This window comes from Erinaceus europaeus, chromosome 21, assembly GCF_950295315.1.
Source record: "Erinaceus europaeus chromosome 21, mEriEur2.1, whole genome shotgun sequence".
NCBI classification, from domain to species: domain Eukaryota; kingdom Metazoa; phylum Chordata; class Mammalia; order Eulipotyphla; family Erinaceidae; genus Erinaceus; species Erinaceus europaeus.
In genome coordinates this window covers 44975973-45048061 of record NC_080182.1, presented here as the reverse complement: position 1 = coordinate 45048061, position 72089 = coordinate 44975973, and the positions used below count along the sequence as shown (strand labels likewise).

Sequence of the window (72089 nt, the reverse complement as noted above, 5' to 3'; positions counted from 1 at the left end):
TTTAGTCTTCCTTGCAATTGGGTATTATCAAAGATGCCCTTGACATTTATATAGGAAAGAGTTTCACCAATATTTTCCTCTAATATTTGATAGTTTCTGGTCTAACATCCAGGTGTTTGATCCACTTGGAGTTCACTTTTGTTTCTGGTGAGATAAAGTGGTTCAGTATCAGTCTTCTGCATGTTTCAACCAAATTTTCCCTGCATCATTTATCTATTTTTAAAATATTTATTTATTTATTCCCTTCTGTTGCCTTTGGTGTTTCATTGCTGTAGCTGTTATTGTTGTTGCCATTGTTGGATAGGACAGAGAGAAATGGAGAGAGGAGGGGAAGACAGAGGGGGAGAGAAAGACAGACGCTGGCAGACCTGCTTCACTGCCTGTGAAGCAAGCCCCCTGCAGGTGGGGAGCTGGGGGCTTGAACCAGGATCCTTATGCCAGTCCTTGCGCTTTGTGCTACTTGCACTTAATCCACTGTGCTACTACCCAACTCCCACCCAGCACCATTTATTTAAGAGACCCTCCCCATTTAATTGTTTGGGCCCCCTTATCAAAAATTAGATGCCCATAGGTGTGGGGGTTTATTTCTGGGCTTTCAATTCTGTTCTACTGGTCTGTATATCTATTTCTGTTCCAGTATCAGGCAGTTATGATTACAATACCCTTATAATATAGTTTGAGATCTGGGCGTGTGATGCCTCCATTTCTGTTTCTTTTTCTTGAGATTGTTTTGGTGATGCTAGGTGTTTTCTAGTTCCAGATAAATGTTTGTAAATTTTATCCTATTCTCTTAAAGGGAATCGGTGGAACTTTGATAGGTGTTGCATTAAATGTCTATATGGCCATGGGTAGAATATTCATCCTGATGATGTTAATTCTTCCAACCCATGAGCATGGGACATCTTTCTATTTCTTTGTATCATTTTCCATTTCTTTGAATAGTGACTCATAGTTTTCAGTATACAAGTCTTTCCCTTCTTTGGCCAGGTTTATTCCTAGATATTTTATTGATTTTACCACTATAGTGAATGGGAGTGATTTCTGGATGTCTTTTTCTTCTGATTTAGCATTTACATAATGGAAGGCTGTTGTAGCGGTCAGCTGTCAGGCTGCACCTTGGAGAAGAGAGTGGACATCCGGAGCAAAGGGGTACACAAATCTTTATTATAGGATGGGGGGGTGGCTCAGGCCATGTGGAGTCAGCCAACAATGGCCGTCCCCACTACCTGACCATGGGGCGAGAGAAGGGAGCGAGATCTGAGAGAGGGGGAGCTGAGAGCCCAGAGAGAGGGGGGTGAGGGGGCTTTTTATTGGGCGACAACCAGGGGTGATGTGAGGGGCCAGGATTGGTTGAAGGGGACACTGCTAGGATTTCGTGGGGCATGGTAAAACCTGGGGGCAGAGACTACATCAGAATAATTCCTCAGCAACAGAAGGCCACTGAGTTTTGTATGTTAATTTTGTATCCTGACAGAAGATTTCTGCTGGATTCTTTATATATCTATTAACTATCATTTCATCTGTAAATAGTCATATTTTGACTTCTTCCTTTCCAATCTGTATTCCTTTGAGTCCTTTCTCTTGCCTGATTGCTATGGAGAGCAATTCCAATACTATGTTGAAAAGCAATGGTGATAATGGACAGCCCTGTCTAGTCTCCACTCTGAGTGAGAATGATTTCAGCTTCTGTCCATGAGTATGATATTGGCTGTGGGTTAGCTGTCTGTGGACTCCACTAACTTGAGGAATTTCCCATCTATTCCCATTTTTTTGTAGTGTTTTGAGCATGAATGGGTGTTGTATTTTGTCAAAGGCTTTCTCTGCTTCTGTTGAGATAATCATGTGACTTTTGGTTTTGCTTTTAATGTGGTAGATCACATTGATGAACACACATATTGAAACAGCCTTGCATTCCTGGGATAAATTCCACTTGGTCATGATAAGCAACCTTTTTAATATACTACTTTATCTGTTTGGCTAGTATTTTAGCATCTATATTCATCAGAGATATTGGTTTGTAGTTTTCTTTTTTCTTTTTCTTTTTTTTTGTTGTTATGTCTCTATCTGCTTTTGTTATCAGGGTGGCTCTGGCTTCATAGAAGCTGGAAGAGGGGGGCCGGGCGGTGGTGCAGTGGGTTAAGCGCAGGTGGCGCAAAGTGCAAGGACAGGCATAAGGGTCCCGGTTCGAGCCCCCGGCTCCCCACCTGCAGGGGAGTCGCTTCACAGGCGGTGAAGCAGGTCTGCAGGTGTCTATCTTTCTCTCCCCCACTCTGTCTTCCCCTCCTCTCTCCACTTCTCTCTGTCCTATCCAACAACGAATAGCATCAACAAAGGCAATAATAATAACCACAACGAGGCTACAACAAAAAGGGCAACAAAAGGGGAAAAAATGGTCTCCAGGAGCGGTGGATTCATGGTGCTGGAAATGAGCTCAGCAATAACGCTGAAGGGGGAAAAAAAAAGAAGCTGGAAGGGTTTCTTTTGTTTGTTTGTTTTTAGTGTTAACATTTAATGTTGCAATTCTGTAGAATGTATTGATTGTTTTAAAAAATCATAGTGTATTTTTTGCATAGAAAAATAGATCATACTTTTCCAACCACCCAATAGGTATAAATTCTTTTTTAATTTATCTTTTATTTAAGAAAGGATAAATTAATAAAACCATAGGATAGGAAGGGTACGACTCTACACAATTCCCACCACCCAATCTCCATATCCCCTCCCCTCCCCTGATAGCTTTCCCATTCTCTATCCCTCTGGGAGCATAGACCCAGGGTCGTTATGGGTTGCAGAAGGTGGAAGGTCTGGCTGCTGTAATTGCTTCCCTGCTGCACATGGACGTTGACTGGTCAGTCCATACTCCACGTCTGCCTCTCTCTTTTCCTAGTAGGGTGGGTCTCTGGGGATGCTGAGTAGTATTCCATCGACTTTGCTTATTCCAAACAAATCTTTCCTTTCCAACATTTTTCTTTCCTTTTTATACACACACACACACACACACACACACACACATTCCAATACAGTGTTTCAGTTTTGTATATTTATCTTTTGTATGTAACATCTTGTTGGAACTATGTGTAAGCCTGATAGAGCTTAGGGAGAACTACCCCCATCCTTGGATGGAGGTCTGAGAAGATAACCTCTTGGTAAGTCTCTTTCAACCGAGGTGAGCATAAGGGGGGAAACTCAGACTTGGTTCTTTTCTTCTTGACTCTCAGGCCCACAGAAACCCCAGTATTTCCCTCCATTAACTGCAGGCCACATGGCCACAGATTCACTTATTCAAAGTCACCTTCTGATCACAGAAGAACACACCTTATCACACACTTCATCACACACCTCAGACCCCAGACAAGAGAAATTTCAAACTATATGGCTTTTTGATATCCATCTTCTCTCTGTCTCACCATATGGGTTTAACCCCTATGCTTCTCTCAAATACCTTTGGATAATTAAGTTGCCTGCGTCATGGAGAATAACTGTCTTGTATCTCATCAATTCCTGTCATACCAGCCCCCTACCTTAGGGGCATGCCGACCATTAAGAAACCTGTAATTTCTGACATATTTCAGTAATATTCCCTTCGTTTGTTTTTCTATTTAACTCATGTCCACCTTGCTAATAAATGAGTTCTGAGTTCTGAATTCTGAGTCCTGAACACGTGAAGAGCTCCCTGGTGTCTTTTACTTCATGTCACCCCTGTCGTGAGTGAGAAAGAACCAGTCTGTTATCTTTCCCCTGGAGATCACCCCACCAGAGAGAGACCCCGACAACATCTCAACTTCATAGCAAACTATTCTGGAAATATTGTAAAAATAAAAGATGTGCAAAAAGAAAAAGTAACAGTTCTCTTAATGATTCATATTCTTAAACTGTAGTTTCTAATTATAATTGTGATTATTAGTTCTTAGTGTCAGGGAGCCAGGGAATGGCACACCTGGTCGAGCTCTCATGTTATAATGCACAAGGACCCAGGTTGGAGCCCCAGATCCCCACCTGCTGGGGGATAGCTTTGAGAGTGGTGAAGCAAGGTTGCAGATGTCTCCTTGTCTCTCTCCCTCCCTAACTCCCCTTCCCTCTCAATTTCTGGTTGTCTCTATCCAATAAATAAATAATTTTTAAAAGTGTCGGTCTGAATGTTGGGTACCGAATCATGTTATTTTTTAAAATATTTTTAATTATATATCTTTATTTATTGGGTAGAGATAGCCAGAAGTCAAGAAGGCAGGGAGAAACAGAGTGACACTTGCAGCATAGCTTTCCCCCAGCAGGGGGGGACCAGGAGTTCAAACCCAGGTCCTTGCAAATTGCACTCAATTAGGTGCACCACCTCCCAGTTCTGTTATTTACTCTTTCTCCCTCTCCCTCTCCCTCTCCCTCTCCCTCTCCCTCTCCCTCTCCCTCTCCAGCCAGGAGCTGCAGGTCCCTTGTAGGGCAAAGACCAGCATAAGGATCCCGGTTCAAGCCCCAGGCTCCCTAACTGCAGGGGAGTCGCTTCAGTGGTGGTGAAACAAGTCTGCAGGTGTCATCTTTCTCTCCCCCTCTCTGTCTCCCCCTCATCCATTTATCTTTCTGTCCAACAACGACGACATCAATAACAACAACAATAATAACTACAACAATAAAAACAACCAGGGCAACAAATAGGGAAAATCAATAAATAAATATTAAAAAACAAGAAATGAAGAAAAAGCAGGACCATAGGGGGGAAATGGGCAGATATATTTAAATATAGTTATAGAAATCAGTCAACCCATATCTGTGACCTTGAGAGAACTACTTCAGTGTCAGTAAAGGGAGTGGGGACACAGAACTTTCATGGGTGGGAACAGTGTGGAATTATACCTGTTATCTTACTTTTAAAAAATATTTTATTTTACATTTTTATTTTTCTCCAGGAAGGGGAGGGTGGGAAGAAAGTAAAGGCATTAGACTTTAGAGGTTGAGTAGATTTAATAAAATATTGGAATTCTTGGAAAACTGCTAGGTTATCTTTTATCTTCCCTAGCAAGAACTTTTGCAATTTATTTTAACCATCAACTGTCAGTTTTTGTCCTTAAATAACTCAGTGTTGTTCTCTAGGAAATAAGTTTGAATATATAGAAGTGTCTAATCCCCCCCACTTGAGTTTCTAAAAAACTATTTTGACAAGAGCCCCCACCCCCAGTTTTGAGTCCTTATGAAAAAGAAAAAAAAGCTGAAGCCCTTCACCCCGCCTCCAGTAGCTTTGCAGAGATGGGGGTGAGGTGGGGGAAGGGTGGATCATGCTGAGAAGTCAGCACAGATTTTCAAGAATTTTCCTTCCTCCTCTCCTGAAGTTATACCAAAAATGACAGTCAGATCAGTTGGCGGCTCTCTGGAGTCTCAACTCCAACCTCACCAGAGCTAAAGGGGCTTCCTTGTCCTGGTGCGAAGGAAAGGGGGAGCAACAGGACACTAGCTGGAGAACCCCCACACACACACACACACACACACAGAACCCACAGCCTTGGGCAGCCTCTCTGGGCTTCTGAAGCTGCATGCTGCATGGGAGGTGGGGGCGGGGGGTGGGCAGCTTCTCCAGGCTTGTGGGGCAGCAGTGGCAGTGGCTCTGCTTCCCAAGCTCCAGATCAGTTGTCTGGAGTCTTAACCTCCTGGTACCTCCAGACTCCAGGGTCAGAGGAATTTTTGCAAACCTCAGCAGCAGCAGCAGCAGCAGCAGCTTCTGTGTGCAGAGAGGTGGCAGTGAGAAGGGACAGGAGGAGAAGAGAGCCGAGGGGTAGATAGCATAATGGTTATGCAAAGAGACTCTTGTGCCTGAGGCTCCAAAGTACCAGGTTCGAGACCCGCGCACCCCACTAGCAGGGGGGTCGCTTCACAGGCGGTGAAGCAGGTCTGCAGGTGTCCTTCTCTCCCCCTGTCTTCCCCTCCTTTCTCCATTTCTCTCTGTCCTATCCAACAATGACATCAGTAACAACAAAAATAAAAACTACAACAGCAGTAAAAAAAACAACAGACAACAAAAGGGAATAAATAAATAAATATCTAAAAACAAAAAGGAAAAGAGAGAGAGGAAGAGACTGAGCCGGGGAGGCAACTGAAAGCCTGAACCTGAGGAATTTGAGCTTGCAGCTGGTGTTGGTGGGGAGCTGCGGCCACATCCTGGCAGTCAGGCAGTGGCTGGGGAGCCTAAAGTAGCTAAGCGGCTGTGCAAGCCCCAGGGCTGGACTGCTGAAGCCACTCAGCGCCAAGGTGGACTCGAACTGGTAGAGTAGGCTTACCCAGCATATGGTGCCCCAAGGGAGCCTGCTCCAAAGTGCAAACTCAAGACCCCTCACCCTGCCACACCACCCCCGCCCGCCCCAGCCCCAGCCCTCTTGCCTTCTTGAGCCAAATACATCTCTGTACCCTTGTGATCACAACTGCCACCCTGGGTCTTTCAAAAGCTCCAGCTAAGATCCGTACCTCCTGGGTCTCCCTGCCTGCCAGCCCCTCCGTTCTGCATCACCAACCACTGCCAATCCCCTAGTCGGACTCCACCAGGCAGTTGGCATCATAGAACTTGATTCCTCACCTCCTCAACCCCATCACCTCCATCCCACTTGCCCCCCCACCCCCTCTGCCTTCTTGCCTACAACCCCTCCCAATATCCTCCTCCTTGCCCCTCATTTCCATCCTCCTCCTCCTCCCCTGGCCACTTGCAGCTGTTGTGATGCTTATTCCCATAGATCCAAGCACCAGCCAGCACTTCAGCCCCAGCCTGCAGCAGCCTGCAGCCCCCCTGCAAGATGAGTGAAGTGAGCCCCCAGGTTAAGGCCACCACAGGACAACTGCACCATGGTGGAAATCATCGTGGACCACCTGGTGGAGCTGGCCCATACCAACAGCCACAATTTCATGTCTCGGTGCTGCCCTCGCACTGGCTCTGAAACAAGACTTTCCTCCTGGCCTTCAAGGTAAGAAACTGAGGCCTCCAACCCACTCCTATCCCAGGCCAGACCCCCTGAGTCTATACCTGGGGGAAGGGCTTGGAGCCTGAGGCCTCCCGCCCACTGCCCACTCCCGCCCCTGGCCAGGCTGCCTTGAGTCAATACCTGGGGGGGAGGGCTTGGAGCCCAGGCTGCCTCCTAGGTTTAGGCTTTGGCCTAAGAGACCCCCCTCCCCCATCCCCAGGACTGCCCCCCAAAATTTGGTCCTCTCCCCCAGAGGGGAGAAAGGTTAGGGGAAGCTCACTTGAGGGCCCAGTAACCCAAATCCATCAGGACCCAAGCAGGGAAGAATAAAGAAAAAACATTTTGAAGTAGCAATAGTGCCACGCCCCACTCAACTCCAGAATGATGTGTCTGACAGGGTCAGCACCCTAGAAAACTCTCTTCAAGGAAGAAGAATTCTGGGAGTGGGTCTTGGCATTCTGAGCAGATCTAAATAGGAAACTCTGATTATTGTTTTCATTATGTACATGGTAATGATGCTGTGTAATCAGGGACAAACAGCCCCTGTTCCCAGATTAGATACAGAAGAACAAGAAATGAGGTAGACAAAGTTATGGGTCATCAAATACATAAAGTTTTAGGAAAAATTCTTAATAATACTTACCTCCTCTTACGAAATATCTTAAAACTCTACGTAAAATACTATCTGCTAAGCCTATTACTCAGAAATGCATAACCTCATGAAGTACGACATTACTGTGTAAAACTGCAAGGCCATCTAATCAAGAAATGAGCTTTGTTCCAGATATTGTTTATGTAAGGCTGAAAGATATATATGTTCTCACTGGCTGAATACAAATTGAGTTCAGAATCACCCTCCAACAGAGTGTGGTGTATTCTGTTCTCCCTTGTGCCTCCTGACCCACCAGGTGGTCACCTTCGGAGTTCCCTGATCCTTCCTGCTGCTCTGCCGCCTGAGCGGTCCATTGCACAATAGTTGTAGGTATGACTTGAAAAAGAAGAGACGGTACAATAATAGAAAAAATGGGGGCACAGGTTGTGGCACACCTGGCTAAGCACACACACACTACAGTGTGAAAGGACACAGGTCCTTCACCTACAGGGGGAAACTTCACAAGTCGTGACCCAATACTGCAGGTGTGTCTCTGTCTCTCTACCTCTCTATCATCCCCTTCCCTCTCAATTTCTGCCTGTCTTTATCCAATAAAGATCATTAAAACAACTAAAAAAAAAGGCAAAATGGGCAGGGACTGGGTGGTGGTGCACCTGGTTGAGTGCACATATTACAAAGTGTTAAGGACCTGGGTTCAAGTACAGTACCCACCTGCAAGGGAAAGGTTTGCAAGTGGTGAAGCAGGACTGCTTTATGTTGTTAAAATTTTTGTAGGCTCTTGCCGGGCGGGTCTAGCTTCACGGCGGGTAACAGAGACACGGAGACAACGGCTGGGCAGGGAAGCTGTATTTCTTTATTCAGGAACAACGATTCACAAACTAAGACAAACTAATCACCAAACAGAACTCTGCTGTCTCTTTGCGGCGGCACAAACACTCTTTCTTTTCTCTCGAACTCAGGAACCCTCTCCCTTACTCTGGAACTCAGGAACTCTGGAACTCTCCAACTCTGGCACTCTGAAACTCTTCAACTGTGGAACTCTCTCTTACTCTGTAACTCTGAAACTCTCGAACTCAGGAACTCTGGAACTCTCGAACTCAGAACCCTCTCCCGGGGTTCCTTGGGGCGGGGCCAAGCAGGCCCACGAAATTAACAGGACTCATCCAATTCTCTTGGCGGGGGAGGGCTATAACAAACCAATGTAAAGCATACGACAATTCCCCCTTTTCTTTTTAACTAAATGACTATAGTATCAAGGGTGTGGGGTGAACAGAAACATATATAACAAAAACCAGCATGTTGTCAAGGGAAGGCCTGAGGGGGCCATATCTGCCTCTGGGGGGCTACTTGCCTCGACGGGCATTTGCATGGGGGCAGGGAATGGCCTAGAGTCCCACAGGCAGCTGGCTGCAACTTACTTACTATGAAACAAAACTTGTTATTAGCATATCTACTGCACGATCCAACGTTTCTAATAGAGATGGAATTTGAGACTTTTACATATCAACAACATCTTTTAACCTTTTGTTACACCCATTCAAGATGGAGACACACCCTAGGTGTGGGCCAGAGAGGAAACCTCAGGCATGAGAATAATTAGCATAGCCATTGTGCGATCTACCATTTCTAATAGAGAAGGTAGTGTTTTACATATCAACAAGTCTATTTAACCTTTTGTTTAGACCAACTTAGTTAAAATATATTGATTGTTAACTAATTTTTACCTCAGACTTTAAATGTAAGTTAATTTTTGTCTTTATGAGAATTACGTTGAAAACCTTTTTCATTTAACTTTGACTAGTAAGAATTTAGCCTTAAAGCTACTGTTTACCAAACTTTAAACATACACATAAACATGGTCATTAATACACAAGGAGAGAAACCTTTGTTACGAAGACATGTCATTTTAAACACGAATTTAAATCTGTACTGTCTTAGTTGTTGGGGGGGGTTCACCATCCGGAGGTGGCTTCCCACGCAGCTTCACTTTTAGGAATTGCAGGTTGCGATCTCTGCACAAATCTCTGCATACTCCAGCTTGTCTGCCTTCAGACTGGACCAGCGGCTGGAGATCTCATGTGCCCAGTTTTGGCAGGGAGCCCGGGGGTCCGGGAGGCCCAGGATGGTTCCAGAATTCATAGAAAGAGGGCAGGCAGGCCAGGCTTGTAGAAGGTGTGGGCCTAGGTGCCCAGGGGTGGCGGCCATGATAGGCCGCCGCGGCCCTGCCCCATGGCCCTGCCATGTCTGCTGCCCTGTTCGCAGTGGCCGAGCAGTGTGGAGGGATCACGCGTCCAGTGCCCTGCGCCACACGGTGGAGAGCCGGCTCCTGTGGGCTGGCCTCGGGCTCTTGCGTGTTGGCATAGGGCTCCAGCATGTTGGCATTGGGCTCCTGGGGCTTTTGTGTGCTGGCGTAGGCCTCCTGCGGGCTGCGGGGCTGCGGGGCTGCGGGCGCATTGCGTGGGGTTGTCTGGGTGCAGCCGGCTGGCTGGCTGTTTAACCAGGTGGAAACAGCAGCTCCGTGCCTCGCCTCCAGCCCACTGGCTCTTCCCGCTGGCTGTTCTGAGTTCGCCCGAGTGAGTGGAAACCACAGAGTGGTCCAGAGATAAATGTTCCAGAAACAGCAAAACAGTCTCGTGAAGAAAGAGCAGAGGCCTTTGGAGATCTCTTCACAAGCAGAAGAGAAGGCCATAGTACATAGGTAGCCAAATTGTCTTTACTTATCTGAGAGATGCGCAGGTCAGGTCCACGTGGGCGCCATCTCTTATATAGCACCATTCTTTCTTGATCTCTGGCTGTGTATATCAATAAATAAAAATCATTAAAAGAAAATAAAAAAGAAAAGGAAAAATGAGTAAAAGTATATAAAGACAGATAGTTATGGCCACTCAGGTGTACACCTCATCAATCTCTTAGTGTTCAAGGATCCAGGTTCAAGCCTCTGACCCTTATCTGCAGAGGGAAAGATACATAAGTGGAGATCAGGGCTATAGGCCACTCTTACTCTCTATCTTCTCCTTCCTACTCAAATTATCTTTATCCAATAACAAATAAAATAATTAATATATACATACTTATGCATTACATGTAGATATATATTAGTCAATCCATGTAAGTTGAGAGGGCCAGGGCTTGTTCGCAGGTAGATCTTCCTGGGAGGAAACCAGCCTGGGCGGGTGATAGGAATTTCTCTGTAAGATGAGAAATATGTGACAGAAGCAGCCTCTCAAGGAGTTTGTAACACACGGAGAGGAGAGAAATTGGTCTATAGCTGGCGGCCAGTGTTGGGTCTTTCTTTGGCTTCAAAACCACTATAATCTTAGCACGACACCAAACTTTGGGCATAGACTCAGATTCCAAGATGTGGGACAGGAATGAAGCAAGCCACTTCTTTGCTGCGGGACCCAGGTTAAGAATGAGTTCTGGGGTGATGTTATCATAGCCAGCAGCTGTTCCCGGTTTAACCCTCTTCAAAGCATCTTCCAGTTCAGACAGTGTAAAGGGAGAGAGTTTTGGAGATGGACAAGATAAACAGAAGTGGGATGACCACTCATGGGAAAATTCTTTTCCAGACTGGGTCGATCTTAGCACGTCCAACTTGAGTTAGGTGACTGGCCACTGAGTTTGGAGATACGGGAGGATGGGAGATGGGAGGGTGTTGGCTACCGGCACCCAGTCTGTGAAGAAGCTTCCAGGCCTTCCTACTTGAGTGGGTGAAGTTCAGACTTTCTGTGAGTTGTTGCCAGCGGGCTTGGCATGCTGCATCAACTTAAATTGAAAATGGATTCCAGAAGAATTTAAAGATGGGTGCTGTCTTTGTTGATCTCACAGCAGCCTATGACACGGTCTGGCACCGTGGTCTCCTAGTCAAGATCTCAAGATGCCTGCCAACATGGGTGGCCAACACTATATCGTTTCTTCTCCAAAACAGAATATTCCGGGTACATCTGGGTGACAAGTCTAGCAGATGGAGACTTGTCTTAGTGGCTTCCCCCAGGGCTCTGTTCTGGCTTCTATGCTATTTAATATTTACATCAATGACCTCCCAGAAACTTCTTCCAGGAAGTTCATCTACGCCGATGACATCTGCTGTGCAACTCAGGCATCCAAGTTCGACATCCTCGAGGAAACACTCACGAAAGACATGTCTCCGATATCTGATTACTGTAAAAAATGGCGACTAATCCCTAGCACCGCAAAAAACGGTATTATCTGTTTTCCATCTATACCATGCCTCGGCCTTGCGTGAGCTTAATGTGCAGCTTGGCGATACGAGAATCCGGCATGAAGCCCAGCCAGTCTATCTTGGCGTTACTCTCGATCGCACTCTGTCATTTCACAAACATCTCATAAAAACTGCAGCAAAGGTGGGCACAAGGAATTACATCATTGCAAGACTGGCCAGCTCCTCATGGGGCGCGAGCGCTTCCACACTACAATCATCCTCTCTGGCATTATGCTATTCCACTGCAGAATACTGTGCCCCAGTATGGTTCCGTAGCCCCCATGTCCACTTGGTCGATTCCAAATTATATTCCTCCATGAGGACCATTTCTGGAACCATCCGTTCCACCCCGGTTCCATGGCTGCCAGTTCTTGGCAACATCGCTCCGCCAGATATTCGTTGGGATGCGGCATCATCTAAGTTCATTTCCCACGTCTACGCTGGACCGGACCTGACAATATACGCGGATATCTTCACCCACCCTGTGCAACGCTTGACATCTCGTCACCCAATCTGGTCCCCTATGCCTACACTGAACTTCTCTGTTCCAGTCTCTTGGAAACAGAGTTGGCAGTCAGCTGAGGTAAAGAACAACCACCTCATCACAGACCCCTGCAAGCGTCAACCCGGCTTTGACCTAGCACGTTATGATTGGGCTCTCCTCAATTGCTATCGAACAGGCCATGGCTGGTGTGCTGCTATGTTCCATTGCTGGGGAGCCAGAGACGACCATAACTGCCCCTGTGGCTACAGACAGACTATGACCCACATAGTCAATGACTGCCACCTCTCCAGATTCAAAGGAGGTCTCGAAACTTTACATCAGGCTCAACCTGATGCTGTTGACTGGCTACGGAAGAAGGGCAAACGCTAGAAGAAGTAGTCAATCCATGTGTGACCTTGGAAGAGCCACTGCATTTCTCAATGCAGGGGACAAGGACACAGAACTCTGGTGGTAGAAATGGTATGGAATTGTACCTCTGTTAATTTGTAAGTTTCTAAATTACTTTGGTGTGGTCTTCAATCCAGGGAAGCCTGGCTGGCATCCTGATGGCATCTGGAACCTGGTGACTGAAAAGAGAGTTAACATATGAAGGCAAACAAATTGTTGAGCAGTCATGGACCCAAAGCTTGAAATAATGGAGAGGAAGTGTTAGGGGGATACTCACTGCAAACTCTAGTGTACTTCTGCTTTCAGGTATACATTTTGCAGTAGTTTATGGATACATGTGAACATATGCTCTCTCTCACAGAAACTGGTGTATATCTAGGTTTTGGGACTTTGTTAGAAAGTGAACCACCTGAGATGGAATTAGAGTATACTATGAAAGGAAAGGTCTCACCTGATTAATGAAGCTTAAGGGTTGTCATTCCACACGTGAAGTCTCTGGACACAGTCTGAGGTGAAGCATGTTGAGGTGGCAATCGTTGCGTTGGTTAGGTTGTGATCGGCAGATGCAATATTATTTGATATGGATTGGGAGAGGCATACGGGAAAGTGGGCCCTATCCAAAGGTTCCAGGACTGGGGGAAGTAGGGGCTCTATAGTGGAGATGTGAGGTTCCTGCTGTCTTAGGGTTCAAAAAGACAACCGATAGTTAATGTTATCATCACATTATTTGGTAATTGGGTTAACTTTGAAAAGTCCTTTTGTTAGGATTTGCTGTACAGTACCCAGTATCTTGTATATAGCTGTGATATTGGTTGCTTCTGATCTACTTGGTCTAGGCTTTTGAGAGAGTCCACATATCAAATACACAATCTATATATTAAAAAGATTCAGTCTTTGTTTGAAAAAACTTCAGACATACAATTGATTTTCCCCCTCTCATATTAACTAGTGATTTATATGTCTACATTTTGCTAGGAGTGTACATAAACACCATTCCCACCACCAAAAGACTGTGACCCATCCCTCCCACCCACTCCCACCCCCCACTGGCCCAGAAAGCTGCATGTCTACCCCTCACCACAGGGTTTTTACTTTGGTTCGCTACTTACAATTTGGTCAGGTCCTGCTTTTAGTTTCCCTTTCAGATCTTCTTACTCAACTTCTGTTGATGAGTGGGATCATCCTATACTCATCTTTATCTCAAACATTTTAAAGCACAGACTGAGTCTTTTTAATACATAGGCTGAGTCTTTGATATGTTGACTCTCTCATAAGTCTAGACCAGGGAGAATAGAAGCAACCAGTGGCACAGCTATATACAAATAATATCAATAATCATAAATTATGGTGATATTGGGTATGACACAGCAAATCCTATCAAAGGGATTTTTATTAATTAACCCAATTGCCAAATAGTGTGATTATAATAATAACTATCTATTGTCTTCTTGAACCCTAAGACAGCAGGAACCTCACATTTCCCCTATAGAGCCTATATTTACCCCACTACTGGAATATCCATGGTGGGGTGCACTTTTCTGCATGCTTCTCTCAATTTACACCAAATAATAATGCATCCTCTGATCCCAACATAATCAACACAACAAGTACCACCTTTATATGCTTCTCTTCACACTTTGTCCAGACTTCAGGTGTGGAATGTTAACCTTTCAGCTTCATTACTCGGGTTAGACCTTTCCTTTCATAGTATTATCTAATTCTACTCCAGGTGGTTAACTTCCTGACAAATTCCCAAAACCTAGGTCCTGTGAGATAGAGCATGTGTTCACACCTGTCCATAAACTAGGGCAAAATATATACCTGACAGCAAAAGTACACAATAGTCTGCAGTCAGTCAGTATGAAGTTCCTAATGAAATAGTATCCAATTAGACTTAGATACCCTCCTCACCTACTTCCTATTACATCTCTCTCCCTCACTCCAAAGCTAACCTTAGCAAAGCAAGGACTGCAAAAGCTGAATAAGGACAAGAGACTGGCTTACTTTAATGATGACTCTTTAGTCACTATCAGACAACCCCATCAGCTGGGTCCCTACTCATGGAGTCCTGAGGTTCCCAAACAGACATGATGGGCCTAGACCTCAAATAAATCCCTCTCTCTATTGTTACTGGTCATCTCTATCAGGAACAACAAAAGGGACACGTTTATGGGCCCCCATGAACCTTACCCTCAACTAGGATCAACAATGATTGAGAATGTCCCATCCTCCAAAGGGAGGTTGGACAACATACTCTGTTCTACACCTGAGGAAGATGGGTTGATATTGGGGCAGCTTGGAATGTTCCTACTCATGATCACAGAAAGTGAGCTCAGATATATAGGGATGCAGAGGTCACATAGGCTCCTAAGCTGAATATGGGCCCCAGACAATATCAAATCAATGGGGTTTACAGTCAACAATATTTATACCCCTTTCTCATATTCAGGAGTTATTCTCTTTCCTAATCCAGCTTTCTGTTTCTTTTGCAGCCGTGACATCATCTCCCCAGACAATTACCTGAATCCACCTACATACCAGATTTCTGGCTCAGGGAAAAAAAAAACTAGTAAAACCACAGGCCCTGTCAAATATAACAAAAATATGCCTACTAGCTATCTACAAAATAGAGGACACCCCCACTACTTCATATGCACTATTCCAGCCTTTAGGTCCATGCTTGTTCAACAATTTGTTTGGTTTTGCTCTCTTTTCAGCCACCAGGTTCCAGATGCTAGCATGATGCAGACTAGAATACCCTGGACAGACGACCCCACCAATATGTCCTGGAGCTCCACTTCCCCAGAGACCCACCCTACTAGGTAGAGAGATAGACAGTCTGGGAGGATAGATCATCTTGTCAACACCCATGTTCAGTGAGGAAGCAATTACAGAAGCCAGACCTTCCACCTTCTGCATCCCACTATGACCTTGAGTCCATACTCCCAGAGGGATAGAGAATGGGAAAGCTATCAGGGGAGGGAGTGGGATATGGACATTGGGTGGTGGGAATTGTGTGGAGTTGTACCCCTCCTACCCTATGGTTTTGTTAATTTATCCTTTCTTAAATAAAAAAGATGTTTGAGGATTACAATAGATTTTCCCCTCTCATATTAGTTAAATAGTGATTTATATGACTACAAATTAATATGAGTGTACATAAACACCATTCCTACCATGGAAGGAGAGTGTCCCATCCCATACACCCATGCAGCCCCTGGAAGCTGAATGTCTACCCTCACTCTCACCCCAGGGTTTTTACTTTGGTGACCTACTCCAGATTTCATCAAATCCTGCTTTTAGATTCCCCTTCAGATCTTTCTCAACTTTTGTTGATAAGTATGATCATCCTGTACTCATCTTTATCTTTCTGACTTAGCTCCCTTAATATTCCTTCTAGCTATGTTAAGTGAGCTAAGTCAGAAAGATAAAGATGAGGATGGGATGATCCCACTCATCAACAGAAGTTGACTAAGAAGATCTGAAAGGGAAACTAAAAGCAGGACCTGACCAAATTGTAAGAAGGGCACCAAAGTAAAAACCCTGTGGTGAGAGGTAGACATGCAGCTTCCTGGGCCAGTGGGGGGTGGGAGTGGGTGGGAGGGATGGGTCACAGTCTTTTGGTGGTGGGAATGGTGTTTATGTACACTCCTAGCAAAATGTAGACATATAAATCACTAGTTAATATGAGAGGGGGAAAATCAATTGTATGTCTCAAAGTTTTTCAAACACAAACTAAATCTTTCTAATATATAGGTTGTGTATTTGATATGTGGACTCTCTCAAAAGCCTAGACCAAGTAGATCAGAAGCAACCAATAGCACAGCTATATACAAGACACTGGGTACTGTACAGCAAATCCTAACAAAAGGACTTTTCAAAGTTAACCCAATTACCAAATAATGTGATAAAATTAACTATCGATTGTCTTTTTGAACCCTAAGACAGCAGGAACCTCACATCTCCACTATAGAGCCCCTATTTCCCCCAGTCCAGGAACCCTTGGATAGGGCCCACTTTCCCGTATGCCTCTCCCAATCCATATCAAATAATATTGCATCTGCCGATCACAACCTAACCAACACAACGAATGCCACCTCAACATGCTTCACCTCAGACTGTGTCCAGAGACTTCACGTGTGGAATGACAACCCTTCAGCTTCATTACTCAGGTGAGACCTTTCCTTTCATAGTATACTCTAATTCCATCTCAGGTGGTTCACTTTCTAACAAAGTCCCATAACCTAGATATACACCAGTTTCTGTGAGAGAGAGCTTATGTGCACACGTATCCATAAACTACTGCAAAATATATACCTGAAAGCAGAAGTACACTAGAGTTTGCAGTGAGCATTCCCCTAACACTTCCTCTCCACTATTCCAAGCTTTGGGTCCATGATTGCTCAGCAATATTTTGGCTTCGTATGTCAACTCTCTTTTCAGTCACCAGCTTCCAGATGTCATCATGATGCTGACCAGGCTTCCCTGGATTCAAGTCCCCACCAATGTGTCCTGGAGCTCTGCTTCCCCAGAGACACACCCTACTAGGGAAAGAGAGAGGCAGACTGGGAGTATGCACTGACCAGTCAATGCCCATGTTCAGCGGGGAAGCAAATACAAAAGCCAGACCTTCTACCTTCTGCAACCCAATTACCCTGGGTCCATGCTCCCAGAGGGATAGAGAATGGGAGGGCTATCAGGGGAGGGGGTGGGATATGGAGATTGGGTGGTGGGAATTGTGTGAAGTTGTACCCCTCCTACCCTATGGTTTTGTTAATTAATCCTTTCTTAAATAAAAAAAATTAAAAAAATAAAATTAAAAAATAAAAATAAAATAAAATATTCCTTCTAGCTTTATACAATCTGGGTCAGAGAAGGTGGGTTCATTGTTCTTGATATCTGTATAGTATTCCATTGTGTATATATACTACAGCTTTCTCAGTCACTCATCTGTTGTTGGGCACCTGGGTTGCTTCCAGGTTTTAGCTATTATGAATTGAACATAGGAGTACACACGTCTTTATGACAGCATCAGTAAATTCAAGTGCATTGAAATCATCCAGAGTATCTTTTCAGACCACAGTGGAGTAAAACAAACATATAACAACAAACGGAAAATTATTAAAAGTCACAGAATCTGGAAACTAAACAACATACTTTTTAAGAGCCACTGGGTCATAGAGACACTCAATCAGGAAATACAAATGTTCCTGGAAACAAATGAAAATACAAACGCAACCTATCAAAAAATTTGGGACACTGCTAAAGCAGTACTGAGAGGGAAACTCATAGCCATACAATCACATATTAAACAACAAGAAAAAACCCAAATAAACAACCTTACTGCACATCTTAGGGACTTATAGGAAGAGGAACAAAGGAACCCTAAAAGAACCAAAAGGACAGAAATCACTAAGTTTAGAGAAGAAATAAACAACATCAAAAATAAGAGAACCATACAGAAGATCATTGAAGCCAAACATTGGTTCTTTGAAAGATTAAACAAGATTGACAAACCCCTAGCCAGATTCACTAAACAAAAAAGGGAGAAGACTCAAATTTATAGAATTGTAAAACGATAGAGGAGATATAACAACTGACACCACAGAAATTCAGAAAATCATGCGAGACTTCTATGAAGAACTATACGCCACCAAGCTAGAAAATCTGGAAGAAATGGAAGAATTCCTAGAAGCATATGTCCTTCCAAAAATGAACAAAGAAGAACTACAAAACCTAAATGCACCAATCACAGACAAAGAAATAGAAACTGTTATTAAGAATCTCCCCAACAACAAAAGTCCTGGACCAGATGGCTTCACAAATGAATTCTACAAAACCTTCAGGAAACAGTTAATGCCCATCCTCCTAAAGCTTTTCCATAAGATAGAAGAAACGAGGGCACTCCCTTCCACCTTCTATGAAGCCAACATCACTCTGATACCTAAAGCAGATAAAGACACAACAAAAAAGGAAAACTACAGACCAATATCTCTGATGAACATAGATGCCAAAACATTAAACAAGATCTTGGCCAACCGGATACAACAGCACATCAAAAAGATCGTTCATCATGACCAAGTGGGATTCATTCCAGGAATGCAAGGCTGGTTCAACATACGTAAGTCTATCAATGTCATTCACCACATCAATAAAATCAAAGCCAAAAACCACATGATTATCTCAATAGATGCAGAGAAAGCCTTTGACAAAATCCAACACCCATTCATGCTCAAAACTCTACAAAAAATGGGAATAGATGGGAAATTCCTCAAGATAGTGGAATCCATATATATAGCAAACCTACAGCCAACATCATACTCAATGGACAGAAGTTGAAAGCATTTCCCCTCAGATCAGGGACTAGACAGGGCTGCCCACTATCACCATTACTCTTCAACATAGTACTGGAAGTTCTTGCCATAGCAATCAGGCAAGAGAAAGAAATCAAAGGAATACAGATTGGAAGAGAAGAAGTCAAACTCTCAGTATTTGCAGATGACATGGTAGTATACAAAGAAAAACCTAAAGAATCCAGTAGAAAACTACTGGAAGTTATTAGGCAATATAGCAAGGTATCAGGCTACAAAATCAATGTACAAAAATCAGTGGCTTTTCTTATGAAAACACTAAAACTGAAGAAGAAGACATCCGGAAATCACTCCCATTCACTGTTGCAACAAAATCAATAAAATACCTAGGAGTAAAAGTGACCAAAAAAGTGAAAGACTTGTATACTGAAAACTATGAGTCACTCTTTAAGGAAATAGAAACTGATACAAAGTAATGGAAAGACATCCCATGCTCATGGATCAGAAGAATAAATATTATCAAAATGAATATTCTCCCCAGATCCATGTACAAATATAATGCATTACCCATCAAAGCTCCACCAAGCTTCTTTAAGAAAATAGAACAAAAACTACATTCATTTATCTGGAACCAGAAAACACCTAGAATTGCCAAAACCATCTTGAGGAAAAGAAACATAAATGGAGGCATCACACTCCCATATCTCAAACTATATTATAATGACATCATCAATACAACAGCCTGGTCCTGGAACAAAAATAGGCACACTGACCAGTGGAACAGAATTAAAAGCCCAGAATTAAACCCCCACAGCTATGGACATCTAATCTTTGATCAAGGGGCCCAAGGTGTTAAATGGAAGAAGGAGGCTCTCTTCAATAAATGGTGCTGGGAAAACTGGGTTATAACATGCAGAAGAATGAAATTGAACCACCTTATCTCACCAGAAACAAAAATCAACTCCACATGGGTCAAAGACCTGGATGTCAGACCAGAATTTATCAAATACTTAGAGGAAAACATTGGTGAAACACTTTCCCACCTAAATCTCAAGGACATCTTTTATGAAACAAACCCGATTGCAAGGAAGACTAAAGCAGAAACAAACCAATGGGACTACATCAAATTGAAAAGCTTCTGCACAGCCAAAGAAACTATCACTCAAACAAAGAGACCCCTCACAGAATGGGAGAAGATCTTCACATGCCAAACATCAGACAAGAGACTAATCACCAAAATATACAGAGAACTCAGCAAACTTAGCACCAAAAAAGCAAATGACCTCATCCAAAATGGGCAGAGGATATGAACAAGACACTCACTTCAGAGGAGATCCAAAAGGCTAACAAACATATGAAAAATGGTTCCAGGTAGCTGATTGTCAGAGAAATGCAAATAAAGACAAAATTGAGATACCACCTCACTCCTGTAAGAATGGCATACATCAAAAAGGACAGCAGCAACAAATGATAGAGAGGCTGTGGGGACAGAAGAACTCTTCTACACTGCTGGTGGGAATGTAAATTGGCCCAGCCTCTCTGGAGAGCAGTCTGGAGAACTCTCACAAGGCTAGACATAGACCTTCCATATGACCCAGCAATTCGTCTCCTGAGGATATACCCCAAGGATTCCATAATGCCCAACCAAAAAGATGTGTATACTCCTATGTTCAATTCATATGTGTTCTCCTATGTTCAATTCATAATAGCTAAAACCTGGAAGGAACCCAGGTGCCCAACAGCAGATGAGTGGCTGAGAAAGCTGTGGTACATATACACAATTGAACACTATGCAGCTATTAAGAACAATGAACCCACCTTCTCTGACCCATCTTGGACAGAGCTAGAAGGAATTACGTTAAGTCAGCTAAGTCAAATAGATAAAGATGAGTATGGGATGTCCCCATTCATCAACAGAAGTTGAGAAAGAAGAACAGAAAAGGAAACTAAAAGCAGGATCTGATTAAATTGAGAGCATGGCACCAATGTAAAAACACTGTGGTGAAGGGGAGGGTGGCAATTGGGCTTCCAGGTATGGCGGGGGTGGCAGGGCTGAGGTGGGTGGTGGGGATAGGACACAGTCTTTTGGTGGTGGGAGTGGTGTTTATGTATAATCCTATTAAAGTGTAAACATATAAACCACTAGTTAATATGAGAGGGGAATATGTCTAGAACTTAATATGTCTAGAACTTCTTAAAACACAGACTGAGTCTTTTTAATACATAGACTGTCTTTGATATATTGTCTCTCCCAAAAGCCTAGACCAGGGAGAACATAAGCAACCAGTAGCACAGCTACATACAAGATGCTGGATATTATACCCCAAACCCTAACAAAGGGACTTTGCAAAGTTAACCCTATAACTAAATAATGTGATGATAATAATAACTATCCATTGTCTTCTTGAACAGGAAACTTACATTTCCACTATAGAGTCTATATTTCCCCCAGTCCTGGAACCTTAGGGTGGGGCCCATTTTTCTGCATGCTGCTCTCAATTCAAATCAAATAATACTGCATCCATGGATCACAACCTAATCAACGCAATGAGTGCCACCGCAGCATGCTTCACTTCAGACTGTGACCAGAGACTTCAGGTGTGGAATGACACCCTTCAGCTCCATCACTCGGGTGAGACGTTTCCTTTCATAGTATTCTCTAACTCCATTCCAGGTAGTCCACTCTCCAATAAAGTCCCTAAACCTAGATATAGTCCAGGTCGCCTGAGATAGAGCATGGGTTCACCATGCCCATAAACTAGTGAAAGTATATACCTGAAATAGAAGTACACATGAGCATGCAGGGAATACCCCCCAACACGTCATCTACACTATTCAAGTCTTTAGGTCCATGATTGTTCAACAATTTGTTTGGCTTTGTATGTTAACTCTCTTTTCAGCCAACAAGTTCCGGATGCCAGCCAGATGCTGACCGGACTTCCCTGGACAGACGACCCCATCAATGTGTACTGGAGTCTGCTTCCTCAGAGCCCCACCCTACTAGGGAATGAGAGAGGCAGACTGGGAGTATGGTTCGACCAGTCAATGCCCATGTTCAGCAATTACAGAAGACAGACCTTCCACCCTCTGCAACCCACAAGGACCCTGGATCCACCCAGAGAGATATAAAATGGGAAGGCTATCAGGGGAGGGGATGGGATATGGAGATCAGGTTATGGGAATTGTGATAAATTGTAACCCTCTTATTCTATGGTTTGTTAATGTCTCCTTTCTTAAATAAAAATAAATTAATTAATAAAAAATAAAGAAGAGAAATGTCAGTTAAATAATAGTTATGAGCAAGACATCAACCTGTTCTGAAATTTCTTCTACAAAGATGAAACTAAGTTTCCTTCAGGAAAATACAAGCAGGAAAGCAATATTCTAAACATCTCTACAAATTAAGGAACTAATTCATCAAGAATTTCACAACAAACACATGCATTGACTACTGTTTTCTTACCAAGAATTCTAGCTCTGCTCTGGAAAATTTTTTTCCCCCTCTGGCTTCCAGTCTTGCCTGCACTATGAATCTTGCTCCTGAGTGCCAATATTTCCACTGTTGTTGCTGTCATTGTTGATTCTATTGTCATAGTTGTTGCTGCTGTTAATGTTGTTGTAGGATAGGATAGAGAGAAATTGAGAGAGGAGGAGGACAAGGAGGAGGAAAGAAAGATACCTAAAGACCTGCTTTCCTACTTGAGAAGCAGCCCTCCTGCAGGTGGGGAGCTGGGTACTTGAACTAGAATCCCTGCACCAGTCCTTGTGCTTCACACTATGTACACTTAACCCAGTGCACTGCCACCTGGTCTCCTAAATATTTTGTTTTCTGGGAGAAAGCCAATGTCTAGAGACTAGGTTTCCATAGTTACACCCAGGAAGTGTATTTATTTTAGTAAAAGACAAAAAATGAAAAAAAAGAGAGGGAGAGGTCAGAATGGTGATCAGCTCTGACATAAGACGATGCTGAAAACACTAAAATCTCCCTACTGCACATACATGAAAACACTAAAATCTCCCTACTGCACATACATGAAAACAGAAACTGAGAAACACCATGATGCATAGTAATTTGTGGCCAGGAAATGGCCCAGCAACAAAAGCACCTACTTTACCATGCTTTTCATAAAATATTATCATATCATAAAATATTAGAGTTGATACCACAAGAAGAGCAGCATACACAGCACCACCATCCATAAGTAGTCATTTGGTGACTTTATACAAAAATATGGAATGAAATTTAGGCCACAGATTGAAGATTCTTCTTCTAGCGTTTGCCCTTCTTCCGTAGCCAGTCAACAGCGTCAGGTTGAGCCTGATGTAAAGTTTCGAGACCTCCTTTGAATCTGGAGAGGTGGCAGTCGTTGACTATGTGGGTCATAGTCTGTAGCCGCAGGGGCAGTTCGGGTCATCTCTGGCCTCCCAGCGATGGAACATAGCGGCGCACCGGCCATGGCCTGTTCGATAGCTATTGAGGAGGGCCCAATCATAACGTGCTAGGTCAAAGCCGGGTTGACGCTTGCAGGGAGGGGTCTGTGATGAGGTGTTTGTTCTTTACCTCAGCTGACTGCCAACTCTGTTTCCAAGAGTCTGGAACAGAGAAGTTCAGTGTAGACATAGGGGACCAGATTGGGTGATGAGACGTCAAGCGTTGGACAGGGTGGGCGAAGATATCCGTGTATATTGGCAGGTCTGGTCGAGCGTAGACGTGGGAAATGAACTTAGATGATGCCGCATCCCGATGAATATCTGGTGGGGCGATGTTGCTAAGAACTGGCAGCCATGGAACCGGGGTGGAATGGATGGTTCCAGAAATGATCCTCATGGAGGAATATAATTTGGAATCGACCAAGTGGACATGGGGGCTACAGAACCATACTGGGGCACAGTATTCTGCAGTGGAATAGCATAAAGCCAGAGAGGATGATCATAGTGTGGAAGCACTCACGCCCCATGAGGAGCTGGCCAGTCTTGCAATGATGTGATTCCTCGCGCCCACCTTTGCTGCAGTTTTTATGAGATGTTTGTGAAATGACAGAGTGCGATCGAGAGTAACACCAAGATAGACTGGCTGGGCTTTATGCCGGATTCTTGTATCACCAAGCTGCACATTAAGCTCACGCGAGGCCAAGGCATGGTGTAGATGGAAAACAGATGATACTGTTTTCGCAGTGCTAGGGATTAGTCGCCATTTTTTACAGTAATCATATATCAGAGACATGTCTTTTGTGAGTGTTTCCTCGAGGATGTCGAACTTGGATGCCTGAGTTGCACAGCAGATGTCATTGGCGTAGATGAACTTCCTGGAAGAAGTTTCTGGGAGGTCATTGATGTAAATATTAAATAGCGTAGGAGCCAGAACAGAGCCCTGGGGGAGGCCACTTGAGACAAGTCTCATCTGCTAGACTTGTCACCCAGATGCACCCAGAATCTTCTGTCTTGGAGAAGAAACGATATAGTGTTGGCCACCCATGGAGGCAGGCATCTTGAGATCTTGACTAGGAGACCACAGTGCCAGACCGTGTCATAGGCTGCTGTGAGATCAACAAAGACAGCACCCGTCTTTAAATTCTTCTGGAATCCATTTTCAATGTAAGTTGAGAGGGCCAGGGCTTGTTCACAGGTAGATCTTCCTGGGCGGAAACCAGCTTGGGCGGGTGATAGGAATTTCTCTGTAAGATGAGAAATACGTGACAGAAGCAGCCTCTCAAGGAGTTTGTAACACATGGAAAGGAGAGACATTGGTCTATAGCTGGTGGCCAGTGTTGGGTCTTTCTTTGGTTTCAAAACCGCTATTACCTTCGCACGACGCCAAACTTTGGGCATAGACTCAGATTCCAAGATGTGGGACAGGAATGAAGCGAGCCACTTCTTTGCCGCGGGACCCAGGTTAAGAATGAGTTCTGGGGTGATGTTATCATAGCCAGCAGCTGTTCCCATTTTAACCCTCTTCAAAGCGTCTTCCAGTTCAGACAGTGTAAAGGGAGAGAGTTTTGGAGATGGACAAGATAAATGGAAGTGGGATGACCACTCATGGGAAATTTCTCTTTTCCAGACTGGGTCGATCTTAGCACGGCCAACTTGAGTTAGGTGATTGGCCACTGAGTTTGGAGATACAGGATGATGGGAGACGGGAGGGGGTTGGCTACCAGCACCCAGTCTGTGAAGAAGCTTCCAGGCCTTCCTACTTGAGTGGGTGAAATTCAGACTTTCCGTGAGTTGTTGCCAGCGGGCTTGGCGTGCTGCATCCAGGGAGGCAATGAGATGGTCAGCCACATCTGGGTCACCCGACTCATCATACTGCTTTAGTAGTTGCTTGCATTCAGCATCAAGACATTGTGTGCTGGCGTAGGCCTCCTGTGGGCTGCGGTGCGCGGGGTTGTTTGGGCGCAGCCGGCTGGCTGGCTGTTTAACCAGGTGGAAACAGCAGCTCCGCACCTCGCCTCCCGCCTGCTGGCTATTCCCGCTGACTGTTCTGAGTTTGCCCGAGAGAGTGGAAACCACAGAGTGGTCCAGAGATAAATGTTCCAGAAACAGCAAAACAGTCTCGTGAAGAAAGAGCAGAGGCCTTTGGAGATCTCTTCACAAGCAGAAGAGAAGGCCATAGTGTGTAGGTAGCCAAATTGTCTTTACTTATCTGAGAGATGCGCAGGTCAGGTGCACGTGGGCGCCATTTGTTGTTAAAAATTCGTAAGCTCTAGCCGGGTTAGCTTCATGGGCGGGTAACAGAGATGCGGAGACAACAGCTGGGCAGGGAAGCTGTATTTCTTTATTCAGGAACAACGATTCATAAACTAAGACAAGCTAATCACCAAACAGAACTCTGCTGTCTCTTTGCGGCGGCACAAGCACTCTCTCTTACTCTGGAACTCAGGAACTCAGGAACTCTTCAACTGTGGAACTCTCTCTTACTCTCTAACTCTGAACACTCCAACTCTGTAACTCTGTAACTCTGGTGGGTTTCCTAGGGGCGGGGCCAAGTGGGCCCGCGAAATTAACAGGACTGATCTAATTCTCTTGGCGGGGGAGAACTAGAACCCAATGTAAAGCATACAACACAAACTGAATCTTTTCAATATATAGGCTGTGTATTTGATATGCGGACTCTCTTAGACCAAGTAGATCAGAAGCATCCAATAGCACAGCTATATACAAGATATTGGATACTGTACAGCAAACCATAACAAAAGGACTTTTCAAAGTTAACCCAATTACCAAATAATGTGATGATAACATTAACTATCGGCTGTCTTTTTGAACCCTAAGACAGCAGGATCCTCACATCTCCACTATAGAGCCCCTTCTTCCCCCAGTCCTGGAACCCTTGGACAGGGCCCACTTTCGCATATGCGTCTCCCAATCCAAACCAAATAATATTGCATCTGCCAATCACAACCTAACCAACGCAACGATTGCCACCTCAACATGCTTCACCTCAGACTGTGTCCAGAGACTTCACATGTGGAATGACAACCCTTCGGCTTCATTACTCGGGTGAGACCTTTCCTTTTATAGTACACTCTAATTTCATCTCAGGTGGTTCACTTTCTAACAAAGTCCCATAACCTAGATATACACCAGTTTCTGTGAGAGAGAGCTTATGTTCACACGTATTCATAAACTACTGCAAAATATATACCTGAAAGCAGAAGTACATTAGAGTTTGCAGTGAGTACCTCCTTAACACTACCTCTCCACTATTTCAAGCTTGGGATCCATGATTGCTCAACAAATTGTTTGGCTTCGTATGTTAGCTCTCTTTTCAATCACCAGGTTCCAGATGCCACCAGGATGCTGGCCAGGCTTCCCTGGATTGAAGACCCTACCAATGTGTCCTGGAGCTCCGCTTCCCCAGAGACACACCCTACTAGGGAAATAGAGAGGCATACTGGGAGTATGGACCGACCAGTCAACGCCCATGTTCAGCGGGGAAGCAATTACAGAAGCCAGACCTTCTACCTTCTGCAACCCTCCATGACCCTGGGTCCATGCTCCCAGAGGGATAGAGAATGGGAAAGATATCATGGGAGGGGGTGGGTTATGGATACTGGGTGGTGGGAATTGTGTGGAGTTGTACCCCTCCTACCTTATGTTTTTGTCCATGAATCCTTTCTTAAATAAAAAATTTAAAAAAAAGATTTAAAAAAGAGAAAAATAGTTGTATCAAAATTATGGGGAGTTATAGCAAATTACTGTGAGTGGCAGCATCGCATTTTATTACTCATCAATATAACTACAGTAAAAACATTGTGCTTTATTGACTTCAGGGTAATAGTTCTTAAAAAGTTTAAATATAGCACTGTATATCATTCTAAGATCTATGTTACAAATACAGAAAAGAGACCATGAACAAGCATTCCTAGTCATTCATAATCATCTGACCAACCTATAAGAATGTTCTGCTCTCCATTATTTAACAGTGGTCTCGTCTGGAATATAAATATACAGTGATTTTATTCCCTTTACCAAAGCACTTATTTACACTCTGATCATACATATATGCATATTTATATTTTGAGCAGGAAAACTAATATAAATTTCACCCCTTGCAATGATAGAGATCCTCTGAATTTAATGAACATGGAAAATGTTCTTTAAAAGACATGAGTAAAAATATCTGAGAGTGATCTTCTGTTTTCCACAAAACCAGTGTCTTCTTTTTCACTTGTACCATGCTACATATAACTCAACTTCAAACAGCATTTCATTTTTTGTTATCTATCTTTACTGTACATCACACAATTACTATGATTTTCTCATGGCAACAGAGATAACACTGAATTCCTTGTAACATAGAAGGGTCTCTGAGATCTGAGAGAACTGAATGATACTACATGCTTTTTAATCAAAAGATTAAAAGAATATCATGAAGCTCTTGGAAAAACTCAAGGACATATATAACATTCTCTCTCCAAGTCTTCAAGCCCAATATAAAAATATTACATAGAAAATAATTTTACCTATCAATTGTTCAGTACCTTGTTATTTTTATACAAAAAATAAAAATTTCAATAGTATTATGTTACATAGTAAGCATTCTGATGTAGAAAAATGAATCTGACATGTTTTTGACTAACTGATTTAAATAAAGTCAATATAAATTTACACTTAATATTTAATTCAGTATATTCCAATTATTTGCATCCATGTTTCCATCCAGTGTTAGCTCATGTTTTTAGAATCATAAATTTGAATATGACTGACTTAAAAATTCTTTTATTTGTACATATGTTCCTATTTTGACCTCTATAATATTGAAATGAAGACCACAACAGCTAAGTAAAACCTTTACCATATTGTTAAAATTTAAGACTTCTATACTTAATAACATATATGACATTGAGTAATGTGTCAATGCTGGCTACACTTGCCATATTAATTACAATTATATGATTTCTACTTAAGATAAATTCTACGATATTTGATAAGACTAGATGAATTCCATCATAATATAAAAATTCTTATTTTTAATTTTCAAGTTTGCATGTGTAAAATTTTCTAACCAGTATGGATTTTCTCGTGTTGTGTTAGGTGAAAGCAATAACTTAAGGCTTTTCCACATTCTTCACATGTGTAAGGTTTCTTCTCAGTATGAATTCTATGATGTTTCATGAGGCTTGAGGACTGAGTAAAGGCTTTTCCACATTCTTCACAAGTGTAAGGTTTCTCCCCAGTATGAATTCTATGATGTTCCATGAGGCTTGAGGAATGAGTAAAGGCTTTTCCACATTCTTCACAGGTGTAAGGTTTCTCCCCAGTATGAATTCTATGATGTTTCACGAGGTTTGAGGAATGAGTAAAGGCTTTTCCACATTCTTCACAAGTGAAAGGTTTCTCCCCAGTATGAATTCTATGATGTTCCATGAGGTTTGAGGACCGATTAAAGGCTTTTCCACATTCTTCACAGGTGTAAGGTTTCTCCCCAGTATGAATTCTATGATGTTCCATGAGGTTTGAGGAATGAGTAAAGGCTTTTCCACATTCTTCACAAGTGTAAGGTTTCTCCCCAGTATGAAGTCTATGATGTTCCCTGAGGTTTGAGGACCGAGTAAAGGCTTTTCCACATTCTTCACAAGTGAAAGGTTTCTCCCCAGTATGAATTCTATGATGTTTCATGAGGCTTGAGGACCGAGTAAAGGCTTTTCCACATTTTTCACAGGTGTAAGGTTTCTCCCCAGTATGAATTCTATGATGTTTCATGAGGCTTGAGGACCAAGTAAAGGCTTTACCACATTCTTTACAGGTGTAAGGTTTCTCCCCAGTATGAATTCTATGATGTTGCATGAGGCTTGAGGACTGAGTAAAGGCTTTTCCACATTCTTCACAAGTGTAAGGTTTCTCCCCAGTATGAATTCTATGATGTTGCATGAGGCTTGAGGACTGAGTAAAGGCTTTTCCACATTCTTCACAAGTGTAAGGTTTCTCCGCAGTATGAATTCTATGATGTTTCATGAGGTTTGAGGACTGAGTAAAGGCTTTTCCACATTTTTCACAGGTGTAAGGTTTCTCCCCAGTATGAATTCTATGATGTCGAATGAGGCTCGAAGGATGAATAAAGGTTTTTCCACATTCTTCACAAGTGTAAGGTTTCTCCGCAGTATTAATACTATGATGTTTCATGAGGCTTAAATAATTAGTAAAGGCTTTTCCACACTCCCTATATGTGTGACGTTTTCTCCCAGTATGTATTCTATGATGTTGTGTAAGATCTGATTTCTTAAGTGTTTTTTTACATTGTTTACAATTGTAAGTTCTCTGACTACTATGAATTTTCTGATGTGTAATAACTATAAAAGAGCATAGATATATTTTGCTACATTGTTTATAATTATAACATTTATCTTTAGTATAAAAATTCTGATTTTTAATAAATTTTGAAAACTTTGAAATTTTATTATATTGACTTATATTATTTTGTAAGTCCTGGTGCTGAGTAATAACTACATTTCCATTTAAGCCAATTGTATTTTGAAAAGTTTTTGAGTCACTACATGTAGTATGATCTTGAGAATTTTCTTGATGTTCCACATTTACTTCCAGAGACTGAGCATGTTTCAAAACATCATGTGTATCTTGAATTATAGAAACAGAAGCCTCTATATTATTAAGTGACTGACTTGAGGGTTTTATCCAGGTTGACTCAAGCAGTTGATCTATTTTGATGGTAGTGACCTTACTCTGCATGATTGTGCCAGTTTTTTTGCATCCAACATGGTACACACTTTGCACTGTACACTGGCTCTTACATGTATTTTCTGTTATTAATTCAATGTCGCCAAGATGAGTGCTTCCATGTGTGCTCATTGCCTCTTCTGTGAATAACTTTTCTATTTCCAAAAATGGCAAAAAGACCTTCTTATCACATATTTCTGAAACATAACAGATAAGCTAATTTACAATAGTACAGTGGATATAATATAAATATAATCTATATAAAGTATATAAAATATATAAGTATATATAAAGTACATAAAAAGTAAGATAATTGTGCTTGGTGAAATAAGGCAGTGAAGGGGAACTACCATATACTTTCACTCATATGTATATATGTAGACCTGAAATATATTCGCTTGAAAATAAAACATAGTTAACACATCAGTAAGACCTGGGGAGGAATATGGTGATTACTGTTGATGGGGGGCTGCACAGAACTGGTTGTGGGAGCAATGTGGAAGTACACACAATCATATTATCTTATAATCACTTAAATCACCATACAGTTCTCTTATTGTCATTTATAATGATCATTTTTCTATCCAGTATTTTCTTATCTCAACTTATTTTTTCCTGAGATAAGCTGTGAGGCTCAGACAAAAATTCTTTAGGTCATGGGCACCTTGGAATATACCCAAGATAGACTTCCTAGGTTTTTCCAAAATAGAGAACCCACACTCATCTGCTCTATTCCTTCCTATAGGTTCCTGATTATTAAATGACTTGTTCTAGTTTATATCTCAAGGATTTTCAGCCATGAAGTTGCTAATGCTGCCATGATGCCAACCTGACTTCTCTGGACACATGACCTCAACAATATGTCCTGGAATCCCACCTCTCCAAAGCCCTACCCCATAATGAAAATATAGAAAAAGGCTGGGAGTATGGATCAACCTGCCAACATACATGTCCAGTGGAGATGCAATTGAAGAGTAGCCAGAAGTTCCACCTTCTGCAGCCCATAATGATCCTGGTTCATACTTCCAGAGGAATAAAGAATAGGAAAGCTTCCAATGGAGGGAATTGGATATTGATCTCTGATGTTGTGAACTGTCTGGAATTGTACTCTACTTATCCTATGGTCATGATAATAATTATTAAACCAATAAAGAATTTAATTTTATAATATTATAAATTATATTTCTCCTATTTCATGCAACCTTTTTATTTTATTATTTTTTTACTTCTGGGAGCTTTTTGCTAAATTTTCTAAAAGATATTGCTTTGCCTATGTTTTACATGTCCCTCTTCTGTATTATTTGTGTTTGGATGAGACAAATTTTTAGGCACAAGTTACTGGAGGAATGACCTGATAGGGAGATAAAGAAGAAACAGTTTACTCAGTGGAACATTTATTTACTATTGCAATAGCCTAGGTTTCCTCCCTGGCAGTATAAAGAACCATCAGGATAACTGCACGGATGATGAGGCAGTACAGTGTAACTCTATTTCCTCACATTCTATCTTCCCCAACTCTTACAAAAACTATAAGAATAATTGCACAGCTCATTGGTTGCCAATATGTAAGAGAACTTGAATTCATCCCTTAGCTTTATTTTCTTTCTTTTAAAAAAGATTTTATTTATTTATTGATGAGAAAGATAGTATGAGAGAAAAAGAATCAGGCATCACTCTTGAACATGTGCTGATGGGGCTTGAACTCAGGACCTCATGTGTGAGAGTCCAGCACTTTAATCCACTGCACCACCTCCCGGACCACTATTTTCTTTCTTGTGTCTAACTTCATTGTGTTTTCTTTTCCTTTTAAAAAAATCTTTGTTATTGCTTTCATTCTTTTTTTTTTTGCATATCCACTTTTCTGTTCTGAATTTAGGTGGTGCCTGTGATTGAATGTTAAATCTAGACCATCAGCCATGAAAGAATTCTAAGCATTGATTATGTTGTTTTACCTGCAAGCCCTGAATTTAATACATGCATATAGGAAATGGGTAGGAGGTCAGAATAAGAAGTACTATCCCTCAGTTTGGGACAGGCTTATAATAGAGTGGTTGTAAACTCCCAGTGAAACCTGAGATCCTGGGGACTAAAGTCAGTGCCCAGCATACCATGAACCAGAAATAAGCAGATGTGGTCTATTTTCCTTCTCTCATTAAAGTACATTCAAAAATAACCTTTAAAACTAATGTAGAAGGGCATTCAGTAACAGAATACCTCAATACTAGGAGGATGTCAAAGGAAAGAAAACTGTTAAGACAGTTTAAAAATTTTCAGAAATTTGTATGATTGATAAATGAGGCATTTATGTTCATTCCTATTAAAGTGTAAACATATAAACCACTATTTAATTAATATGAGAGGTGAAAAAATTGATCATATGTCTAGAACTTCTTAAAACATAGACTGAGTCTTTTGAATACATAGACTGTCTTTGATATGATTTCTCTCTCAAAAGCCCAGACTAGGGAGAACAGAAGCAACCGGTAGCACAGCTATATACAAGATGCTGGGTATTATACCCCAAACCCTAACAAAGGGAATTTTCTAAAGTTAATGATTTTGCTGGAACTTAAACCTGGGATATCAGAGTCTCAAGCATGAAAGTTTTCCACATAACCATTATGGGGACACCCATACCCAGAGATAATTTTTTGTTGTTGTTAGTTTCTTTTTAGTTGTTTCTTTAATTTGCTTTCCACACCCCCCTTTTGTTGCCCTTGATTTATTGTTGTAGTTATTGCTAGTGTAGTTGTTAATGATGTTGGCATCATTGGATAGGACAGAGAAATGAAGAGATGAGGGGAATACAGATTGGGGGAGAGAAAGATAGACATCTGCAGAGCTGCTTCACCACTTGTGATGGGACTCCCCTGAGGTGGGGAGCTGAGGGCTAGAACTGGGATCCTTCGTGCCATGTGCCCTTAACCCATTAGCTTAGATTACTTCCCAGACCCCCAGACCCAGAGACCTTAATACACTACTCAAATAAGAGGTATATTATTGAGATAAAATATTAACAAGGAAATAATAGCCTTAATGAAGTTATATATAAGATGATATATAATTATTTTAAAAGAAATGAATGGGGAAACATGTGATAGCACAGCAGGATAAGCTCACACGGCTTGCAGCACAAGGACAAGCATAATAATCCTGGTTAGAGCCCCCAGCACACCCCAGTCACTTCACAGGAGGTAAATCAGGTACGCAGGTGTCAATCTTTCTCTCTCCCTCTCTGGATTCCCAACATCTCTCCATTTCTATTTGTACTATCTAATAACAATGACATCAATAACAACAATGATAATAACTATAACAATAAAAAACACGGGCAACAGAAGGGAAAATAAATAAATATAAAAATTTTAAAAATGTTTTTTTAAATATGTGAATGGAGATTATTCTTTTTAAATTTTTTTTTAAATTTTATTTTTTTATTTATTCCCTTTTGTTGCCCTTATTTTTTTTTTATTGTTGTAGTTATTATTGATGTCGTCGTTGTTAGATAGGACAGAGAGAAATGGAGAGAGGAGGGGAAGACAGAGAGGGGGAGAGAAAGACAGACACCTGCAAACCCGCTTCACCGCCTGTGAAGGGACCTGCCTGCAGGTGGGGAGCTGGGGGCTCGAACCGGAATACTGACGCCAGTCCTTGAGCTTAGCAGCACCTGCGCTTAACCCGCTGCGCTACAGCCCGACTCCCAGAGATTATTCTTAAGTGCACATAAAATAGTCTTATGGGTTCCAGAGGGTGGGAGGTCTGGTTTCTGTAATTGCTTCCCCCAGAGAGATAGAGAATGGGAAGTCTATCAGGGGTGGTGGTGGGATGTGAAGATCGGGTTATGGGAATTGTGGGGAATTGTACCCCTCTTATTCTATGGTTTTGTTAATGTCTCCTTTCTTAAATAAATAAAAAAACAGTCTTATGAATTAGTCATACATTGGGATACACAGACAGACTTAATAAGTATGTAAATATGAATTCATAAAGAAACATTAACAAACAGCAAAGATCTCAAGTAAACTAACATCAAAATTGGCCAAACTAGGTAAGGAGCAACTAGGAGGCCCAAAATTCAACAGGATCAGGGAAATATTATAAATGAAACTAGAACATACAGACAACTTAGTAAATTGGAGAAGATATTTATACATCAAATATCTGTCAAGCAATGGATATCAAACATCTAGAAATAGATGTACAAAAGGAACAAAAGGAAAGGAAAAAAGACAATAAATCAATAGAAATTACCCAAATAACTAACTAGACAATTTTCTACAAAATAAATACACATAACCTAGAAACATATAGGGATATATTCTACTTTTTATTAGCATAGTATTTTACTTATTATTAGAGAAATTAAAAAATAACCTACACTAAGGGTTGGAATATTAGAGAAATTTGGGGACCCGGTCTCTTTGAGTGACAATAAGTTTCCTCTACAGTTTCCAGTGGACATATATTGCTTTGTTCCTTTCTTTTAGCAGGTTCTCCTTTGAATAATTAGAATACAAAACTCCTGGGGTGATGGGTAGAAATAGGAATTGGAAATGGTAAACAGTTCATTCTATTTAAATATTTTCTTCAAGATGAGAGCATTCTCTGTCCTGATCCACATTTCTTTATTTTTATTAATGAGAAAGATAGGAGGAGAGAGAGAGAACCAGACATCACTCTGGGGATACATATACTGCCAGGCATTCGTTATCTAATAATGATCGATAAGGTTATGTAATAAAATGGTATAACTACCATCATTAGTGTCTTACATCCCATCCCTTTCACTGCCAGGTCCGTATGCTTTGTTTAACCTGCCTCTGCCTGGCCTCCTCTTTCCAATTTTTTAAGGATAGGCCATTCAGTCTTGCAAATGGACTGTGCTAGTTAGCATCCTCACCAGAAATGTAGCAGTTATTATTATTGTTGTTGTTATTATTATTATTTTGGAGATAAAATGAGAGCTGAGAGTATATAGAAAGAAAGAAAGGTAGATAATTGCAGACCTGCTTCCCTGCCTGCAAAGCAACCCACCTGCAGATGGAGGGTGGGTAGGGGCTCTGACCATGATTACTGTGCTTTGTACTATGTGTGTTTAACCTGGTGTTCCACCACCTGCCCCCCTAGGAGAGTTTTTTTTTTCTCCATAACATCTTTAACTTCTGTCGTTGCCTGGTATGAGATGGAATCTGTTTACTCATTTCTTTATTTTGTGAGTGATTTAATAGTGACTTAAAAAATCAGGGGTATAGTTTGGCACCATTCCCACCACCAGACGTCTGTGTCCCCATTTCCATCCTTTAAAACGTCTGTATGGGTTACATAGGCTCCTGTGCTAAATATAAGTAGACACAGGGCCTTGGTCAGATTGATGAGGGTTCTGATTAATGGTATTTATATGCTTTTCCCATATATGGGATCTACTCTCTTCCTTGATCCAGCTTTCTAGCCCTATACCCAACAGCATCTTGCCAGCCAATACTTTTAGCACACCTGCATGATAGGTGTATGGCCCAGGCAAAAATTTGTAAGGTCCCTTGGGATATACCTACAATAGACTTCCAAGCCTCTTAAATATGAAAGCCCCAACTATAGTCTGATCTATTCTTACCTTTAGGTTCCTGTTTATTAAACAGTTTGTTTTACTTTTTTTCTTAATGCTTCAGTCACCAAGTTACAGATAATAATAACTACTACATTTCTGGTGAGGATGCAAACTAATACAGTCCTTTGGCAAGACTGAATGGCCTATCCTTAAAAAATTGAAAATAGGAGGCCAGGCAGAGGCAAGTTAAACACACACAGTACTATGCACAAGTATTTGGGTTTGATCCGGCCACTTTCCATCTGTAGGGGGATGCTTCACAAATGGGGAAGCAGGTTTACAGCAGGTTTCTATCTTTCTCTTACTCCTCTAGCTCCCCATCCTCTCTCAATTTCACTTTGTGAACTATACATGATAATCTTATAATCTTGTGCCTACTGTTAATGACAAATAAATGATCAAATAAAAAAGAAATACACATGGCCCTCAGACATAGGAAGACATGTTCCACTTTTTACTCGGCTAGTGCTTCACTTATTCTTTTAGAAAAGCAAATTAAAATCATACTGACATTTCATCTCACACCTGTAAGTATAGTCTATCTTATTAAAACAAAAAATGGCAGGTGTTGATAAGGTAGTGGAAAAAAAGGAATTTTGTTAAGCTGTTGGTAGGAATGCAAACTTGAGTAGCCCTTTTGGGAAACCCTATGGCCAGTCCCTAAATTAAAAAAGAGATTACCTTATCATTCAGCAATACCATTCCTAGGCATTTATCTTAAAAACCTGAAAATACTAATTCAATGGGACATAATGCCTCTATAGTCACCTTATTAATAATAGCCAGAGAGAGTGGAAGCAACCTAGATGCCCACTGACAAAAGGCCAAATAAAAAAAGTATAGGATAGTTTTTCAGGAGGCCTGTCACATGGAGTAACAGAAAACAGAATTGATCCCCCCCCAAAATAAAACAATATATATCCATAATTATAGACCTTGCCAAATCCACCAACTACAACAGAAGGCAGAAATGGTTGCTTGGACACATGGAGTGTGGGTTTGGATCCAAATATAGAATATTTTCTCTCCAGGCAGCACAACATGGTGTGAGAAAAAAATAGAGCAAATAACATTCCAAAACTAATTCTATGAGGCTAACATCACCTTGATACTCAAAGCAGGGAAGGACTCCACCAAAAAATAAAACTATAAACCTATATTCCTGATGAACACAAAGATCCTCAACAACATTATGGTTAATCAAATCCAACAACATATTATGAGAATAACCCACCAATATCAAGTAAGATTCATCCCTGGGAAACAGGGATGATTCAACATTTCCAAGTCACTTAATGTAAACAACCATATCAACAATAAGATAAAACTCACATAATTTTATCAATTATGCAGAAAAAATAAATTCAACAAGGTCCAACTCCCATTTATGATCAAGACCATCAGGAAGGAAAATTCCTCAACATAATAAAAGCTATGTATGTCAAACTCAAGGCTAAAATCATACCCTATGGGGGAAAATGGAAAGATTTCCCCCCTAAAATCAGGAACTAAACAAAGATACCCTCTCTCACCACTTTTATTCAACATAGTGCTAGAACTCTTCGCCATTACAATCAATGGAACCCAAATTGGAAAAGATGAAGTTAAACTATCATTAGCAGATGATATGTTGATATACCCAGAGGACCCCAGAAACGATGCCAAGAAACTACTGGAAATAAATTCAGTAACATAGGTTACAACGTCAGTACTCACAAATCCATGGCATTTCTCCACACAGAAGATGGGCCAGAGGAAACAACACTGAAGGAAGCAATCACATTGACAATTAAATCCAAAGAGATAAAAAGCCTAGAAGTAAGTCTAAGGATGTGAAGGATATTTTCAAGGAAAATTACAAAAAAAAGTTAAAAGAAATAGAAAATGACACAAAGAAATAGAATACCCCATTCATGGATCCATAGAGTAAATAATAAAATAGCTCTTCTGCCAAAAGCAACTTACAGACTCAAAGAAATCCCTATTAAAATTCCAGTGACAGATTTCAAAGAAATTGAATGGCTTATTCAAAAATTTGTGTGGAACATTAAAAAAGTACAAATAGCAAACATATTTCTGATGAAGAAGTGGAAGAGAAGGAGGAGGAGGAGGAGGAAAAATAGAGTCATCACAACACCCATATTTATGTTATACTGCAAAGCAATAGTCCTTTAAAATAGTGTTGTGCTGGCACAAAAGTGGACATATGGACTAATAGAATAGGATAGAGAATCCGAAACTTAACCCACACAGGTATAGGCACCTCAGATATGACAGAGATCAAATATGCTAGTGGGGAAAAGAAGGTCTCTTTAGCAAGTGGTGTTAGCAGAACTGGACAATCACATATAGAAAAACAAAACTAGACCACCAATTAACACCATACACTAAAATTAGCTCAAAATAGGTCAAAGATCTAGATATTATACCTGAATGTATATAGTATTTAGAACATGTAGGTGGAAGATTTTATAACATTAACACTAAGGATATATTTGGAGACTTCATAGGCAAGATAAACAACAAACAAGATTGAAGAAATGGGACTGTATCAAATTTAAAATCTTCCATGTATCAAAAGAAAATTCCTTAAGGATAAACAGGAAGCTTAGGAACTGGGAGGTCATATTTGCACATCATTCTTCTGGCAAGTCGTTGCTATCAAACATCTAAAAAAAAAAAAAAAAACCTCACACAGTTCAACATCAAGAAAAAGAACAACCGAATTAAAAAGCGGGCAGAAGATACAAATAGACACTTCTCTAGAGAAGAGATAAAGATGAGGGCAGGGTGGTGAGAGCACAATGCACAAGAACCCAGGTTTGTTCCCGGGTCCCCACCTAGGGGGAAAGCTTCACGAGTGGTGAAGCAGTGCTGCAGGTGTCTCTCTGTCTCAATTCCTCTCTAACCCCTGTTCCCTCTTGATTTCTAGTTGTCTCTATCAAATAAGTAAAGAAAGATAATAAAAAATTAAAAACCTGGTCTATATATAGGTTATGGGACTTTGTTAGGAAATGAACTTCCTGGAATGTAATTTGAGAATACTATAAAAGGAAAGGTCTAACCCGAGTAATGAGGGTCAAGTGTTGGCATCGCATGTCTGATGTCTCTGGACACAGTCTGAAGTGAAGCATGATGAGGTGGTACTGGTTGTTTTGAGTAGGCTGGGATCAGTGATGCAATATCATTTGGTATGAATTGAGAGGAGCATAGAAGAATGTGAGCCCCACCCTAGAGGTTCCAGGACTGGGGGAAATATAGGCACTAAAGAAGAAGCTGGAGGATCCTGCTGTCTTTGGTTTAAGAAGACAACAGAGAGTTCTTACCATAATCACATTATTTGGCAATTGGGTTAACTTTGAAAAATCCCTTTGTTAGGATTTGCTGTATCATACACAATATCTCTGTAATTTATGTCCTTTGACATCATTTGCATATAGCTGTGCCACCATAAGAAAGAGCATATGTTCACATGTATCCATAAATTAGGGCAAGATATATACCTGAAAGCCAAAATACTCAATAGTCTGTAGTGAGTCAGTAAAAAATTCATAATGAAATAGTGTCTACTTAGACTTAGATACCCTCCTCACCTATTTCCTATTACAGTTCTCTCACTTACTCCAAAGCTAACCTCATCAAAGCAAAGACTACAAAAGTTGAATAAGGGAAAGAGACAGGCATACTTTAACGATGACTCTTTAGTCACTATAAGGCCACCCCATCAGCTGGGCCATATTCAGGGAGTCCTGAGATTCCCAAACAGACTTGATGGGCATAGACCTCAAATAAATCCCTCTCTCCATTGTTATTGGTCATTCCTAACAGGAACAACACAATAGACCCCTTTGTGGGTCCCCATAGGACCTTCCCTCAACTTGGATCAACAATGGTAGAGAATGTTCCATCCTCTGAAGGGAGGCTGGACAATATACTCTATGCTACACCTGAGGAAGATGGGTCCTGATATTTGGGCAGCCTGGAGAATTCCTACTTATGACCACAGAATGTGAGCTCATATCTATAGGGATATAGAGGTCACATAGGCTCCTAAGCTGAAGATGGACCCCAGATCACATCAAATTGATGGGGTTTACAGTCAACAATATTTATATACCTTTCCCATGTTTGGAAGCTAATCTCTTCCCTGATCCAACTTCTGGTGTTTCTGCCAGCCATAACATCACCTCCCCAGACAATAATTAGGACCCAACTGCATATCAGATTCCAGGCTCAAGCAAAAAACAAACAAAAAACTAGTATAGCCACAGGCCATTCGGAATATAACTAAAATATGCCTACTAGCTATCTATAAAATGGAGTCCCCCCCCAACTCTTCATCTGTACTGTTCCAGCCAGAGGTCTATGATTGGTCAACAATTTGTTTGGCTTTGTATGTTAACTCTATTTTCAACTACTAGGCTCCAGGTGCTAGCATGATGCTGACCAGACTTCCCTGGACAGACAACCCCACAAATGTGTCCTGGAGCTCTGCTTCCCTAGAGCCCTTCCCTACTAGGCGAAGAGAAAGACAGGCTGGGAGAATGGATCAATCAGTCAACACCTGTGTTCATCAGGGAAGCAATTACAGAAGCCAGACCTTCCACCTTCTGCATCCCACAATGACCTTTGGTCAATACTCCCAGAGGGTTAAAAAATAGGAAAGCTATCCAGGGAGGGAATGTGATACAGAGCTCTGGTTGTGGGAATTGTGTTAAGTTGTCGCCATCTTATTATATGGTTTGGTTTAGTTAATGTTTCTTTTTATAAATAAATAAATAATAAAAAATGTAAAAAGAGATACAGATACCTCACAGACATATGAAAAAATGCTTCCATTCACTTATCACCAGAGAAATGCAAATTAAAACCACATTGAGATACTGTCTCACACCTGTGAGAATGACTTTTATCAACAATACAGGAGAAGATAAGTATTGCAAAGGATGTGGAGGAAAAGGCACTATGTTATACTGCTCGTGGGAATGCAAACTGGTACAACCACTAAGGAGAACAAAATGGAGAATCCTTAAACAAACTAACTGAAATACCTTATTATTTAGAAATTCTACTTTTAGAAATCTATACAAAATAAATAATAATAGTTCAAAGGGATATGTCTACCCCCACATTCATAGCTGCATTATTCACAATAGCAATATATGGAAGCAATCAAAATGCCCTTTGAAAGAAGACTGCATAAAATGCTTATGGGGCATATACTCAGTGGAGTACTAATCAGCAATAAAAAGATGACTTGTATTCTTTGGGATAAAATGGATGGAACGCAAGAAGATTTCGTTTAATGAAATAAGTAAGCAGGAGGTAACGGACAGCTAGCTACAGGATGGCTTCACTCATATGTGGAATTTAGAGAACTGAACACATGAACTTGAAATAGAGAAACAGAAAGGCAATTCATATTTATATTGTGGAAAACTATAGTGATTATAGTGTGCACAGACCTTCTGTGGTGGAAAAGGTATGAAACTATAGCTCCATTAATTTATAATCTCATAAATCACAAATAATATCACATGTTGGGGGGATAGATTTAATACTTCAAGTTCTCTAGCTGCCTCAACCATAGCTCTCATATAAGTATTTTTTAAAGATTTAATTTATTTATTAAGTAGAAATATAGGAGGAGAGAGAGAACCAGACATCCCTTTGGTACATGTACTGCTCAAGACCTCATGCTTGAGAGTCCAGTGCTTTATCCACAGTGCCACATCCTGGACCACAATAAATATATTCTTTAGCCTAAGTTTTTAATGTTTCAGATTTGTAAAATGATCAAAGCCAGAGACTAGGATTAAATGGTTCAAAGATCTCTAAAAGTATCTCTGTACATACAGCTTTTCTAAACATCTAAGTCAACTGTAACTTTAGGTCTGGTATATAAAAATCATTTGGCCCTGTTAGTATCTAAACTATGGAGATTTCCTGATACCACTAAAGGGCACAGATCACAGTGAGGCCAATTATATTACTGGAGAGGCTAACTATTGGATTTTCATAGTAAACAAATCCCCAGTTAACCTGGTTAGAATAATAATTAATCCTTGCTTTTTTAAAGGTGTTCCAGGACTACAGGAAACCCTTTGCATTATTTTTAAGATCCTCATTAGTCCTAGTGCTGTAAGCTCTAGGACTTTGTCCATACTGCGTGGTATTCATTTCTCTATAATTCCTCATTTCTTCTAATTCCTACTACCTCTGTTGAACTCAACTACTGGGCTAGCTTCATGGGTGGAAGACAGACGACCAGACTCATGGCTAGGCTGGTAAGCAGTATCTCTTTATTCATGTGGAAAGCAACACAATCTAAGCCATCTCTAATCACAATCCTGACCTTATATATACTCGCCAAGTAGGGTGGAAACAGGATGTGATGTAGAGAGGGTGGAGCAAAAAGAGACTGGTGAAAGTCAGGGTGACTATGAGAGGGGGAGGAGCAAAAAGGCATCTTGAACTAGTGGGGATTAAACCAGTGCTCTGCAGGCTGGGCGGTGCTTAGTTAACAGTGGTTATGTAAATAGAATACAGTGTCAAGCAGGGGGATTAAACCAATGAAACAGAAGGGGTTCTAGAAGCAGAATTAGAAGCATACCAACACTCAACCAAATCACTACTAGTGCTGCCATCAAGCTGCTACTGAATTCTTACTGTGGACTATAGCCAAATATATTGAGATTGAGATATCAAACACATAACTACCCAAACCTGGGGAGATCTTTCCTAATACATGAAGTTACCTACATTTACTTTAGAAGGTACATCATCTAACAAAGTCAAGATACTAGATACAGGATAGCTTAGGGTACTGGGTACAGGTGTACATGAATCCATAAACAAGGGGCAGTTATATAACTCAAAGTAAAACTGTTTGATTCCTCAGTGATTAGACCTAATAAACCTGGAATCCTAGTTAAAGTGCCTAAAGAAGGCATAATAATTCTCTATTGATTAGACTTAGACCAAATTAAGTTGACAGTCTAGGAGGAAGGGCCAAAGATGAAAGATTCCAAAAACCCAATTCTACTTGGGTTCAATAAATGACACTCAAAACTTAGACAACTGGGAGAAAAATCTAAGGTCATCACATAAAGAGAAGACCACAAATGTTGGACAGAGGGAAGAGACTGGCTACTTAACAAATAGCCTTTTGGTCAATATCACATTACCCCAATCAGCTGGGGCCCCTGTCATGGCATCCATGGATTCCCAAACAAATATAGGCAAAGACCTTTACTTTAATGGATCCCTCTCTCCAACATCACTGGTCGCTTACTTCAGGAATATCATTATAAGCCCTCTTGTGCACCTTCCCAAACATGCCCTCACCATAAAGCAGTGACTGTAGAAGCTGCCTCAGTCTCTAAAGGGAGCCTGGCCTATCCTGTGATGTCCCTCAAGGAAGACTGGTCCTGAAATGAGTGCAGCCTATAGTTTTCCCAGCTGTGACCATGAGCTGAAAGCTCAGGACAATAGGGACTTTGTTATTACGTAAGCTATAGTCCTAAATATATATGCTCTGGTTTGGGTGGATAAGGGTAGTTAAAATTATTCATGAATTTTTTTCAATAATAGGAGCTATTTTCTGTCCAAATTCAACTTTTTAGCTCTTTTCTCTACTGTGGCACCATTTTCTCAGACAATATTTTTATCTGTCATAATAAAACACAAGTAAAATTGAACATAGTTGTGGGATCCTAGAAACATGCCTAGAATGGACTTTTTAGCTTCCTTTCACCCTAAAATCCCTAATCTCATCCATTCTCTGCCTACTTTTTGATTCCTGTTCATTGATCATTTTGTTGCACTTTATGTCCTGCCATGTTCCAGCCATCAAGTTGTAGACACTCTCATTATTCCATCCTGACTATCAGGATGACTGACTCAGTGAGAAGAGGCATTAGATTTGGGAAAAGTATGTAGTACAGAAGTTGCTCTCATCAGGACCAGTGAAAAACGAGAGAAACATAGGAATTCTGAGAACATTCATAAGGAATTGCATTTTCCCACTTTCTCTTTTACATTTGACATCTTTAACTTGGGAAATTTACATTATTATCCTCCATCTTATTACTTCCTACCTACCTGCATTCTCTCTCCCCCCTACAGAGGGCCCCTTATCATCTTCCAAGAGGGTCAAAATTTCTTCCTTAGATATAGGAAATCCTGCTTGATGAAAAGAAACAAGGAATGTGAGTTTTTATTCTTTAATTTTAATTATTTATTATTTTATAGGTACAGATAAATGAAGATGACAGGGGAGATAGAAAGCAAGAGAGACAGAGAGAATAGTAGCTTTACACCACATTTGAAGTTTTCCACATGCAGGTGAGAATGAGTGTCTTGACCCTAGGTCCCTGTGCAGTGCTTAACCTGTGTGATTCACCAGGTGCACCAAATCCTGGCCCCCAGCATGCCAGATTTTCTATAGATTCTCAGATTCACAATCTTGCACTATGTTCATTAAAAACATGTCATTATTAAAAACTCTAAAATTATTTTAATACCTTGTTCTGACAATACCTTTTCTGTCTCATTTATAAAAATGTATACTTATGGGCAGGGGTAGATAGCATAATGGTTATACAAAGAGACTCTCATGCCTGAGGCTCTAAAGTCCCAGGTTCAATCCCCTGCACTACCATAAGCCAGAGCTGAGCAGTGCTCTGGTAAATAAAAGGGAAAAAAAGATGTATACTTACATTTTTATTATAGATGGAGAGAGAGAGAAAAGGTAGGATGAAATAGAGAATAAAAAGACCCCAAAAACTCTGTTTCACTACCTTGAGAAGCTCCCCCCTGCAGGTGGGGAACTGAGGCTTGAACCCTTAATCATGCCTGCCAACATGCGCACTCCATCAAGTGTGCCACAGCAGGGCCCCTGTACCATTATTAAATTCAGACTCTAATTCTATTTCAAGGAACAACTGAAGAAAAGGAGTAGAGGGAGTCGAGTGGTATCACAGTGAGTTAAGCGCACATGGCACAAAGTGCAAGGACCAGCATAATGATCCCACTTTGATCCCCCAATTCACCAACTGCAGTGGAGTTGCATCACAGGTCCGCAGGTGTCTATCTTTCTCTCTTCCTTTGTCTCTTCTCCTCCTTTATCCATTTCTGTCCTATCTAACAATGACATCAGTAACAAAAACAATAATAACTACAACAACAATGAAAAACAACAAGGGCAAAAAGGGAAAATAAATAAATAAGTATATAAAAAAAGGATTGGAAATTACACTTTAAATCTGGAAGTCAATATTTATTCCTTTAAACATCAAAAGTGACCACTAATATAAACTGAAATTTGCACATCACCTCAAAATGAGAAATGGGTTGTGAGGCTACATGAAATTTCTATTTATATCAGTAGCCAGTCTGTGGAATATCAACTCAATGCAGTAGTGTGACATAATATCACAAATAGAAGGAACAATCAGGAAACAGCACACCACACACTGGGGAAAATTAACTGTAGAGTGAACAGGGAATTCTGTAGCGTTATGCTCACCCAAAGAGACCAGGTTGGCATAGTTCTCTAACATCACATCTCTGTACAGGTCCCGCTGAGTCTGGTCCAGGCATTCCCACTCCTCCTGGGAGAATTCTATGAACACATCCCTGAAAGTCAATGCCTCCTGAAATTAAAAAAAAATCTTGATGTTTTTGGTAGAAGTCACAATAACAGGAAGAGATAATTAAATACTGCTTCTCAATGTGCAGAATCTTCAGAATTATCTGATTAGATACATTTCACATATTTTACTGTATAACAGTCTCTCTTGAGATACAAAAACCAGAAGAGGTGGCACTTTCTTGGAGGATAAATGATTTAACCAAAGCACCAGCACAGGCTGATATAATAGCAGTGATGTTGAGAAGTTAAACCCAGATGATGCCACAGGGGTTCTGAGCCCAAATGCATTTCCATTATTGTCTAGCTCATTTTTAATATTTAGTGCCTTTGCCTCTGCTTGATGAGCTCACAACTGAAGAGGGAAAAAGAGAGCTCATAGTGAATCCCAGAACAGAAATGCATATAGAAAGTATATGTTCCAGGGGCTGGCTGTTGTCGCACATGGCTGAGCACACATGTTACAGTGGTGAAGGACCTGGGTTCAAGCCTTTGGTCCCACCTGCAGAGGGAAAGCTTTGTTAGTGGTGAAGCAATGCTGCAGGTGTCTCTTTTTCTCCCTCTCTCTATTTTCCCTACTCTCTTGGTTTCTGGCTGTCTCTATTCAATAAATAAGGATAAAAATGTTTTAAAAACCTGTTTAAGAAACAAATAAACTGTCTGTTCCAGAGAAATGAAAGAATAATATTTGCTCTAAGTGACAACAGTTGTATGCAGTTATTAATCTACTCAAAATGTATAAAACTACATAAACAGAGGCAATAATGATATTATCTCTGAAGTAACAACAAACCAATAAACTGGCATGTTTTACCTTATGTAAAACATAATATACCTTGAGAAGAAAGAGACACATAGAGAAGCAAACATAATGAAGGGATTTTTCTTTTACCACTTTTTGGAATGAGAATATTTTAAAAACAATATAAAGTAAAAATGTGATTATATCACATGGTGACAGTTTATGGGATACATAGAGAGGTGGATCACTGTTATAAACTAGAGAAATGCAGATTTTCCTATTTTTTAAAAATTTTTTCATTATCTTTAAAATGGATAGAGACATCCAGAAATCAATAGGGAAGGGTGACAGAGAGGAAGAGAGACAGAAAGACACCTACAGCACTGCTTCACCGCTTGTGAAGCTTTCACCTGCAGGTGGGGACCGGGGTTTTGAACCTGGGTCCTTAAGCACTGTGACATGTGTGCTCAACCAGGTGTGCCACCGCCTGGCCCCCTTTCTCTCTTTCTTCTTGTAGAAATTTAGCCTTCCTTTTTTCTATAGGCACACAGAAGAAGAGAGTATAGGGAAAAAAGAAAGCACTGCAGCTTTCTCCAGTTTAGGGGAAACCGTGTGTGATCCTGAAACATAGGCATGACAAAACACTTTAATTGTCTGGAACAGTGCATTTTCATTTCAACAAATTTAAAGAAACTGTATAACTTTTTTTCTGTGTAGGAGAGTTTATGCTAATCTTACACTGAAGACAACACTATGATGTAAGAATTACTATTTCTGAATATTTACTTTGATGGTTTTTTTATTTAGGTAAATTAAACTTTTCTTGAAAACAAATCATATTAGGGAAAATAGAGAGAAGAAGACTCACTTACAAAATTTATGATCACATAGTGGGAGAGAGTGAAAGAGAGAGAGAGAGAGGAATTAAGAGTAGAGAAAGACTTATATGATGTGGTCTGGGCCAAAGAGCAAGCCTTTGATGATGTTTTTCTTAAATTTATTATTTGTTCTAGTAGATTCTATATTTGACTACACATGGTAAAAATTAATAGTATAGCACTTATTTCTTTCTTGAGATTGCAAAGTTGGAGTGAAAAATACTATCCCCAACCCAAGTCAGGGAATCCTAGAATTTCCTCATAGATACAAGAGTCTATACCTCTTATAGACCCTCTGTCCACCATCACTGGTCACTTAGATCAGGAGTATCATCAGAAGGCCTCTATAAAGGGAACCTCTATAAAGGGGAACCAGGAACTTGCCCTCACTATGATTTAGCAAATCCATTGCCAATTGGATTGTCCACTTTCCAAAGGGATTCTAGGTCATCCCACTCTGCCACTTGAGGAAGACTGGTCCTGATAGTCCATGTGACCATGGACTGCAAGAGCAGACTGATAATGACTCAGAGGTTATACAGGCTCTGTGCTTATTATGAATATAAATGGGCCCTAGGCTGATTGATGGGGTAAACAGTTAATTGTATTTATATATTTTCTTCAAGTTTTGGAGCTACTCTCTGCCCTAATCCAACTTTTATTCCTTTTCTCTACTATAACATAATCTTGTCAAACAATCTTTTTAGTCAACCTGCTTTCAATATAAAGCTCAAGTTCTTAAGAACATATCAAAAATGGAATCCTTAGTTTCTTGTCACCCTAAGAACCCTATTACTTCCTGGTTCTATTTATTATTAAACACTTTTTCATGCCTCTTACTGCCTTTCAGACACCACATTGAAGATACTATTCCTGAACTCCATGGGCAAACTCACCTGGAACCACCTCTAGAACCTTACTCACCTAGGGGAAGAAAGAAACATACTGGGGGTATGGATTGACCTGACAATGTCCATATGGAATGGAGAAGCAATTACAGAAGTCAGAGATCCTACCTTCTGCACCACCAAAAATAATTTTGGTCCATACACCCAGAGGGGGAGAAATGTTAGCAGAAGATCACTAGAGGACTCTGAGCTCCAGTTCCATCAGGGCCCAGAAAGAGAAAAGGAATAAAGAAAGGCATTCAGAAGTAGTGGTAAAAAAAGAAGTAGTGATAAGTGTAGGTGTGACTTATAAATAAAAAGAAGGCAGGGCCATAGATATAGTAGGTAAAATTACTGATAAAAAGTAGATAGATCTGATATAGATAGCTTGTAGATGATAGTTGACAGATAGTTATAATAACAATGAAACATTATCTGTGACCTTGGGACAACCACTGCAGTAATCAGTGGAGGGAGTGAAGACAGAATTGTAGTGGTGGGAATGGTATGGACTTTTACCCTTGTTAATTTGTAGTTTTGTAAATCATTAATAAAAAAGAAAAAAGTTTCTTTTGGATGAGTATAGAATATAATGGAGACACAGCATAGAGGCTTAGGGTATTCAAAGTCTCATTAATACCCAGGACTGGGGGCACGGAAGTGCAAGCATTTGCTTTCCTCATAATAAAGTAAAGAGAAAAGAAGAAGAGAACTATATTTAGGTACAATGTGAGGATTTCCACTTGGACTGGATTTGGTGTATTGCACCAAAGTAAAAGACTCTGGGATAGGGGAAGTGTTCAGGTCCTGGAACATGATGGCAGAGGAGGACCTAGTGGTTGTAGAAGTGTTATATGGAAAACTGGGAAATGTTACACATGTACAAACTATTGTACTTATTTATTTATTCATTTATTTATTGGGGAATTAATATTTTACCAAATTATTGTATTTTACTGTAAACTGTAAACCACTAATCCCCCATTAAATAAATTTAAAAAATTAAAATAATGTGAGGCTTTCCATAGATGCCTCAGTGAATTTGCGTACATCTTTTTAAGTATCCAGAGAAGTATTAACTTGATGGAGTAATCACCAAAAAGTTGTGTCAGGTGAGCAAAGAAGCATCAGCTGCAATGGTTCAATGTGAGGCCAGGTGTCTGTGTCAGAAAAACATGCCCTCCATGTTGGGGACTCTCAGCATAAATCAATGAACAGATCTTCATTGAAAATTACTAATTAACATCAATCCTACACAACTTAGACAGCTTATATTTCTTACACTATCACAAAGCTCTAAAAGTATATTTATACTGCAAATCATTCCGTACTCATAGATTGAGAGTTATATTTGGTTACTATTCTCACTCAAGCATTCTCTGAAATATTCTTCTCAGGAATCTATTTATCACTCTTTTTATTTTTCTTTTCATTTGTTTCCATTGTGTCAGTCATTAATAGGTATTCAACAGTATGGGCAGTTTGTATTCACATAAAGAGAAATGAAAACCATATCACTGAAAGTTATTCCAGTGCAGTGAAGCCCAGGCTCTAACCTGTGGTGCACAAAGATCAGTGGCATATCCACGTTAGCTGTCTTGTCAACCTCGATGCTTGGTGTGTGTGTGTGTGTGTGTGTGTGTGTGTGTGTGTGTGTGTGTGTGTGTTGGCCAGAACTCTGCTGAGCTCTGATTGTTGTTGGGACTGAGGACAGAAACTGGGAACTGGGAACTTCAGATATGATAATTTTTTTTTGTAATAATGCTCCTTCCCCAGCCTCATGTATGTGTTCTCTATCCTTTGTTCAGAGATGGGTAATGCCACAGGAAACCTAAAGTTTTAACTTATTTCGTTCTAAACTAGTTATGACTCCTATCCTATTAGATGTGCCTGAATATCACACACTTCTGGACTAAGCTGTCAGAAGGAAGGATATTCACAAATGAAGGTCACATGTCATAATGAAAATTGTCCTGACAGGTAGACTGTCTGAAATAAAATCTGGGGAGAGAGCTTTCTGTAATATCAGGAAATTTTCTGAATGGATGGCCATTTTCATAAAATGAAAACGGGGAATGAGCAAGAATCAAAGGAGCAGCAGAAACAGGCAAGGTCCTTTGTGCAGGTCCTGGATTCATGGGGTATCAGCTGGAAAAACAAGCACAGCCCCATCAAGAATGGGCCTTTACCTGAGAGCACGCCATGCCCTTCTCTGGTCCTCCTCCTCAGTCTATAGTTCAAGGAAGATGATCTTGAAGAATCACAGTTGCCTTTTCAGAATATCCTTCAGAGAGGCAAGAGCAGCTCTTCCTGGCCCCACCACACCCATGGGCAGAGGACCTGGAATTGCTGCAGTCACTCTCTCCTGCCCTTGGTTTTGGCAGAGTCAGGGACACTGCCACCTCCAGGGAGTACAAACAAATGTCTCCTTCATATTCAGGAGCTTCCTCCTGCAGACACCAACAAATTTTCTGTAACTGGGACTGCTGACTGCAGGAACCCACTAGACACTCCACAGAGCATATGCTGACACCTCTCCACTGACCAACACTATGTCTCCACCCTGGTGAATTACCCAGAAGCCTCATTTCTACCTAGGTTCACCTAGATCACTTAGAGCCATTATTGACAACACCTGTGCTCCCCCAGACCCACACTCTGTGAGCTTACAGGTGAAGCCACTCATTCATCTCACTCTGGGGGCTTTCTTCAAAGCCTTGGCACTGAAGGATTTCAGTGTATGTCCAGTCTTGTTTGGACTAAAGTTGTTACTTGGTTCTGCAGTTCTCACCAGGATTAATACCAAATACCACTGATTGTTTGGATGCTTTCACCAAATATTCTGACTCAATTAGGGAATGGTGACTTATAAGAATAAGAGGCATGTTACTTCCTCTAGTGTTTTCTTACTCAGTTACACTTAAAATAATGGAGAATGCACTGAAAATTTTCATAATACTGTAACCACCATTTAGTAAAAAAGGATCATTATTTCTAGAAAAATGACTAAATATTCAATAGAACACTGCGAGAGACTGCGAAAGTTTTTCCTATTTGCAGCTCATGGAACAAAACTGGATTCCCACTTCTGCACTTATAATTCAATCTGAGAGAAGTTGTTTGCTAAAGTACAGAAGTAGAGAAAGAAAATAAACTTCCACTTTTAGGAAAAAGGAAATACAAGGGTGACTTGTAGTTATTTTCAGATAACTGTATTTGATAATATGTGAAAACATAGCAAAAGATCAAGATGCAAAAAAAAGATAAAGATGCAAAATAAAGAAACTAAGTTAATGGAATTTCTGATTTACTGAATTCACTCCCATAGTCAGCACTGTGAGCATCTCTTCTACCCCTGAGTGCTGGTCACATTGTATCTGATGCCTCAACCTACAGGGGCTGCCCCTCCTCCCACAAAATTGGTTAAAGTCCCCCTGGAAAGAAGCAGGACTGACTTCCCTTGCCCAGAGGAAGACAAGCACAGTTGCAGAGCACCTATGGAGGTTCCAGCCCTGCTGACTGCCAGATGAAAGTTTAGGGATGCTTGGAACCCCTAGCCCCAGAAGAGCTCACACTGACTTTGGCCTCTAGGTGAGCCCAGCCAGACCTTTAGAATGGTCCCTCCACCTCACAATTACCAGGAAGTAACCACTGTTCTACATTTTAAATGAAGGGGCTCATTTTCTGTCACTGCAAAGGACTGGCATGCCTAAGTGAAGCCTGGAGAGTCAGAGCAGCATTTCCTGTCATTCCATTACAACACTGGTAATTGCCACATTTGACAAAGCATTTGATGTTTATATCCTACCACCTTTCATTCACCAAGTTGCAGATGCTACTATGATGCCATCTTGACTTCCCTAAGCAGAAAATCTCATGAATATTTCATGAAGTCTCACCTCTCCAGAGCTCAACCCCACTAGGGAAGAATTATGGAGAAACCTGTCAAGATTAATATCCAGTGGAGAAGCAATTACAGCAGTCAGACCTTCCACCTTCTGTACCCCAGAAGGAAATTCGGTCTATGACAAAACTATGATAGTAATATTGACAATCATATTTGACTGTCAGGCCAATTGCATGATGAAATGTATCAACAATAAGAGTGTGTCAAAAATTTGATCACACTGTGAAGCATCAACTCCAATGTGACCAGAACACAGGGGTGTCACTGTCACTGGTCATCTTCATCTGGAACAACATAATGGACACTTTTGTGGTTCCCTATAAGACATCACCATCAATGTGGATCAACAGTGGTAGGGGCTGCTCCAGTCTCCAAAGTGAGGCTGAGCAACATACTCTACCAATCTAAGAATATGGGTCCTGAAATCAGTGCAGCCTGGAATGTTCCTAGCCATGACCACAGAATGCCGAGCTCAGACCTACAGGGATGCAGAGGTTACACAGGCCCCTGTGTTGAATATGGGCCCCAGATCAAACTGATGGGTTTCATAGATAACAATATTTATATATTTTTCCCATGTTTTGGAGATATGCTCTTCTCTGATCCAGCTTTCTAGGCCTTTATCCAACTATGACACCACCTCCTTAGATATTATCTTGGGTCCACCTGCATTGTAGCTGTCAGGTTCAGGCAAAAATGAGTGCAGTCATGTGAATATACCTTGGAATATACTTAAATAGACCTTGGACTATACCTAAAATAGAACTACTAGCTTTTTGTAAAACAGAGACCCCAAATCTTCATCAACAATACAATTGCCTTTAGGTTCATGATTAGTCAACAATTTGTTCTGCTTTATATCTTAATTATTTTCAGCCACCAAGTTCCTGCTTCTACCATGATGCTAACCTGACTTCCTTGGGCAGACGACCCCACCAATGTGTCTTGGAGCCCCACCTCTCCAGAGACTTGCTGCACTAGAGAAAGTGAGAGACATGCTGAGAGTATATATAAATATGGAAATGCCCATGTTCAGTGAAAATGCCCATGTTCAGTCCATCTCCACCACATTATTTAATAGTGTAGTTCTTCTAACTGCTGGAGGAATTGAGGGGAGTTCACTTGCATTTACACCCCACATTTCAAATCACATGTATTTCCAGTCTACATTATCATCTGCTCCTGTTATTATGATTTCTCTATCCTCATATCAGAGAACATCCTTTGATCCTATATATTTATTTCCTTATGATCTAGATAATAGAATGGTTTAAAACAAATTAAAAAAAATTAAGACAAGACTACTACCAGTATTAAATAAGGGCTAAAAAAAAAGAGTAAAATATGGGCCAGGTGGTGGCACACCTGGTTAAGCACATATATTATTGTATGCAAGTACTTAGGTTCTTGTCACTGTTCCTCACTTGCAGGGGGAAATCTTCACAAGTGACAAAATAAATCTGCATATGTCTCTCTTTCTACTCCCTCTCTCAGATCTAACACTCTCACTCTTTCCCTGTCTTATACAGTAAAGTAAAAAAGTAAAATGCAAATAAATAGAAAGCATCCTTATACAAATGTGCTGTAATATATGTGTAGACTGGAAATACATGTGATTTGAAATGTGGGGTGTAAATGCAAGTGAACTCCCCACAATTCCTCCAGTGGTTAGAAGAACTACACTATTAAATAATGTGGTGGAGATGGAACAAATCTATGGTGTGAATTTCTGAGCAACAGGAAGTTATTCAGCTTCTGATGTCTTATTGGTATCCATAGAGGCAATGAGAACTAGCAATGTTTTCAGACAGAGATATTGGACTGTCTAGAGATAATAGGGCTTACAGTTATATTCTATGCCAGCAGCAAGAGAAGTTGGGTTTCAGCAAAGCTAAGTAGGAGACAGAGACTTAAATTTGGCAGAGGAGACAAAACGCTGAGTTGCCCTTAGGCTGTCAGAGGTTGGAGTATTATGCCTTCTATTTTAGGTGCAATCACAACACAGGACTGACCTATGGTATAGATTATCCATTGTAAATGATATAAAATGAGCTCAGTCACATGGAGAAACATGCAGAATCCACATGCACATGGAGATTCATTGAAAATATTTTGGCTATTCCCATTTTAGCTGTTCCTGGGCTCTAGTAAGTTACACATTACACTTACCGTTTTACTTTTCCTTGTAAATATAAAATGTAAATTATTTTAAAATTTCTTTATTAGGGGATTAAAGTTTTACAGTCGACAGTAAATACAATAGTTGGTACATGCATAATATTTCTCAGTTTTACACATAGAAATAAACCCCCCAGTAGATCCTCTCTCATGCTTTTTGGACCTGTACTCTCCCTCCCGCCCTTGCCCACCCCAGAATCTTTTACTTTAGTGCAATACACCAGCTCCAGTTTGGTTTATATTGTGTTTTCTCTTCTGATCTTGTTTTTCAACTTCTGCCTGAGAGTGAGATCACTCCTTATTCATCCTTCTGTTTCTGACTTATTTCACTTAACATGATATCTTCAACCTCCATCCAAGATGGGCTGAAAACTGTGAAGTCACCATTTTTTATAGCTGAGTATGGAAGTTGGGCTGTAGTGCAGAGGGTTAAGTGCATGTGGCACAAAGCAAGGACCACGGAAGGATCTCAGTCTGAGCTCATCAACTCCCCACCTGCAGAGAAGTGGCTTCACAGGTGGTGAAGCAGGTCTTCAGGTATCTACATTTCTCTCTCCCTCTCTGTCTCCCCTCTTCTCTCAATTTCTTTCTGTCCTATCCAATGATAACAACAACAATGATAAAACAACAAGGGCAACAAAAGTGGAAAAAATGGTCTCCAGGAGCAGTAGATTCATGGTGAAGGCACCAACCCCTGGCAATAACCCTGGAGGCAAAAATAAATAAACACTGCTAGTTCTCATTGCCTCTATGGATACCAATAAGACATCAGAAGCTCCGCTTCCCCAGAGACCCACCCTACTAGGGAAAGAGAGAGGCAGACTGGGAGTATGGACCGACCAGTCAATGCCCATGTTCAGCGGGGAAGCAATTACAGAAGCCAGACCTTCTACCTTCTACAACCCTCAATGACCCTGGGTCCATGCTCCCAGAGGGCTAGAGAATGGGAAAGTTATCATGGGAGGGGATGGGTTAAGGAGACTGGGTGGTGGGAATTGTGTGGAGTTGTACCCCTCCTACCTTATGGTTTTGTTCGTTAATCCTTTCTTTTTTAAAAATTTTTTATTTAAGAAAGGATTAATGAGTGTCCAAATGTGTATCAACAAGTCTGATAGAAGCATCAATCCAATGCTAATGACCAGAGGAAGAAATGCCGCATGTATATCTCAATGAAGGAGGACAGACACTGGAACTTTTCTTCCCTGTAGAGAGTGAGCTGGAACCACCAAAACGTCACAGGCAAAGCATAAGCAGGAAGAGCAGACACTAATGGGTGAGATAAAGGCGGTAGGAAAGTCTTGTCCTTTGGAGTCCGTGAATCAGGTTCTACAGATTGTATCAGGTCACATCATGGGGTTTAGGGGGACAGCTGTAGTTGTGGGTGATGTCAGAGGACAGGGGTCCAAGATGGATTTCTGGGGATTCCGTATGAGCAGATGCTTCTTCATTTGAAGGCTTGATATAGCTGTAAACACCTGTGAAGAAAATAACTTATAACAAATTAGAAAATTACTGTAATTGATAACTCAATGATTATAATTGGTGTAAGTATCTTTATAATTTAATTTAAAGGTCATCTTATGTGACCTCATGTAGCAGTCTCTGTACAGCAGAATTTTCAGACCAAATTTAGATAAAATATATATTGATTTTTAACTATTTTTTACTTTGAACTTATAAACAAACTCACATGTTAGTGACAATGTTTTTTTTTGAACACTTACAATGTCAGATTGATGCCATATTTGTTGTGGATTAATTTCCACAAGATTAGTTTACAGAGCATTTTGGGGGGGGGGTCCTCCAAAAATGTCATGTATAGAGAATTTGTATTTTAACTTTGGAAATGATGAATTGTCACATTGAATATTTAGACTTTTACCTTAAATACTCAGTTACTTTAGCAAATTAGTTTTACCTTTCCAGGTAAGAATGTAGCTTCAAAGTTACACTTTTAACCATTAAGTTAATGTTTACCAAACTTGAAACAGACACATAAACATGTAATTTATAGCACACAGGAGAAGAAAAACTTTTGTTACTAAGACATAGCATTTCTTTTTTAAAATTTATTGAGGAATTAATGTTACAGATTCAACAGTAAATACAATAATTTGTACATTCATAGCATTCCCCAGTTTCCCATATAACAATACAACCCCCACTAGGTCCTCTGTCATCCTTCTTGGACCTGTATTCTCCCCAACATAGCATTTCAAACATGAATTTAGATCTGTACTGTCTTAGATGAACCATCTTTACTCACACAGTTTAAGACTAAATGTTTCACATTTATACCAAGACTAAAACAAAAAAAATCAAAAGAAGAAAAAACAATTTTTAGATTGTTTCTGGACATCTCCAGGAACCATGGCTGTGTCCAGCATTTTTATATAAAATCAGTTAAGTTTCAGAGTACTCTGAGCAAAATGCTTCATACTAAAAATTTTGGTGACTCAACTCACTCAAATTTTTATCAATTCATTCACTAATAAAACACAACTGGATAGTCATAGCATAAGACTTTCAGTGAAGGGGGAGAGAGAGCTCTGTGAATCAGATTTTTCAGATTCTGCCATGTTGTATTATGGATCCCTGGGTGTGTCCTGCAGCCAGTCCTCTTGCAATGTTTCTGGTTCCTCAGGGATATCAGCGCCATAATGTGGGTATTGCTGGGCATGGCAGGCAGGAACACAGACACGTCTGGTGTAGTTCTGTGGAAAAACGCATATGAAACCCCTCCCCATGGTAAGTAGGGGGTCAAGCCCTTTCCAAATTTTATCGAGTGGGTCTTTCCCTATTTGTCTTTAATAGCTAGGAGTTTGGATGGTGTTTGTCAATGATGAATAATAGGATGTTGGTCGAGTTTTTGTAAATATTAAAGAGATTTAGTCTAGTTAAGGCTTTTGCCAACTGGCTATTGAGGGGGTACATTTCCCTTTTTTCTTTATTTAATTGAGCCTTAAGGGTTTTATGGGCCCTCTCGACAATTCCTTGTCCCTGTGGATTATAGGGAATGCCTGTAGTATGAGTAATGTTCCAGAGGGAACAAAAATTTTTAAGTTGTTTTCTGGTAAATGTAGTCCTATTGTCAGTTTTCAGTGGAAGAGGTATGCCCATTACAACAAAACAGAACATATGGATTATAAGCTTTTTTGAGCTTTCTCCCATCTAAGCTGTAGCCCACATAAACTTAGAGAAGGTATCAATTGAGACGAACACATATTTTTGTTTGCCAAAGTAAGGTATGTGGGTGACATCAATTTGCCAAAGACCATTGGCTTTTAAGCCTCGAGGGTTAACCCCAAGAGTTTGAATAGCACGTGTTTTTATTAGACCTGCACAGGAGAAACATGTAGCAAGAATACGTTTTAACTGTGCCAGACGAATATCAGGAAATCGAGCTTGAAGTTCTTTAAGATAAATATAGGTTAGGGAATGAAAGTCAACAGGATTAGAGACAAAGGCTAGGAGAATTCCTATGGAGGCGAGGTGGTCGGATGCAGCATTCCCTTCAGACAGGGGACAAGGAAGAGTGCTGTGGGAATGAAGGTGTTGAACATACAGTGGTTGGGTTTGAGAACAGACCATAGAGGCAATTTGAATTAAGACAGGAGAAAGTGGGTTATCATCAATTCTCACATAAGAACCAGCGAGCCATGGAAGTAAGTTAACAGTATACACACTGTGAGAAAAAAGGTTGAAGGATTCTGGTACAGCTTTTAATGAAAGGAAAACAGCATAAAGTTCTTTGTACTGATGGAATTATCAGGAAGCTCAGTAAAGAGAGGTTTGGGGTATTGCTAGTCTGGATAATATATAAGGACAGCAGCTCCCTTTTTTTCACCATTAGTGAAGACTGTAGGAGCAGAGGATATGGGATCAAGAGAGAAACGTTTAGGAACTAGTAGAGGCAAAAGAGGTAAAGAAGCTATCAAATTATTAGAAGGAAAATGATTAATTTCCCTGGAAAGCCTATTAAACTTATGGCAAAACAAGAATGGTGGAGTATGAGCCACTCTGTATTTGTGAGAGAAAAGGGAAGAATAATTAAATCTGGTTCCCTTCCTAAGACCACTCTATTTCTTCCTTGGCGAATCATAAATGCTAAGGTATCAATCTCGGTAAGAAGTCTTGGAGCTCCCCCTATTGGTGTATGAAGCCACTCGAGAACGCCATGCTTCTGCCACAGTGCCCCTCTACCATTGGAGTGGAGTTAAAGATTAGATTGACTGGAGAGGAGGGGGAGAACCAAATGAGGTGCATGTCCTGGAGAGCCTGGTTAACTCTTTTCAGTGCCAAGGAGGCTTCTGGGGTTAACATACACTTTGAGGAAGGCTGTTTGTTTCCTTTTAACAGTTCAAACAGCGGTTGGAGTCAGCTAGTAGGGAGATAAAGATACGGCCTAAGTCTATTTAAATTTCCAAGACAAAATTGTAAAGAAGCAAGACTGAGATTAGAAGGAAAAGTAACACAATGTTTTAAAGGACAAATCTGCGTTAGGGAAATCTCTGAGTCTAAGAAAGATATTAGAGTAATTAGCTGTATCTTATCAGGAGCTACATTAAGGCCGCTTTTCTTTTTTTTAATATTTTATTTATTTATTTTCCCTTTTTTGTAGCCCTTGTTGTTTTTATCATTATTGTTATTGATGGATAGGACAGAGAGAAGTGGAGAGAGGAGGGGAAGACAGAGAGGGGGAGAGAAAGATAGACACCTGCAGACCTGCTTCACCGCCTGTGAAGTGACTTCCCTGCAGGTGGGGAGCCGGGGGCTCGAACCAGGATCCTTACGCCGGTCCTTGTGCTTTGCGCCACCTGCGCTTAACCTGCTGTGCTACCACCCAACCCCCAAGGCCACTTTTCTTTAAGGCAGGGATAAGAAAATCACGGAGGGCAGAGAGATCTGTATCTAATTCTCCCCATATTAACACATCATCCATATAATGAAAAACCTTAAGACCTTTATGGATATACAGAAAAGGGGCAGATTTAGCAGCCTCTTGACAAATAGTAGGACTACTGGCCATACCCTGGAGCAGTACCAACCATTGAAATCTATCAGCAGGGCTGGTGTTACTAATAGAAGAGAGAAGGCAAAACGTTTACAATATTGTGGGTGCAAGGGAATAGAGAAAAAACAATCCTGTTTATCAATAGCTATAATTGGAATTCCCATGGGAATCCCTAAAGCAAGAGGTAAACCCCTTTGGGGTGCCATAAACCTGCATGGTTTTATTAACCGCATGGAGATCTTGGAGGAGGCGCCATTTTCTTGAGCGCTTTTTAATTACAAAGACAGGAGTATTCCATGGGTTCCACAGATGACAAATGTGTGCCAAGGACAACTGCTCTTGGATGAGCTCTTTTAAAATTGCTAGCCTCTCCCTAGGCAAAGGCCACACTGTTCCACCCAGACAGGCTCATTAGAAAGCCAATCTAAGCAGGAAGTTCTGTTATGAAGAGTGGCAGTTAGTATTGGGGGTGCTGGTCGGGTCTAGTAGTCTCACAGGAGTGAGTTTGGTGCCCTGCAGAGGTGTCTGAGAAATATTACTGCATCCAGAGATTGCAGCAAGACTCTACCCAATAAATTGGTGCTTATATCAGCTATTAAAGGACAAAAGCGTCTGGTAGTCCCTTCTGGATCTTCCCACACAAGCGAATCTCATGTGGGGAAGGCTTGAGTCAACCCTCCAACACCATGTAAGCATGGTCCTGGGAGGAGTCCCAACTCTGGGAACCTCTGCTTGTCTTAAGATTGTTTTGTCTGCCCCTGTGTCAATCAGACACTTAAAGGGAGTATTACCAATCCTTACCATCATAGTTGGGTGACCCCTTTCTAACACAGGGGTGGTCCACAAAATTTCAAGCTCTGAATCCAAGCCATTCTCTTGATCCAGCAAGTTATCTCTACACTGGCAGTTCCCACACACTGCATGCTCACCCTTTGTAATTCTTACTTGGAGTGGTGGGTGGAGTGATGGGTTTGGTCACAAACTGGGTTTTTGTTTATGGAAGAAGGGTGCGACACCAAGCAGGTGACCTGCTCCAATCCCTTTTTAAGTCATGACTTAAATTGTGGGGATATAGCAGGTTAGCAGGGCTGACACCACAATTATTCCTCAGAGTCCAGGAGCCAAAGAGCCTCCCTGCCTCTCCACCCTCTCCCCAGATGGCCTGGTTGCCAGTATTTTGCACCTGGCTCAAGGGCAAGAGCTGTTTACTGAAACTCTTGCAGATAACAGTCAAGTTTCCATTTCCTGCAGACAAAAGGGTGTTGCTACAAATAGTGTAACCATTGAGAATGCATCAGCCTTTCCCCAGTCCATTACTGATAAGACTGCAACTTCCCTGTCCCCAGCTTGTTCCCAGTTCATGATACTGACCTATACAATGATTGGACCAACCATACTTAATTTTTTCTGCCTGCTTGTTATAGTATAAGAATACCTTTGTGTAACCCAATTAATACACTATCCCCTACTGTAGTGTCTAGAGTGGTCACTCCACATGCTCACTGCCACCAGAGCCGGTTCTCCTCCTCTCCTATGACACCTTTCTGGTGGTCAACATACTGGTGAGCATGGGGTGGTCAAGACAGGCCATCCAGAGTTTTCCCTGCATTAACTGATGTACTGGTTTGTCCAGAGGGTAACTAAGATGAGATAATTATCAGTATGATGATGAGATAAAATCTATCTACTTATGAACCATCAGAAGTCATGAGGACCCTTCCTGTCCTAGGACCCAGGTCTGGGTAAACCAACTGATTCTTAAAGAGACCAAGTGTCTTATGTGGAGTAGAGTGTAAGGTCATGACACCTCCACAGGCAGAGAACTACATGATTCTGATGACCAGAAAGATCAGGGTGATGTCCTTGGTGCTGCTCCTCAAGTGTCAGGTCATCATTAGTACCCTCTAAACATCCAGATACTCAATAATGACTATAATAACAATATAAACAAGCTCCCATATGTGAGTTAAGTGAGGATTGGGATGACTGCAGAGGTGGCCCCACTGTCTCCACCTAGCCACACACATCTTCCCATGAGCTATTCTTTAGGAGGGGCCTCCATTAGAGGCAAACTACAAGGCACACTCCTGCCCTCCAAAATGCAGTTCAAGCCCCATTCAGTTGCAAGGGTGAATATTTTGCCAACCAGCATTTTGCCCAACTCCCACCAAAGGAAGCTTTGGTGCTGTAGGTCTAGTGATGAAAGAGAGAGAGAGAGATATGACCCAGGAACCAAGCTTGTGGCGGTGAGGCTGTTAAAATCTTTATTCATCCTAGTGCCCCCGAGTCAGGCAGTAGCACACCTGGTTAAGCCAAGTGGCACAAACCACAATGTCTGGCATCTGCCTCTCAGTCCGCATGTTCCCTGATACCAGAAAACAGAAGAGCCAAGTCAGAAACTGAAGTGGCTTGACAGTACCATACATGGTAAGTAAAGGGGTGGAGAAAGGTAAAAGGGGACTGGGAAAGGTATGGTTTTCCTTAACAACTGTTACTAGTAGGGGTTTAACTGGTAGGATTAATAATACCCTTCAAGGAATTAGGGAGTAGACCTTTCAGGCAAAACAATGATTATGTAGATAATAAGGGAGCAGGCCATAGTATCAGGAATGCAAGGTGCTTTGTGAGGCAGGGAGTCTGATAAGATGAGGCAAACCTTGGGGGTGTCGTGTCTGTCCTTGCTCAACCTCTCAGGAGAGAGAGAGAGAGAGAGACTGAAAGGATAGATGTGTCCCTCAGGTCAAACCCTGCCAAGCTCAGCCACATGCTCACAATTTCCCTACAATGATGTGGTATCTTTCCTGCACTCTATTCTGCATATCTATTTTTATCTGTTTACCTGTCAACAACAGTAACAGGAATTTACAATTCCAGAAGCCAGGGCTTCTTCTGAACTTCTTTCTACTCAGACCAATTTGATACTGTGCATATGCCAAATATTTATTTGCTTCTCAGAGGTTCCTAGAAACCAAGAATTTAAACTCCAGTGGCATCTGTGGGGAATGTATTTTTATCTGTCTTATTCATAGTCATTCAGTTGAATGGTAGAGGAGCCAGGCAGTGGTGCAGCTGGTTAAGAGCACACATTGCAGTGCATATGTACCCAGGTTCAGAACTCTGGTCCCCACATGCAGGAGGAAAGCTTCATGAGTGGTAAAGCAGGCATCTCTGTCTTTCTCCTTCTCTCTCTCTCTCTCCTCCCTCTAAATTTCTGTCTCTATCCAATAATAAATAAATAAATATATGCTTTAAGAAAAAGTTCATTTCTTAAAAAAATGTTAGGGTTGATAATGTTATACTGTCACACCAATCACATTATTAAACATGTATCTATTTTAGACTTTTTAAATCTAAACTCACCCTAAACTTTTTCACAATGGAGGACACCAAATAAATTATTGCTTTTTATCATTGTCACTCTACTGAACAGAATTGTTTAATTGTGTGGATAAGTCATTAAGATATTTCAAATGAAAAGCTTATGTATTGTTTTCTCTCTGTCAACTTTATGATATGTTCAAATTAAGTATCTGGATTACCATTATATAACTTATGTGATAGTCACAAGAGCTCATTTGTATTTCATTAAACCAAATAAGTACTTTTATATTTTTATGTAATTTCCAGAATACTAAACAGCAAGCTCAGTGTCAAAGTTTAGAGTACTCATACATGCTCATATATATTTAAGTTTTGTGGTTAAAACGTGTTTTCCTTAAGGCATTATATGTGAAGATCAATGATAATAAATTGTCTCCTATCTTTTCTGTTTTGAATTTTTAGTTCTTAAATTCTTGGAGAAGATTGTTTTTACATGTAAATTATTTACAACTATGACACTAATGATTTTATATGTAGATAGATTCCATCTGAACAATTTGGAGAGAGAGCTGTTGGGGCCAGGTGGTAGCGCATCTGGTTGAGCACACGCATTACAAAGCACAATGACCAGGGTTCAAGCCCCCAATGATCACCTGCAGGGGGAAAGCTTTGCAAGTGGTGAAGCAATGCTGCAGGTGCCTCTGTGTTTCTTTCCCTCTCTACCTCCCCCTTTCAATTTCTGGCTATCCACATTTCTGTTTCTATTCAGTAGATAAATTAAGATGATAAAAAATAAAAAAGATAGATATCTGGAAAAAATAAATTTAAAAAAAGTAAATTTTTAAAGGCTCATTGAGTGATTTCTTTCTTCGTTCCTCTCTTTTTTCTTTGTTTATTCCCTCCTTACTTTCCTTATATTTCTTCTGTGGTCCACATGGTTCATGGCTCCAGGACATCATTTCCAGATAAAAAGAGAGAGAGACAGAGACAGAGACAGAGAACCAGAGAAAGAGAGGAGAAGACAAAAAAGAGCCTTCCAGTGTGCTGGAGACTGGACTGGACACTTTGGGCAAATATTTAACGAAGAATGTATGTGTCCTCTTTGAAAACTCTAAGGCAATTTTTCTTATTGCTAAAAATTTATTTTTTTATTTAAGAATGGAAACATTAACAAAACTGTAGAATAAGAGGGGTACAATTCTGCACAATTCCCATAACCCGATCTCCACATCCCACCCCCTCCCCTGTTAGCCTTCCCATTTTCTATCTCTCTGGGAGCATGGATCCAGAGTCATTGTGGGTTGCAGAGGGTGGAAGGTCTGACTTCTGTTATTGCTTCCCCACTGAACATGGGCGTTGATTGGTCGATCCATACTCCCAGTCTGTATCTCTCTTTCCCTAGTAGGGTGGGGCTCTGAGGAAGTGGCGCTCCAGTACACATTGATGGGGTCGCCTGTCCAGGGAAGTCTGGTCAGCATCCGGAACCTGGTGGCTGAAAAGAGAGTTAACATACAAAGCCAAACAAATTGTTGAACAATCATAGACCTAAAGACTGGAATAGTGCAGATGAAGTGTTGGGGGTATTCCCTGCATGCTCTTGTGTACTTCTGCTTTCAGGTATATATTTTTCCCCTAGTTTATGGGCACAGGTAAACCTATGCTCTATCTCAGGGGACCTAGACTATATCTAAGTTTGGGGACTTTATTGGGGAGTGGAACACCTGGAATGGAATTAAATAATATGAGAGGAAAGGTCTCACCCGAGTGATGAAGCTGAAGGATTGTCATTCCACACCTGAAGTCTCTGGTCACAGTCTGAAGTGAAGCATGCTGGGGTGGCACTCGTTGTGTTGATTAGGTTGTGATCTACGGATGCAATATTATTTGATTTGAATTGAGAGCAGCATGCAGAAAAGTGGGCCCCACCCTAAGGTTCCAGGACTGGGGGAGATATAGGCTCTATAGTAGAAATGTGAGGTTCCTATTGTCTTAGGGTTCAAGAAGACAATGGATAGTTATTGTTATCATCACATTATTTGGTGACAGGGTTAACTTTGGAAAGTCCCTTTGATAGGGTTTGGGGTATAGTACCCAGCATCTTGTATATAGCTGTGTTGTTGGTTGCTTCTGTTCTCCCTGGTCTAGGCTTTTGGGAGAGACAGCATATCAAAGACAGCCTACGTATTAAAAAGACTCAGTCTGTGTTTTAAGAAGTTCTAGACATATCATCAGTTATTCGCCTCTCATATTAATAAATAGTGGTTTATATGTTTACACTTTAATAGGATTGTACATAAACACCATGGGCTGGCATGTCATTATTTTTAATGCCCTTTGTCAATTTGGAACTTAAAGGTTGTTCTGAGTTCATTTTCCCTATGACCTAGTATATCATAATCATCTTTTTTTTTCCATTCCAAACTGCACACTATATGTCAATGTCCTTTCTTGCAATTTGGAAAATACATTATGCCAATTAGAGGCACAGAAGGTTAACCTGACAATTCAGTTGTGTTATAGCTGGCTTTACTTGTAATATAATTGACTGAATGCTTGAGTTGATTCAGTCATACACTAACATCATGAAAGGGATAAGAGCAATTATTTTCCATAAAATTGGACTGTTTTTATACCTTTAGAATTGGCATACCTTGAAAAGTGCCCTTCCTTATAGATTTTCTTTTGTATGGGTGCCAGTAGTAGTGTTGTGTGCTTAATTCTGAGGGAAAAGGTACAGTAAGGTGGGGAAGGAAAGAATGCACTTGGAAGTCATAGTGAGTCATTTTTCATTTAATTAAGTATGAGGTTTGATACTGTAAATAAGACAAGTGCACTTTCTTTCAATATGTAAAACATAATTGTTTTATATTAATTAATTTCTTCAATACACATTTAATTCTATGAGAGGTAATGACAACATTTTTGAATTTTAAATGTTACCGTGTTAATTTTATTGTTGGTGGTGCTTTAGTTTTTCAGAGAGACAGAGAAGGAAAGATACATAGTAACTAAGCTACTTCTAATGCACTAGGTACTAATTCAAACCTGCGTCACCACATATCAAAGCAGCACACTACCCATGTGAAGTATTTTTTTCCTGGTCTACAAATGTTATTCTTTAATATACTTTTTCTTTTTGGTCACAGTAGTGGTCTGTGCATATTACAGAGTATCGGGGGAGAGAGAGTGTTCTACAAGGAACACAAATGTCCTTCCCCACAAACATTCACAAATACAGCAAATAAAAATTAAGTTTTAATTTAATTAAGTTTTTAATTAAATTTTTTATTAAAGTTTAATTTAATTAAGTTTTTAATTAAGTTTTAAATTTAAATTAAGCAGTCGCAAATCTGCTGAGGGAAATTCTCCTCCTCTGATAAGCATATTATTTGCTTCTTTTTTCTTTTTCTTTTTCTTTTTTTATGAGAAAGATAGGAGGAGAGAACCAGATATTGGTATTATAAGATAATTTTATTTTTATTAAAAATATATACATATCTTGAGAAGCTTATCTCATATACTTACTTATATGTTTCTAGAATAATTTGTAGAATAATTTATTGTGAATCATGGAACCTGAGTAGATATCTTAAATACACAGTAGTTTTATTACAGTGTATGTCTAAGATGCTCATGCTTTAGCCTAATTAAAAAAGTATCATCAATAAAAAAGTAACATCAATAACAACAATAATAACTACAACAATAAAACAATATGGACAGCAAAAAGAAATAAATATTTTTAAAAGTATAATAAGAACTACACAATTTTTCTTTCTCTTTATTTACTTCTTTCTATTTTTTTTTTCTTTTTAAGTAGAGACAGAGAAACAGAGATAGAAATGATAGGCCACAGTGTGTAATATTCTATAAGTACAGTGGGGACTGGAATCAAGACTGTATCATGAACATCACATAATCAAAGTGAGATATCTTGCTCATCAAACTTTGCAAATTTTCAACTTGTATTGCACAATATATTTATATGTGTGTGTGTCTTCCAAAAAGTCAAACAGAAAAATACTTTGAATGATGGTAATTTTGGCGAATATAATTTATATTATCCAAAGTAATTAGCAATATCTGAAACTGGTCTTTCTTTGATCATAGTCATGAGTAATCTGTAAAACAAGGTTAATATTTTTCTCTCTACTCTTATTTTTATAGAAGTTTATTAATATATGATAAATGAATACAAGGTGATCTCACTCACAGGTGGAACTTAAGATACAAAGTGAAACTTGGATTTAATATAGTGTATTGTGCCAAAGAAAAGGACTCTGGGGTCAGGAAGGATGCTATCAGGATGCCGGCCAGGCTTCCCTGGACTGAAGACCCAACCAATTTGTCCTGGAGCTCCTCTTCCCCAGAGACCTACCCTACTAGGGAAAGAGAGACAGACTGGGAGTATGGATCAAACAGTCAATGCCCAGGTTCAGCAGGGAAGCAATTACAGAAGCCAGACCTCCCACCTTTTACAACTCACAAGGACCCTGGGTCCATGCTCCCAGAGGAATAGAGCATGGGAAAGCTATTGGGGAGGGGATGGGATATGCATATTGGGTGGTGGGAATTGTGTGGAGTTGATTTTGTTAATGTCTCCTTTCTTAAATAAATAAATAAATTTAAATAAATAAATAAATCCAAGTTAGAGAAAATTACATTGGAATGCGTGAAAAATGATAACTACAATATATTATATGTGGATAAAAACATTTTCTTTCATTATATATTTTTGATTAGTCTTTATACTATATCCATAGTCTCACATCTGCCTGCTTCTTGCTAGTCCATAGTATGTCGTTTCAGAAGTAGATTCCTTAAAATACTTCAACATAAATACTGTTTCAACATAAATATTCAGAGATTAAGTGTCATCATTTTCTAGAAGTGGACATATTTGTCATAACATATTCTCTGTCTTCTTACTTTGTCAAATTATTTTCTTTTAAGAGCTAGGATAAATGATTATTCTTTCATTTTGATTCAATATTTTTTCTCTTTAAAAATTTTCTTGGGAGTCGGGTGGTAGTGCAGTGGGTTAAGCGCAGGTGGTACAAAGTGCAGGGACCAGCGTAAGGATCTTGGTTTGAGCTCCTGGCTCCACACTTGCAAGGGAGTCACTTCACAAGCAGAGATGTCTGTCTTTCTCTCCCCCTCTCTGTCTTTCCCTCCCCTCTCCATTTCTTTCTGTCCTATGCAACAATGACATCAATAATAACTACAACAATAAAACAACAAGGGCAACAAAAAGGGGAATAAATAAATATAAAAACATTAAAATAATTACATTTTTTCTTTATTATTATTTACTGGACAGAGACAGACATTGAGAGGGGAGTGAGATAGAGAGGGAGAGAGAGAAAACCTGCAGCACTGCTTCACCCACGTCTACGTCATTTCCCAGGTCTACGCTCGACCGGACCTGCCAATATATGCGGATATCTTCGCCCACCCTGTCCAACGCTTGACGTCTTGTCATCCAATCTGGTCCCCTATGCCTACACTGAACTTCTCTGCTCCAGACTCTTGGAAACAGAGTTGGCAGTCAGCTGAGGTAAAGAACAAACACCTCATCACAGACCCCTGCAAGCGTCAACCCGGCTTTGACCTAGCACGTTATGATTGGGCCCTCCTCAATCACTATTGAACAGGCCATGGCCGGTGCGCCGCTATGTTCCATCGCTGGGGAGCCAGAGACGACCCGAACTGCCCCTGTGGCTACAGACAGACTATGACCCACATAGTCAACGACTGCCACTTCTACAGATTCAAAGGAGGTCTCAAAACTTTACATCAGGCTCAACCTGACGCTGTTGACTGGCTACAGAAGAAGGGCAAACGCTAGAAGAAGACTGCTTCACCACTTGTGAAACTTCCCCCCCCTGAAGGCACTTAAACCTGGTTCTTGTGCTCTGTAACATGTGTGCTCAACCAGGTGCACCACTGCCCAGCCCCCTAAGTCTTTCTCTATATTTAAAAATGATAGATTTTTTTGAAAAACTATCAGTCTTATTTTTCATGTGATACAAGAAGTATAGATTAAATACATAACTGATTTATACTCTACTTGTTTCATTTGACTATCACACAAATAACCACTATCTTTATTTTGTTTTATTTTTTGAATTGAAGCAGTGCTAGTTTACAAGACTAAAATTCCATGGCTCTTCAAAATGTAGATGGCAATACAATGCTCAGCATCAAAGTAACACTGTTCCTTTACTATAGTAACACTGTTCCTTTACTTTAGTAACACTGTTCCTTTACTCTAGTTCACTGAACCCACTCTCGCATGTCTACCTCTAATTACTCCCCTATTGCTAACTATAGAAATAAGGTTAGAGTCTAAGGGTTTGTCTCAGTTTCAACTTCGTATTTTGCTGTGTTTTGTTTCTGTATATGACAATTGACTGTTATGACTGTTGGTATTCGCCTGTTCTCTTCTGTTTACTTTGCTTACCATGAACCCTTCTAGTTCCAGTCATTTTGTAACACTAGTCAAGATTACATCTTATAGCTGAATAGTATTTCATTGTTCCTATATACCATATTTTCTTTATCCACTCATGTGTCATAGGACACTTGAGTTACTTCCGTATCTTTTAAAATAAATCTTTTTATTTTAATTTGATAAGGCAGACCAAAATTGAGAGGGAAGGAAGGGTAGATAGAGAGGGAGAAAAACAGAGAGGTAACTACAGGGGCTTAACCCTGGGTCCTTGCATTCAACAAAGGATACCACTGTCTAGCCCCTGATTTCATAGCTTCACTATTATAAATAGCACTACAATAAGCATAGTTGTGAATGTATGTGTGTGCGTGTGTGTGTGTGTGCATATGTGTTCTTTGTGTATATCCAGGAGTGGGATTGTTGAAACAAATGGTCAATGTATTTTTAATTTTTTGAGTGATTTCATTGTATTCTCATATATGCTCCTACTAAAATTGTACAAAATTTCCTCTTTCGATTTCCACTTGCTAGCCAAGCTGATCTTCTGTATATGGCTCCTTTCACTTAACATAACATTTTTATATTTAATCTATGGTGCCACATTATTGCAAATACAGGATGCATTGGATTGACCTTCTCGTGGTGCATCCCGTGAGTACCCATTCATTGGGGAAACTGACGATCCTTCCTAGCCGACTGAATCCACATGGATCCCAGTCACTTTCAAAGCCAGCAACAAGCAGCTCCTGACAGCTTTCAACCTGACACTGTTGACTGGCTATGGAAGAAGGGCAAACGCTAGAAGAAGAATTGCAAATACAAAATTACACCCAAATATATCCACACCTTAGTTCCTTCAGTCTGGGCTTCCATTATGTTATATGTTTATTGAGAACTAAAGGAATCATGGACTTAAGTTTACTAATCAGCAAGTTCTAAAATAAAAATAAAACTGGGCAATGAGTTGAATTATTTATTGGTTCCCATATGTATTCAGATCCTTCAAAATGGAAGAGAGATAGAAGAGTATGAGTGAATAGTTTGCAAGAAGATTCCACTGGTCATTGCTGTCTATGAAGATGGAAAGGATAGTAAGACATGTGATCTGGGCAGTCTTTTGAATGCACACTGATAAGGAATTCCACTGAAAAGACAAGAAATAGATTTTTCCCCTACAGCCTTTAGAAAAAAATATAAAGTGCTCTGAATTTTAACTCGGTAAAATGCACTTCAGATTTCTGGTCTGCATAAACTATAATAGTAAATATTTGTTGAAGACACAAAATCAGAATTTCTTGTTATGTAACCAAAATTTTACCCATTGATTAAAAACTCCCACACTCCAACCCCAGCAGCGACCGTTCTGCTCTCCTTTCCTATAAATAAATATCATGTCCTTAAAATTTACCCATCTTGCTATATATTACCAGATTTTCTTCTTTCTTAAGAATGAGAAATATTCCAATGTATGTAGACACCATACGTTCTTTATCAGATACCTGAGTTGCTTTCATATCACAATTATTGTGAATATAGTTGTGGTGAACAAGAGACTGAAACCTCTTGGATAGCACAAACTCAGTACTTTTGTTGGATTCTTCTCATGAAATCCCATATATGAGATTGACATATCATATTCCACACAATTACCACCACCAGAATTCCATAACTTATCCCCTCCATTGGAAGCTTTCCTATTCTTTATCCCTCTGGGAGCATGGACCCAGGATTATTATGGGGTGCAAAAAGTGGAAATTCTAGCTTTTTGATTGCTTCATCCCTGAACATGGACATTGGCATGTCGATCCACACTCACAGCCTGTTTCTATATTTCCCTAGCCATGATCACTGTTGTGATGTGTGACTCGTTTTTTAATTGAGTCATTTATTTTTTTTCTTTTCCAGTATCATTTTATTGAGGAAATGTTGAATTGCAGGGATTCTGATGTTGTTGTTGTTGTTGTTGTCATTGATGCTGCTGCTGCTGTTGTTATGGTTGTCACAAGTATGCATTTCCACATTTACCCAAGATACCTATCAGTACATTTAACCCTCCACCAAACTACCATCCTTTTACAACATAAGGACATAATTCTTCTGAGTCCCCAGATCAACCATGAAAAACTAAAGTCCACTGAAGATTCATCCTGTATAAAGCTTTGTTTTGAACATTATTAGATCCTACCTGTGAGTGAAATCAACTGCTATTTGTCCTCCTTCTGGTTTATTTCTCTGAACATAACTCATGTTTACATGCATCCATGTTGCTGCAAAGGAGACTATGCTATCATTTCATACATCTCAGTGATATTCCATTATGTCTGTATTCCATAACTTCTTTAACTCTCCATCTGTTGTTGGATACTTGGCTTGTTCCCAGTTGTTAGTTATAAGCAGCATTGCCATGAATACAAGTGTGCACAGACCCTTACTGAAAGGTGTTTTGTGTCCTTAGGATAGAATTCCCTTGATATTGATGTTAGTTATGTCACATAGCTCATTGACATTTATAAATATTACTGTGAAAACATCCCCATTTGGTTGTCAAATAGCTAATTGTTTCGATAGAATATATTTTGTTATCTATATTACTTGAGATATATCTAAATCATTTTCCACTTTATGATATTGTTAAAATTGTTTATACAGAACCCTGGAGTTAGTTTAGAGATAGAGATCATGGGGCCAGGTGGTGGCACACCTGGCTGAGTGCACATGTCACAACCAGTGCACAAGGACCCAGGTTCGAACCCCAGATCCCCAACTGCAGGGGAAAAGCTTTGCAAGTGGTGAAGCAGGTCTGCAGGTGTCTCTCTGTTCTCTCTCCCACTGTATCTTACCCTTCCCTCTTGATGATTTCTGGCTGTCTCTATCCAATAAATGAATAAAGATAATACAAAAGTTAAAAATGCTTAAATAAAGAGATAGAGATCATTCCTATGAGCAAATTATTTTTGATTTGAAACATATGGTAGAATTATGTACATGTCCTCTTTCTCTCTCCACTGTCATAACTTTACCACTCAAGGTTGAACCCCTTCTTTCCCTTCAGGAGAAGAGATTGAGACAGAGCACAGAATATATCACAGTACCAAAACTTCTCTAGTCGTGATGAATGCTTAAATTTGGATCACATGCATGACCAAAGAGGAACACCGTCAGTCAAATTATTTTGCTTGTGCTTATGTTTATTTATATTTATTATTATGACTTATTATTACTTATAATTACATTTGCATTATTTACAACTGTTCTACAATTTTCCACAGATTAGTTGCCATTTTTATTGTCATCAACAATAAAATA

The 72089-nt window shown here is 40.4% G+C and overlaps 1 protein-coding gene across 1 annotated transcript; it reads right to left on the bottom strand.

Moving 5' to 3' along the window:
- Nucleotides 1-28552: 28552 nt before the first annotated feature.
- LOC132535241 (zinc finger protein 479-like) lies at nucleotides 28553-50113 on the bottom strand. Its single transcript, XM_060180227.1, is given in 4 exon segments — nucleotides 28553-28650; nucleotides 28652-30342; nucleotides 45280-45406; nucleotides 50099-50113. Coding segments are annotated over 4 exon segments (1902 nt in total). The 3' UTR covers nucleotides 28553-28581.
- Nucleotides 50114-72089: the final 21976 nt, after the last annotated feature.